The sequence below is a fragment of the Heterocephalus glaber genome, unplaced genomic scaffold (assembly GCF_053883595.1).
Source record: "Heterocephalus glaber isolate CG9 unplaced genomic scaffold, H.glaber_assembly_v1.0 deba00001610, whole genome shotgun sequence".
NCBI classification, from domain to species: domain Eukaryota; kingdom Metazoa; phylum Chordata; class Mammalia; order Rodentia; family Bathyergidae; genus Heterocephalus; species Heterocephalus glaber.
In genome coordinates, this window is record NW_028258381.1 from 38,033,397 (window position 1) to 38,094,301 (window position 60,905).

General features: G+C 45.9%; 2 protein-coding genes across 24 annotated transcripts in view; both read left to right on the forward strand.

Moving 5' to 3' along the window:
* The window catches only part of Grid2ip (Grid2 interacting protein), a 25,189-nt gene extending 5,070 nt beyond the window's left edge, over positions 1 to 20,119 (forward strand). For 12 of the 23 annotated variants that reach the window (XM_087196503.1, XM_087196504.1, XM_087196506.1 and 9 more), the window contains 20 exons: positions 2,424 to 2,672; positions 2,856 to 2,941; positions 4,754 to 4,823; positions 5,322 to 5,416; positions 5,644 to 5,827; positions 8,941 to 9,095; positions 10,123 to 10,278; positions 10,697 to 10,794; positions 10,998 to 11,115; positions 11,817 to 12,172; positions 12,872 to 13,285; positions 13,725 to 13,812; positions 14,716 to 14,793; positions 15,338 to 15,534; positions 16,112 to 16,267; positions 16,406 to 16,492; positions 16,929 to 17,058; positions 17,148 to 17,266; positions 18,322 to 18,486; positions 18,691 to 20,119. In XM_087196503.1, coding sequence (XP_087052629.1) covers positions 2,424 to 2,672; positions 2,856 to 2,941; positions 4,754 to 4,823; positions 5,322 to 5,416; positions 5,644 to 5,827; positions 8,941 to 9,095; positions 10,123 to 10,278; positions 10,697 to 10,794; positions 10,998 to 11,115; positions 11,817 to 12,172; positions 12,872 to 13,285; positions 13,725 to 13,812; positions 14,716 to 14,793; positions 15,338 to 15,534; positions 16,112 to 16,267; positions 16,406 to 16,492; positions 16,929 to 17,058; positions 17,148 to 17,266; positions 18,322 to 18,486; positions 18,691 to 18,762 — 3,073 coding nt within the window. In that variant the 3' untranslated portion in view covers positions 18,763 to 20,119. Of the gene's footprint in view, positions 1 to 2,423; positions 2,673 to 2,855; positions 2,942 to 4,694; positions 4,824 to 5,321; positions 5,417 to 5,575; positions 5,828 to 8,940; positions 9,096 to 10,122; positions 10,279 to 10,696; positions 10,795 to 10,997; positions 11,116 to 11,816; positions 12,173 to 12,871; positions 13,286 to 13,724; positions 13,813 to 14,715; positions 14,794 to 15,337; positions 15,535 to 16,111; positions 16,268 to 16,405; positions 16,493 to 16,928; positions 17,059 to 17,147; positions 17,267 to 17,764; positions 18,294 to 18,321; positions 18,487 to 18,690 lie in introns of those variants that run through there. The other 11 variants (XM_087196505.1, XM_021254719.2, XM_004840437.4 and 8 more) reach the window with 8 other exon arrangements.
* Positions 20,120 to 40,271: 20,152 nt separating this feature from the next.
* Kdelr2 (KDEL endoplasmic reticulum protein retention receptor 2) lies at positions 40,272 to 60,434 on the forward strand. The gene is made up of 5 exons (XM_087195875.1): positions 40,272 to 40,495; positions 49,683 to 49,783; positions 53,997 to 54,155; positions 56,157 to 56,409; positions 58,412 to 60,434. The coding sequence occupies exons 1-5, from the start codon at positions 40,405 to 40,407 to the stop codon at positions 58,444 to 58,446; spliced, it is 639 nt and encodes a 212-aa protein (XP_087052001.1). The 5' UTR covers positions 40,272 to 40,404; the 3' UTR covers positions 58,447 to 60,434.
* Positions 60,435 to 60,905: the final 471 nt, after the last annotated feature.

Below are 60,905 nucleotides of genomic sequence, written 5' to 3' on the forward strand. Positions count from 1 at the left end.
AGAGGGGCTTTCAGGCCTGGGTCGGCACCTCCTGAGCCTAGGCGGAGCCTGGGTGCTGGGGAGGTTGGAAATAAACGGGGTGTGTACAAGGGCGGTGAGGTTTGAGTGCTGGGTGCCGGGAACTCGCGCCCAGCCCGGGGAGTTGAGGGTCGGAAGGAAGAACTAAGATTGAAAAGCACTCTTCCCTTCCTGCGCTGGATGAGGGGACAGTGCCGAGGAACCAGGCTTGGGTCGGGTGCTCTGGGTGAGAATCCAGATCGTCCTGTCCCGAGTTTAGAAGGCACAACCTCTCCACAGCTGCACACCCCAGGCTGAACTACCCAGGTGAACCAGGGCACAGGGCACCCTCCCCTACCTCCACCCCCACAAGTTCGCGGGAGGATGATCAAGGGCAAGATGGAGAAGGCTGGACAGAGCCACGGAATGCAGTGGAGAGAACCCTAGGAGAGCCCCAGGGTGCAAGGTCATTGTGCTGGTCCCCCAAAGAGTCCTGGGGCCTCAGAGAGACCTGCTGGCATAGGAGGGACATGGGAGCCCTGACACCCCTTGCTGGGCTGTGGCAATCAGAGGGACAGAGAGTGAACCATCTGCAAAAGTCAGCTCAGCCCCACTGCACCTGGCTCTGCTGGACCAGCCAATTTGGAGCAGTCGGGGGCTGGGTGACTGAGCCAGGCTGAGCTGCATGGAGCATCCACGGGAGCCAGGCAGGGTGTCTGGCTCACCAGGCAGCCTTGGCTTCTGGCCCAGGCCCAAGGACGCCAAGCAGGGAGTGGGCCACTGACCTTATTCCACCTGTGCAATTGGTGACTCAGCCTGGTTCCCACCAGGGGCACCAACTTTGCCAGGGCTGGTCACCTGACCCCTGCCTGGGCTGGACTCTGGGGCTGGCTGCGTGGGGTCTATACCTTGCAGAACTGGCAGCTGGAGCCCCACATATGGGACGGACAATCTCAGGCTTGTCATCCCTCCTCTGGTGGGCATGAGGCAGGCAGACTTGGAGGGTGTGGGTAATGTGCAAAGCAGGCAGATGAAGATGTCAGGCTCTAGAGACCTTGAGTGACCATCTGAGGGAAGGAAGCTGAGGCTGCAGTTTGCGGGAATTGTTGCGGGTGGGTAGGAATGGCCACCTGGCACAGCTAAATGGGTCATTCATTCTGGTCTCCTGGTCACCTGGAGCAAACCTTGCCAGGGGGCAGGGCCAGCACACCCCCTCTGGGAAGATCTACACCCCTTCCATACCAGGCAGCTTGCTCTCCTTGCCTGCCCTTATTTATCCTACCCTCAGTGGTGGGGGGACTGTGTGGGTCACAGGGCAACCTCAGAGGGAGTGTACTTCAGCTGGCTACAAGGCCATTGCTTCCTCTCTCTCCCCCTACCCATCATGCCCTTGGCACTGGCACTTAGTACAAAGAATGGGGAAGGGAGCCTGGGGATGCTGCCAGAGAGATCTTGCTAATGTCAGAATCCCGGTGCAGGGCTGATGCTCAGGAGGCTAGGCTCTCATTCCAGCCGTGCCAGGGGCCAGCTGTACAATCCTGGAAGGTTATGGATTCCCTCTGTGCCTCAGAATCCTCTGCCTTGGATCACAGAGTCCACCAGGATATTAGCTGCTGTTGTTATGCAGAGATGTAGTTGCACTGCTGGCAGATGCACTCCTTCCAGGTGCCAGGCCCCGGTTAATTAGCGCTGTAGCTCACAACCCAGCTGCAGACCCAGCCTTCAGCGGGCTCCCTGGCTGGGGTTCACTCCAGGCTGTGACCATGGGGGGGGGGGGCGTTCCTCCCTCACCACTTCCAGGTGACCCTGGGGAGGAGGAGCCAGGGGCTCCTTTAGCTGAGCCTCAGTGTCTGGCTCACTAAATGCATGCAGGATGAAACTGAAGGGAGTACTGGGTGTGAAAGGGCAGCCCTGTTTAGCTGAGGGAACAGAGAGGGGAGCGGGTAGGGGCAACAGCCTGGGCAAAAATTTTAGAGCTTGGACTGAAGGTGACCATGTGGGATTTCTGGCAAATTCCCAGTACGCAGCTGTACTGGCCAAGGAAGCAGGCAGGAAGACAGGAGATGCCTGGGGCTTGCTCTGGAAGGGGCAAAGCGTGAGGAGAGTGAGTTGGGTAGAGGCCAGAGGAGGAAGACAGAGGCCAGGGGAGGAACTGGCCCATGGGCTGACTGTGAGGGCACTGAGGCCCCGCAGAGACTAGAGTAGTACCAGGCAGTATGATCCTGCTTTCCCGAGGGGGAGCGAGCAGGTCGCCGCGGACTTGGTGTGGCCCAGCGCAAATCCGGGCATGGAGTGGGAGACGGGGTGCCTGCTGCGGATTCCCCCGCCACCCTCGGGCAGAGTGGAGCCCGATGAAAAGGCGACTTTGGACCGCAGGCGGGACGCGGTCCGGAGGCGCGCCCCAACTCTGCGGTCCTCGCCGGCAGGATCTTCATCCCCAAGAAGCACCGGGCGCGCTTCGACGAGGTCGTGTCACAGGGCCTCCTGGGCAAGCTGTGCCGCGCCCGCCGAACCCAGGGCGCGCAGAGGCTGCGCAGGAGCCGCAGCGAGGAGCGGCCCGAGCGCCTCCTGGTGTCCACGCGCGCTAGCGCCGCGCCGCGCCGCCCGGACGAGCCGCCCCCGCGCAAAGCTGCCTCGCTGCTGGGTGGCCGCGCCGGCCCGGGGGGCGCGCGCAGGTACCCGGGGCGCGCGGGCACTGAACGCCAACCCCCTTCTGGCACAGGCTGGGGATGAGGGAGTGGGCAGAGGGCGTGGGGTGGGGAACAGAGGAGGTTAAGAGGAGTGGCCTATGGGACATCACCATCCCTGAAACGGGACCCCCTCTCCCGATTTCCACCCTGCCCCTTCTTCCTTCCCAGGACTGTCCGAGTCTACAAGGGCAATAAGAGCTTTGGCTTCACTCTACGTGGCCACGGGCCTGTCTGGATTGAGTCTGTCCTGCCTGGTAAGGACTGGGCAGTTTGTCCTAAGAGTTCCCAAAGCCCAGGACGAGGTGAAGGCCCTCTGGTAGGCCTCCCTGGTAATTCTACCCGTGCAGACTGCTGCTCACCCATGCCCCACCCCCTCCATCAGGTGCCAACCTCATGTAGCCTGTGCCCCCTGAGTGTCCCAGGGCCAGCATCTCCAAATCAACCATCTACCCAAGATGGTTGAGTCCAGAGGTCTGGGTTCTGACCTCTCTGCTCCAAGTTCACTGTCACTGCCACTGAAGTGAGCCAAGTTCTTCATCCTGACCTGTCTTTATCCACCAGAAGGGCTAGGGTCACTTCCTGGGACACCGGAGCAGCCAGAATAGAGCTGGTGCCTCCCGAGCTGAGCCCCAAACAGCATGCCCTGGGCAGAGAATCCACTGTGACCTGGCCACTTGCTGGCAGGCCAGACTCAGAGAGATGGCACGGCCTCCAGGCCTTGCCACCCTCGAACATGCTCCCCAAATCTGGATTCCCTGTCTCCTTCCAAGCAGCCTACCCCTGTTTGCTCCTGAAAGTGTGGCATCTTAAAGATAGCAGAGCCTTTCACATGCAGGAACCCTTTCCTTCCCCTTCGGCAGAGTGGAGGTGGAGGGGGACTCATTTCCATCACAGGAGGTTGCAGTGGGGCAGAAACATCTCCTGACGTTGAATTGAACTCTCCCTCCTTGTAACCAACCACCCCATAAGGTTGGGTCACCTCTCTGGGTCACCTGAGCACGATGCTCCTCTTGGTACCTCCCCATTGATACCCTTCTGCATCTCACTTTGTTTGTGAGGTGGGAAAGCACCACAGCCCCTTTGCATCATTCTGAGACCTACTGTTGATAACTCGCAGGGTGCAGTTCTTTTCAGCTGTGAGCTTCACTAAACTTTTGCCAGTAGAGCAAGGAGAAGACCCAAGGAACTGCAGTCCTTCCAGACAGGCTGTACTGGGTTAGCCAGCACTATCACTCTCTCCTTCCAATCTCAAGGCCTGCCTCGCCCAGGAAGTCTTCCTTGACTGTTCTCTTCCTCTCCAGACAATCTCCACAGCCTCAAGAGAGAACATTTCACCATCTGACCGTGTATTTTATTTAGCATTTATCATTTCCCCTACATGTTTCCAAGTCAAAGTTAGTGTGAGGACCAATAAGAGATAGAAATAAAAAATTATAGCAACCAGCCTCCCTCTGAAGCAGAGAGTGAGAATTAGTTGTTCCCATGTGTTTTGTTTTGTTTTGAATTGTTTTAGTTTTTGGATACTGGGTCTCTCTATGTAGTTCAGGCTGGCTTTGGATTCACTTGTAGCCCAAGCTGGCCTCAAACTTTCAGCAGTCCTCCTGCCTCAGCCTCCCAAATGCTGGTGTTACAGGCATGCGCCACCACACCTGACTTGTTTTTTAATTTTGATTTTGTTATCTTTGAGGTACTGAAGATTGAGCACAAGGCCTTCATACTGAGCTGCATCCCCGGCTGTTTCTTTTTTTGCGGCGGCGGGGGGGGGGGGGGCGCTGGACAGGATCTCACTAAGCCACACAGGCTGGGCTTGGACTGATAATCCTCCTGCCTCAGCCTCTCAGTGTGCTGGAGTTGCAGGCCTGTGCCATCATGCCCAGCTGTTCCCATGTGTTTTAGAATATAAATGTTACTATTACTCAGGCATGATGAGACCCACAGGTTGGAAAGATGTACTTAGAGGGGAATCCTTTATGGTCCCCAGCTGAGTCTCCTTTCTCACCTGTACAGCAGGAGAATGGCACGTGGCCCTGCCCAGCTGACCAGCACACCCTTTCTCCCGCTTCCAGGAAGCCCAGCTGACAGCGCAGCCCTCAAGTCTGGTGACCGGATCCTCTTCCTCAATGGACTGGACATGAGGTCAGAGGCTACTGGGAACATCAGAGCCCAGTGAGGAACTATCCCCCAGGACTCTTGGCCTTGGGACAGCCAAGCCAGGGTCCCAGTCTCCTCTGACCCTTTAACCCCCAGCATCCGTCATCTTCCACTGGGAACTCTTGAACCAACCCCCTCCCACCTGGCCAGGACCCCAGTTCATCCAGAAAATAATACTCCTGTTCTGTGCTGGGGACACGGAATTGAAGGGACCATCTCCATCATGCTCTGGAAGGGGAGTTCCACCTGGGGATGACATGGGCACAGCTCCTTCCATACCCAGAGGCCCAGAGCAGCAGCAAGCCAGGCTGCCTGAGGCCTGGGGCTTCTCCTGCACAGGAGATTACCGAGCAGGAGAGGCAGGGGCCTGGCTAGTCTGCCCCAGCTGCTGTGTGGCCGCTGTGCGCAGGACAGGGAGGTCTGGCTGGTGGCCGTGGACAGGGCTTACCCATCAAGCCTTCCTGGGCCATTTCTGCTTGGCAGGAACTGCTCACACGACAAAGTGGTGTCCATGCTACAGGGCAGTGGCGCGATGCCCACACTGGTGGTGGAGGAAGGGCTCGTCCCATTTGCCAGCGGTGAGACTCCCGTGCTTCCTCGGCCCACAAATATGAGATGTACCAGTCTGCAGAGCACTTTGCTCTTCCCCCAGACCTGCAGCTTCTCTTCCCAGGGCTTCCCCCAGAGGATGCTATAGAGCCACCATGTCCAGGGCTCTCCCTTCATCCTGTTCCCAGCTGCCGAGGAAACTCCCTTGGACAAGAGACTTGGTCAAACATGCCTCCTCTGCCTGTGGTCCCAGCAGACTCCGATTCTTTGGATTCCCCCAACCCATCCTCGGCGGTCACCTCCCTGCAGTGGGTGGCAGAGATCCTGCCGTCCAGCATCCGTGTCCAGGGAAGGACATTCAGCCAGCAGCTGGAGCACCTGCTCAGGCCTCCCGAGCGCTATGGTGTCTGCCGGGCTTTGGAGAGCTTCTTCCAGCACAGGTGGCCGGGCAGGATGGTGGTGGGGCTCTGTCCAGGGTGTGTCCCAGGTCCTACCCAGACTCACCATCCCGGTCTCCCCGCATGAGCCTTCTTAGCCCTTTCTCTTGGGGGAGGTTTCAGGAGCAGCTGGTACCAGACACCCCTGGGTGGGGGGGGAGGCATTGGGCTGCCCTAGGACAAACCCTGACTCTGACACATCCTAGCCATATGACCTTGGGAAAGTCACAGCCTTCTCTGGGAAGTGAGGCAGACAAGGACAGCGCGTGGGACCTCCAGGGAGCCTCGCCCGTGGGATTGGCCCTTGGGGTGAAAGTAGGGGAATCTTTCTACACCTCAGCTGCAGCAGGCTGCCTTTATCACTCCTGTCATCCCATGTCATTATCATGATCTGTGCCAAGAAGCCCTTCACTTTTCATTCCCTTTTCCTTTGCCTCCCCTCCCAACCTCCAGAGCCTTGGACATGCTAAGCAAGTGCTTTCCTGCTGAGCCACAGCCCCTGCCTTTCCATTTCTTTCTTTTTTTTTTTTTTTTTTGGTAGTGGGGATTGAACTCGGGTCCTTGCACTTGCAAAGCAGGCGGCGGAACCACTGAGCTAAATCCCCGGTCCCGTTCCAATTCTTTTGTTTAAACACACTATAGACTTGACCCATTTAAGTGTACAATTCAGAGATTTTTTTTTTTGTAAATTCACAAATATGTGCAATCGTTGGGCCAGGCATGGTGGCACATGCCTGTAATCCCAGCACTTGGGAGGCAGAGGCAGGAGGATTCCTGTGAGTTTGAGGCCAGCCTGGGCTACATAGTGAGTTCAAGGCCAAGCTGAACTACATAGTGAGACTTTGTCTCAGAAAACCAGAAACAAACAAACACACAAAAAAACCAAAAATGTGCAATTGCCGTAATTGATGGTAGAATTTCATCAAACACACAAAAAAGCCCATCCTGACCTTAAGCAACCAATAATCTACTTTCTGTCTCTGTAGATTTTCCTATTCCGGACTTTCACATGAATGGAATCATATAATATGTGGACTTTTATGTCTGGATTCTTTCACTTAGCATCATATTTTCTTTTTTATTTGTTTCTTCTTTCTTTTGTTTAGCATCATATGTTCAAAGTATGAGGTATAGTGTGTACTTCATTCTCTTCTACATCCCATAAGAATAGCTGTACCACATTTTGTCCATCCATTTGTCCAGTGATGGACATCTGGGTAATTCTAACCTCCATTCCTTTTTGGCTGTAGTTTCTCTCCCATTTATATCCACTAGTCTGGCAGGTTTACTGGGGATTTGTTTGAAGGTATTCTCTTAAAGAGTGCATTGCTATTTGATATGATGAATTTTTCTTTTACATCATTGTTGCATTGCCTTCTTCTTCTTCTCCTTCTGCTTCTCCGTCCCCCCCCCCCTTCTTCTTCTTTCTTTTTTTCCCCCTGGTACTGAGGATTGAACTCAGGATCTTGTGCTAAGGCAGGCGTGCTGCTGAGCTAAATCCCTATCCCTGTTGCATTGCCTTCTGTGTCTGACTTTTCCACCAAGTACTGTGTGTTTAGTTCCGTCCACATGTAGGTCTGTGTCCACTTAATGTATTGTTTGTAACTGCAGCCAAATTTCCATCAGTTGCAGCACTATGCACCTTTTTATTTTTGATAGTCAGGAAATTGATGCTGGAAATTGAACCCAGCATCTTCACACTGAGCTACACCCCCAGGCCTTGTTTGTTTGCTTTTAATTTTTAAGACAGGGTCTCACGAAGTTACTCAGGCTGGGCTTGTACTTGCAGTCCTCCTGCCTCAGCCCCTAAGAGTGTTGCGATTATAAGCATGCACCACCACATCCAGCTCCTTGATTTTGATCATTGTAAATATCTTATCCCATTTGTTACTCCCATTATTGTTCTGTGTGTGTCCATTATTAATGTGTCTAGGTTGTACTTCCTTGAACAAATGTCCTTGAGTTTGTCTAATCAGACTCACCGCATTTTTTGGTCTTATAACTTTGGCTCTTATAACTTTTAGTCTTATAATTTTTCTTCTTCTACATCAACAATATTCTCTTAATTTTATAATTTTACCTTTCATCCAACCAGAGTTCACTTCTATATGTGATGTTAGGTAAAGATCCAGTTCCAGAAGCTGGGTATAGTGGCGCATGCCTGTAATCCCACCACTTGGGAGGCTGAGTCAGGAGGATTGCTTCAAGTTCAAAGCCAGCCTGGGCTATATAGTGAGTTCAGTGCCAGCCTGAACTATATAACTAGACCCTGTCTCAAAAACCGAACAAAAGGGCTGGGGATTTAGCTCAGTGGTTCTGCCGCCTGCCTTGAAAGCATAAAGACCCGAGTTCAATCCCCGGTACCAAAAAACAAACAAACAAACAAACAAAAAAATCCAATTTTATTTTCCCATAGATTTCAGGAGTCAGCAATATGTTTCTATGAAAGGTCAAATACTCTAGTAAACATTTCAGGCTTTGTGGTCCTTGTGGGCCTCTATCACAACTACTCAACCCTTCCATAGTAGCTAGGAAATAGCCAGAGATAAAATATAAACAATGGCTGTGACCACATTTCAGTAAAACTTTCTAGTTGTGTGTGGTGGCGCACACCTATAATCCAGTATTTGAGAGGCTGATCTGGAAGATCGCTGTGAGTTCGAGGCCAGCCTGGGCTACATAGTGAGTTCAAGGTCAACCTGGACTACATAGTGAGACCTGTCTCAAAACAAGCAAACAAAAGACAGGTGGTGGACCAGATTTTAGGGCCCGGGCCATTGTCTGCTAGTCCGTGATACAGTGAGTCCATTTTCCCAATGCACTTTTTATGTTTTAATCTTCATAACAGCTCTGTGTGGTAGACGCTATTTTTATCCCCATTTGACAGATAAAGAAACTGAGACACAGAGAAGTTAAGTACCTTGAGCTATCTGGTAAGCAACAGAGTCAGGATTTAAAGCTGAGCAGCCTGTTTCCAGAGCCTGCCTACCCTGTCCACTGTGCTCTTTTCAGGTCGGAGCAGAGGCTAAATCCTGTGGCCTAGAGGTGCCACTTTGCCCACCCCGACACTCCTAGGCACCCCTGATTGAAGCCCCTTGCTCCTGTGCCCTCCCCAGGAACATCGACACCCTCATCATTGATGTCTACCCGGTATTGGACACACCTGCCAAGCAACTGCTTTGGCAGTTCATCTACCAGCTGCTGACCTATGAGGAGCAGGAGCTGTGCCAGGAGAAGATTGCATGCTTCCTGGGATACACAGCCATGACAGGTAAGCATCCCTTTCCCCTGGCCCCTTCTCTGCCTGTGGCTGCCAGCTGCTCGGCCTGGCAGGTAAACAGACACCTGTTCTTACCTATGAGGTCTCAAACCTGACCCTGCCACTCCCACTATAGATGTGTCAGGCAAATACACACACAGCACATTGGGGCTTGCCCCATGCTTGGCCTTGAGGATGTGCCTGCACAGCCTGACCTCATGCAGCATAACCTGAGCCTTAAGACTCCCCCTCACCTCTTGGGGTCTCAGGAGTCTCATGCACAAAATGAGAGTAATCTCAGTGGCTGTGCTGTGCACCCTGGCAGGTATAGAATGGAAAAATTCACATTGATGCCAGCACTCTGGGAAGCTAAGGCAAGAAGATTGCAAGTTCAAGCCAAGCCTGGGTAACTTAATTACTTAGTGAGACCCTGTCTCAAAATAAAAATTTAAAAAAGGACTGGGTCAGGCGTGGTGACACATGCCTTTAATTCCACCACTTGGGAGCCTGAGACATGAGGATTGCCATGAGTTTGAAGGCAGCCTGGGCTACGTAGTGAGTTCAAGCCCAGCCTGAACTACACACCAAGACCCTGTCTCAAAAAGAAAGAGAGAGAGGGGCTGGGGATTTAGCTCAGTGGTTCTGCCACCTGCCTCACAAGTGCGAGGTCCTGAGTTCGATCCCCGCTACCAAAAAAAAAAAAGAGAGAGAGAGAAAGAAAGAAAGAAGGAGAGAAAGAGAGAAAGAAAAGTTCACATGATCACTGTTTGTAGATACACCAGCCCCATGCCACCTGGATCCTGAGCATGTGGTCGGGCCATTGTGGGTGGTGGCCTCCAGCACACAGCACACACGTGCTGCCTTCCAGTGAGAGTGTGCCCCTGCGTGCCCACAAAACTATGCACTTCCTGGTTGATGCCTGGTGTCCTGGGGCCCTGCAGGGAAGGGCCCCATATTTCTGCAGATGGCTTCTCCCTCACCCTCCTTGCTTGTGGAGGCGTAAAGGACAAGAGTCCCATTTCCCCTCTACTTCCCACAGCAGAGCCTGAGCTTGAGCCTGAGCTGGATCTAGAGCCTGAGTCTGAGCTGGAACCCGAGCCCACACCAGAGCCCCAGCCTCGGATCTCCCTGAGGGCCTCTTCCATGTGCCGGCGCAGCCTCAGATCCCAGGGCCTGGAGGCCAGCCTCAGCTGTGGTAAGGCCCGGATGGAAAGTACAGCAAGTTGGAGGTAGGACTGGGGCTCAATTTTCCCACCTGCAAAATGGGCTTGGTGAGATGAGAAACTGACAGGACTAGGGGCCAGCAAGGCTGGACAGTGGCCTCTCTGGGTCTGCAGAGCTTGTTGGGTCTGGACTGGGCCTGAGCCTTAGGGCTCAGGTTTAGAAGCAGGGCATGGTGGCACATGGCTGTAATCCTAGTGCTGGGAGGCTGAGGCAGGAAAGTTGCAAGTTCAGTCCCAGCCTGGATAACTCAGTGACCCTATCTAAAAAAGGAGGGTGGGCTGGGAGTTGTAGCTCAGTGCAAGACCCTGGGTCAAAGCCCTGACACCACAAAGGAGAGAAAAAAAAAGCTCAGGTGTGGTAACTAGATCTCCATGGCAATCTCCTGGCAGGTCTCAGCGACTGCCCTGAGATGCCTCTTCCTCTGATCCCAGGCGAGCGCCAGGCAGGTGACGGCACATCCCTCCCTGAGACCCCCAACCCCAAGATGGTGAGACCTCCCTTGCCTTCTATGTGGAGTCAGTGTGGGTGGGGACTGGGTGGCCCATGGGGCAGGGCCCACCCCCCACCCCATGCCAAGGCATCCTAGGGGCTACTTCAGGCTTGAGCCAAACACCCAGACCTGGCCTCTGCTGCCCTGCTGGGGAGTCATGGGGGTAATCTGGGTTGGATGGATTCACCCATCTCCCCCAGATGTCAGCTGTCTATGCGGAGCTGGAGTCTCGACTGAACAGCAGCTTCAAGGGGAAGATGGGGACCGTGTCCAAATCCCAGGCCTCCCCCGCAGTCCCTAGCCTGGTGGGCACAGCAGGTAAGAGCTCAGGCAGCTCTGGATCCTCAGGGTGTGCTGGCCTCTGTCCTCAGGGCTGTTTATCTGAGTGTCATCCCCACCCCTGGGCACACCCCTGGAGCTTCCTTTCTCTCTGCTCTGTGGCCATGAGACTAGGTTGTGGAGGGTGCCAGAGGCCTCCATGCATGGGTAGGACTCCCTGTGGTCAGGCTTGTCCCAGCCCCTTGTCCCCTGTGGTCCTTACCCAAGCTATCTATCTGGAAAAGCAGATAACTGCCCCCAAGGAAGTTCCTGGGTTAGCTGGTGGCTCTTGGATAAACTATGAAGTGCATGCAGTGCTCCATGAATGGCCCCGGTGGGAAGATGGTTTCCTGGGTATGGGAGATGCCTCCTACCCCTTACCTGGGGCCTAAAGAAAGCCCCTCCCTCATTTGAGTTGGGTCTCTGGTGAGACTCCTGGGATCTGTTCCCAGAGGATCTGGGGTCTGCCCTGACTTGAGTTCAAGTTATTCCCTCCCTGCCACTAGCTCTGTCCTCTAGTCACCCTTAGGGAAGATGGGAAGGTCACCCAGGGTCTTCTGTGCTATGCCCAGGGAGGGAAAGGGTGGTGTCCAATACACAGAACCCACCCACTCCAGCCCCTCCCCTCCAGCCTGCTCCAAGAACCCAGGTGTTGGCTGAAGAGGGGACCTCACGCTCTATCTCCTGCATCCCCCATGCAGCGCCCAGGACCCTGTCCAGCATCTCATGGCCCAGAGAGCAGCTCTTCCCCTCCCCCTGCTACGACCCGCTGTGCTCAGGGGGCCTGGGCTCCCCCAGCAGCTCTGAATCTCACCCCTACGCCAGCCTGGACAGCAGCAGGGCGCCTTCCCCTCAGCCAGGCCCCGCACCTGCCTGCCCTGACAGCCCCCCCAGCCCGGACCTGGCCCGGCCACCCAGCCACAGGAAGCTCTTCACCTTTTCACGCCCTGTGCGGAGCCGGGACACTGATCGCTTTCTGGATGTGCTGAGTGAGCAGCTAGGCCCCCCGGTCACCATCGTGGATGATTTCCTGACGCCCGAGAATGACTATGAGGAGGTGAGCATACACGCAGGGGTGGGGCTCTGCTAGGGTAGCAGTGTGGCCGCTTCTATAAGAGGCCTGCTGCAGGCCTGAGCACGGCGGTGCACACCTGTAATCCCAGCACTCTCCAAGGCTGAGGCAGGAGGATTGCACGTTCAAGCTCAACCTGGGCCCCTTGGTAACTTAGTGAGACAATCCCCAGTACCAAGAAAAAAACCCTTCTTCCCTCCAGATCTCCCCTGTGCTAGGTCCCCACCTGCTCCTATTTGGCCTACAGTCTGTTTCAGGCTACCCTAGTCCCTGGCTGGAGCTACCCCAAGCCTTCCTAACTTCTTTCTCTATTAGAGGTCATCCTGCCCTTTGCCTGAAGCTTCCTATATACAGTGTGTCTCGGGTTACCCCTTCCTCATCCCAGGCTACCCACTCAGTCTCAGGAGAAGCCGCCAGGCTCTTCTGTCCCTTTCCCAAATGATCCCACCCTTTTCGTGAGGCTACCCCTTAGCCCATCTCTGATCAGACTGTTCCTGGTCCCAGGCTATCCTCCACCCGTCCATATTCTCCCATCTGTAGCCTCAGGTTAGCCCACCACACTGTCTTACTGCTGCCCCAAGCTCTCCCACTCCCCTCCCCAGCCTCCCTGCCACCTCACCCCACCAGCCTGCGCTGGACTCTCTGGGCATAGCCCTGCCCTGCCCTGACTCGCTCTCCCCCTAGATGAGCTTTCATGATGACCAGGGCAGCTTTGTCACCAATGAGCGGAGCAGCGCTAGCGAGTGTATCAGCAGCAGCGAAGAGGGCAGCTCCCTGACCTACTCCTCCATCTCAGATCACATCCCACCGCCGCCACTCAGCCCTCCCCCCCCACCCCTGCCTTTCCATGACCCCAAGCCCAGCTCCCGGGCCTCTGACACTCCCCGGGGCCCCCCTCAGGCCCTGGCTAAGCCCCTTACCCAACTCAGCCACCCAGTCCCACCCCCACCCCCACCCCCGCTGCCCCCACCTGTGCCCTGCGCGGCCCCCATGCTATCCCGGGGCTGGGGTCACCGGCGCAGTGAGACCAGCCACATGAGCGTCAAGCGCTTGCGGTGGGAACAGGTGGAGAACTCGGAAGGCACCATTTGGGGGCAGGTAAGTGACTGGGGGCCCTTGAGGGCCCTGATCTGAAGTGGGTGGTCTGGGCCGCAGCACTGACAAGAGCATCAGCTGGAACATTCCCTGGTCCTCTGCACCCACACAGAGGAGGGGAGGCCCAGCCCAACAGACACCCACCCATGATCTATGCTGGCACTGAAGCCAATCTGTGTCCCTAAGCCAAAGACACACTGAGGACATCTGGAAATGCCACATCCTTGAGGCCAGACTAATTCTTTAGGCTCTTAAAGGACTGGTGATCTGCTCCTCGCCTGAAAACCCAGATGACTTAGCTTCCCCTGCAGTTTCCTCCTGATCTTGGCTTTATCCCTGGGCTTGATGGAGCCAGGACAATTCTCAGAGGGGTCTTGGGCAGGGGAGGGCAGTTTAGCTGTGGTGGCTCCTCCCACTCTGAGCTTCCCATACTCTCCCACAGCTCGGGGAGGACTCTGACTATGACAAGCTGAGTGACATGGTGAAGTACCTCGACCTGGAGCTCCACTTCGGCACCCAGAAGCCTGTCAGTGAGTGGCTTGAGAGCAGGCCCTGGGGAAAGTCCAGATACCACGGCCCAGGCCATCCTGTGGCTTAGAGTCCCCAAGGGCTGCCCTGCCTGGTATTTACCTAATATGTCTCCAAGCCTTTAAGCCTTCACTTACTTTTCCTATTTCAAAGCGGAGATCGTAATAGTGGCGGGCAGTTGTTGAGTGTGCTCACCAAACACCAGATGCTCTCATTTCTAAATCAATCCCGTGACAATTTTACGCGCAGATTCCAAGATCACCTCCATTTCCTAATGAGGAAATGCAGAGAGGTTGGGTAACTTGCTCAAAGTCACACAACCAGAATAGGGTGGAGAGAAGGCATCCTCAAATACTTCTTCCAATCTCCCTCTCCCCCTCCCCCTTCTGAGTATCCCTCTGGAGTGGTTGGGTGGGGTGCCAAACAGCCAGGGTTATTGCATGTGGTTGGCGGTCTCAGCACGGAGGAGAAAGGCTTGTTCATTCAAGAATCATGTGAGGGGGGCCGGGGATTTAGCTCAGTGGTTTCGCCACCTGCTTCACAAGCACAAGGACCGGAGTTCGATCCCCAGTACCAAAAAAAAAAAAAAAGAATCATCTGAAGGATCAAGTGGTTGGTTTTCATTACTTTACCAGCTCAGTCCCTAGGCCCCAGGGGAGAGAGGGCATTTGAAGAGGCGCCAGTGGGGTCATGGACACTTCTCCCACTAAGTGCGTTGGACTAAACCTAGGCATCCACAGGTGGGAGGGTGAAGAATGAGGGGAGTCTGGACACCAGAGCTGATTTCAGACAAGGTGGTGCTTGGGGGAGGAGGGTCCCTTGGCCAAGGCTGAGCGCACACCTCTTCTGGCCCCTGCCATGGCAGCCCCAAGCTCGAGTACTCAACTGTCTGGTTTCCCTTCTAGAGCCCGTGCCCGGGCCTGAGCCCTTCAGGAAGAAGGAAGTGGTGGAGATCCTGTCCCACAAGAAAGCCTACAACACTTGTAAGAGGCCAGAGAATCCCAGGGATTCTAGGGGCAGGTGGTGCCTCCTCTCTCTGGACCACAGAGCCTTGGACCCACCTGGGTGGATGACAGAGATTAGGCTGTGGAGGCCTGGACACCTGTCGCCCGGCTGGCTGAAAGCCCCTCCAAGGCCCTATGGCTATCGAATCCCACCTGGGCACAGGTGTGGGCCTTGGCTCCACCCTGCATTGGCCCCGCCCTCTGCAAGCTCTTCCCCAGTTCTGGTCCGGCCTCCAGCCACATCCTCTGTGCCTCGATGACTTCTTCTTCGCTGTGGCCCCATCTAGTTTCTTGCTTCTCTAGGACCCCGCATTTACCCTTACATCAGTCTCAGAAGGGCTCCGGGACCACCCCCGCCTCTCCTCTAGCAGGCCCTGCCTCCTCTCTTACGTCCTCCACTGTTTCCACCCTGTAGGCCTGCCCTCGAAGCCCCGCCCTCTCTCCGGACCCCGCCCACTCCCGCCCTACCAGAGGCCACGCCCCCTTCCCGTCCCCGCCCCGGCTCACTCGGTCCCGCCCACAGCCATCCTCCTGGCGCACCTGAAGCTGAGCCCCGCAGAGCTGCGGCAGGTGCTTATGAGTATGGAGCCCCGGCGCCTGGAGCCCGCGCACCTGGCGCAGCTACTGCTCTTCGCCCCCGACGCCGACGAGGAGCAGCGCTACCAGGCCTTCCGCGAGGCACCGGGCCGCCTCAGTGAGCCCGACCAGTTCATCCTGCAGGTGCTGCGCCCGCGACCCCGCCCCCGTCAGGGGGTCCCGCTGTGGACGCGCTGCCTGTGTTTCGCGTTCCCTCGGTACTGCCACTGCGCTCGGGCCCGAGTTCCAGTTGAACACATTTGGTTTTTTTCGGTACTGGGGACTGAACCCAGGGCTTTCGCACTGGGCTACATCCTCAGAGATCACCCCACTTTTATTTTTAATTTTGAGGCAGCGTCTTGCTAACTCGCTAAATTGCCCAGTCTGGGTTGGAAATTTCGATCTTCCTCCGCCTGCCTCTCAAGTGCAAGGTCCCAAGTTCAATCCCCAGTACAAAAAAAAAAGAAAAGAAAAAGAAAGAAGTTTCGATCTTCCTGCCTCTGCTTCCCAGAGTGCTGGAATTACAGATGTTTGCCACCACGCCCAGCTAGTCTAACAATTTAAATGTCCGGTTCCATTCCGGGACAAGGTAGATGCTATGACAGCGTCCCCTAGGGACTGGGCTTACTCTTCCTAAAGGTGCACCAGGCCCAGGGACGCAGCAGAGCCTCACCCCAGGCTGGTGAGGGATGGTTGAACCCTGGTCCCGCCTTTGTGGCAGATGCTGTCAGTCCCTGAGTACAAGACGCGTCTTCGAAGCCTCCACTTCCAGGCTACCCTCCAAGAGAAGACAGAGGAGATTCGAGGCAGCCTGGAGTGCTTGCGACAGGCGTCCCTGGAGCTCAAGAACAGCCGGAAGCTCGCCAAGATCCTGGAGGTCAGGGTATATCCCCTCCCCAGTCAACTCACCCATTCCTTTTCTTGGGGTTTCCAGCCTGGAGACCCATCGTGATGCCTGGGTCTGGGTGTCTGTGAGCATATGGGCACCGTCCACCACCTGCCTTCCTTCCCACAGTTTGTGTTGGCTATGGGCAACTATCTCAATGACAGCCAGCCCAAGACCAGCAAGACCACAGGCTTCAAGATCAACTTTCTGACAGAGGTGAGAACCATTCAGGGGTAACTATGAGCTGAGTCTACCTAAGGCTTAGAAGCCAAGCCTAACTCAACTTGTGTCAGAGGGGAGGAGAGAACAAGTGACTAAGGAGGACCCTCCTCTGGGGGCAAAGTTGGCTGCACAGAGGCCAGGATGTGACTGCAGCAGGGGTGGGGATAGGGATGGCAAAGGTGGCTTCTCAGCTAAGCCTCATGATCTGAAAAAGTGGAGTAGGGGAGGAGATTTGGAAAAGTGTCAAAGGCCAGGAATTGAGCCAAGCATGGTGGCATCTGTCACCCCAACAGTCTGGGAGGTTGAGACAGGAGGATCATGAGTTTCAGCCCAGCTTGGGCAACTGGGCAATTCAGTGAGAACTGATCTGGGACATGTACCCAGGAGTCCGAGGGGGTCCATGAGGATGTATGTTGGGGGTCACTTGCAGCTGAACTCCACCAAGACGGTGGATGGAAAGTCCACCTTTCTGCACATCCTCGCCAAGTCACTGAGCCAGCACTTTCCCGAACTCCTGGGCTTTTCTCAGGACCTACCCACGGTGCCCTTGGCTGCCAAAGGTAAGCTGGGTGGATGTGCAGGGGGGCAGACTCAGGTTGTCCTGGCCTGGGAATATGGGCCCATGAGGCCTTGGTCCCCTTCCCTATAGTGAACCAACGTGCCCTGACCGGTGACCTGGCTGACCTCCATGGTACCATCAGTGAGATACAGGCTGCCTGCCAGAGCATGTCCCCTTCCAGTGAGGACAGGTTTGCTGTGGTCATGGCAGTATCCTCTGAGCTCCAATGCTGGGCCCAGGGGTGGTTGGGTAGAGCTGGTTGTGGTTCCATTGCCTGCTGCAGACTCCAGCAGAGATTCTGGACACAGGCTGTTATGTGTCCAGGAGTCTGAAAAAAATGAGGACTGTGCCTATGGCCAGGTGCTCCCCCTGGAATGCACCTGTCACGTGTCCCTGACACCAATGTATAGAGGGGTTGAATACTCAGGCAGTTTTTTTTTCAGTGCTATATATGGAACCCAGTGTCTTATACATACTAGGCAACTTTTCTACCACTGAGCTTCACCCCCAGTCCAAAGTAGGAATTTGATATCAGATTCCTCCCCATTCCTGTCAAGTAAGAGACCCAAAAGGGATCACTTACAGATCATCACTGAGCAAATACTGTGGCTATACAAGGTGCTTATCACCCTCCCCCATAGCACCCAGATTTTTACAGCTGTGGAGACCAAGGCTATTCAGGTAAGGGTTAACCTTCTGCTTTCTAGCACCCCTCAGTTCAGGGAGGCCTCCCTGCTTCCATGGGTTTGGATGGAGGTCCCCAGAGAGGGAATGGACGGCCATTCAAGGGCAGCATCTGCAGAGGAACTTGAGCTGACCAGTCAGACAGGCCTCGGTTCAAATCCTGACTCAGGCTGGCCATGGTGGGGCACACCACCTTGTGGGGGTTTTGTTTTGTTTTGTTTTGAGACAGGGTCTCACTATGCAGTTCAGGCCTTGAACTCACTATGTATCCCAGGCTGGCCTTGAACTCGTGGCGATCCTCCTGCCTCAGCCTCCTGAGTACTAGAATTACAGGTGTATGCCACCACACCAAGCCTTACACACCACCCTCTGGGAGGCTGAGGCAGAAGGATCCCAGATTCAATCCCAGGCTGGGCAATTTAGCAAGACCTCATCTCAAAATTGAATGAAAAATGGGCTGGAAATGTAGTGTGAAGGGCATGGGTTTGACCCCCAGCACTACTCCCCCCAGACATGCACACACAGGGTGGACGGGAGGCCACTGGGCAGGCTGACCCTTTCCTTAACCAAGGCCGTACAGTCCTTCCTGGAGACCGCCCAGCCCACACTGCGTGCCTTGGATGGGCTACAGCGTGAGGCCATGGAGGAGCTGGGCAAAGCACTGGCTTTCTTCGGGGAGGATTCCAAGGCCACCACCTCCGAGGCCTTCTTCGGCATCTTTGTGGAGTTCATGAGCAAGTTCGAGGTGAGCCACGGCGGAGGCCTAGGGCAGAGCCTCCTAGGGAGGTCAAGGGCAGAGGTCCCAAAAGGGGGTCCTCCCTGAAGCCCGACTAAGAAAGGGTCCCAGTGAAGTGTTCTCAGTGCTGGTGGCCTGGGGTGGGAGAAGGAGGCAGGACAGGGGTCTGAGGTCGCTCCTGACTGCCGCCCCTCCTTGTGCTCCCGCCTGCAGCGAGCGCTGAGCGACCTGCAGGCCGGGGAGGGCCCGCGCGGCTCCGGAATGACTTCGCCCCTGGCCTGGTGACGGCGGCCACGCCGCGTCCTCTGCGGCCTGAGCGAAGAGACCCACGCCGGAGAGGGCCGCGGGGACGCCGCAGAGGTCCAGGGTGCTGATCGGCGGAGCGACGGGTCTGTCCGCGGGCTGGTGGCCGCCCGCGTCTCCAGATACCTCAGCCGCCAGCGACTCCGCACTCCGGGGTGCGTGTGCAGGCACGAGCTAGGGGTGCCCGCCCCGAGGGTCCCCGGCCCCACCCGGGCTGTTCCCCGAGCTGTGCTCCGCAGGCTTCCGGCGCCAGCTCCCGGCCAACGGAATAAAGTGCTACTGTGCGCCCCGGGGATGGCGGGCTGCGGGCGGGTTGCTAAGGGATTGTAGCATCCGGGCGGCTAGGACCTGCTTTCTGAGCCTGCTGGCCCCACTAAGCCAGCACCCGGAGGCCCCTTGCCCGGCCAGGAGGAAGGCAGCGGACAGGCAGGAAAGCCTGCAGTCTGGCGCCTTGGGGACTCATTTTTGTTTTGTTTTGTTTTGTTTGTTTTGTTTGTTTTGAGACAAGGTCCCGCTGTGTATCTCAGGCTGCCCTCGAATTTGGCAGTGACGCTTCTGCCTCGGCCTCCAAGTGCTGGGATTACAAGCATACACCGTTAGGCCTGGCTTCAAGCCTGGGTCTTGGAAGGTGCTGTTGGCTGCAGCTGAGGAGGAGGCCAGGAGGAGAGCGATCGGTGAGGGATCTAGGGAAAGCTGCAGTAGAGAGACCTATTATATCAGACTGCAGGATGGAAGCACGGTTTTGTTTTGCAGGGCTGGGGATAGAACTCAGGGCTTTGCATATGTCCGGCAAGCACTGTACCAATGAGCTAGATCCCAGCACCTCAGAATTGAGGTTTTGATCCAGTGGATAAACTCAAATTCACTTTACAGGTGATCAGATCAGGGGAGGCTTGGAGCAGGGTGGGGGTCCTTAAGGTAGTGGCAGAGAGAGCAAGATGTTTAGGTGGCAGGTGAGCAGGACTTGGCCACTTGTGTTTCCTTATCTGAATGGGTGGGCTTAGGGGAAGATGACACAGTCTAGGACTTGAGTAGAATCTCAGAGGCCACTTTACGTGTATCTGGAGGTAGAGAAAGGAGTTTCCTAGTTGCCAGGAGTGAGTGGAGAAATGAGCAGGGAGCATGAGCGACTTGTTTTCAAAGTTGTTTTCTCTTGGATTTTTTCCCTCCCATCCCAATCACATGGCTAGTGTTGCTTCTGGGAAGAACTTTGGGCCCATTTGTTTCTTTCCCGTCTCCTACAGTCCTCCTCTTTGAGTCCATGTATGTACATTCTTTGTTCCCCACTCACAATCCCATGTAAAAATGTCTAAATGAAAATGTATACTTCAAGGAGAAATCTGGATATCAGGGTGTATTTCTCCTCAGCAGCTCATGCTGGATGGTTTCCAGAAGGTCCTAATTCCTGTGTCTCTGGGAAACACGTCAGGTCAGTTAAAATGCCTGTGTGAGATCTGTAGAGAGTATAGATGCCACCAGGCACGATCTCCACCCCCAGCTGGTCCCAGGGGCATTTTCCTGAAAGTTAGGAACATGTGCCTCTCCAGGAGACCCACCCTGAGCCCTCACTAAGGATTCTTCCTAATATGCCTTTTATCTGTTACCTATTTCCTCCAGCAGTGCTGTATAACAAACTGTCCTCAAACTTAGTGACTTAAAATGAATCATGAACCTGTGAATCAACAAGGCAGTTCTGGTCTGAGCTGGGCTCAGTGGCACACTCGTGCATCTGCAGTCAGTGTGGGTCTCTCTCCCATGTTTGGAGCCTTGGCTAAGAAAGTTGCACTCTGTCATCCTGCACACAAGTAGCCAAGATTCAAGCAAATATGGAGATAATCCCACTGATGATCCCTTGAGCTTAGGGTCAGGACTCTCACCATCATTCTATTGTCAGCACCAGTAACACCCACAGCTCAGATCCCAGGGAAACAGAAGCAGATGCCACTCTTAATAGGAGATATTACAAAAACCACACTGAACAGGGTGTGGCTTTAGGGATGAGCGGAGAATCAGAGCCATTTTTGCAAGCAATATACTATATAGCCCCTTGGCCAGGCACTCAGGTGCAGATCCTTGCCTCCTTCAGATCCCTGATGGCCCTGATCCTCCTAGACCCAGCACTGCTTTGGATCCCCATCCCCATGTGTCCTCCAGGTAGCATGCTTCTCTCACCTAGTCACCTGTGTGTTACTCAACTCCTCTCCAGAGACATTGCAGTGGGCCGTGGTGGGCTGTGCCTGCCTAGGGATCAGTCCCATTCATCCTCCTGAGAAAGGTTCCCTGTTTTTCCTTTGGAGAAGTAGCCCACCCCTATTCTCAGACCCTGGCGGTGTGGTGGTTGGATATGGGTGATTTTATGTCTTGCTGGGCAGCTCAGAGTCAATCTAAGACTCAAGTTGAACTGTTGGAAAAGAGAGCTCCTTCTTCTCTGGAATTGTTTAATGTGTAGACAGAAACCTGGAGGGAGCTGCCTCTGTGTAAAACCAAGAGAGGAGAGAACATTGCCATATACATCTCTGTGTTCCTGGATCCAACCATACCTGAAGCTGATATCTGGACTTGTCAGTTTCCAAGCAGCTAAATTCCCCCTCCATTTTTTTTTTTTTTTTTTTTTTTTTTTGGTACCGGGGATCGAACTCAGGTCCTTGTGCTTCCATTTTAAATTTTTAAAAATTAGTTTTAATTTCTTGGTTTAGGCTGGTTTGAATTGGTTTGTGTCACTTGCAGCCCTAAGCAGGTTGCTTAACACATCCATCAACAGATGCTTATAGGTCTTTGGTCTTGTTAATATTCATTGATCTCTCTTTATTTATACGTACACTCACCAATATCTTTTTTTTTTTTTTTTTTTTTTTTTTTTTTTACTACTGGAGATTGAACCTAGGGCCTTTACATTGAGCTACATCCTCAGCTCCTTTTTATCTTTTATTTTGAGATAGGATGTTGCTCAGTTGTCTGGGCTCAGTTGAACTTGTGATCCTCCTGGCTCAGCCTCCCAGAGTTCTGGGATCACATACAGGTGTGTGGTACCATATCTGGCATTCCAGTACCTCTGATGCATGCCAGGCCCAGTGCTGGGTGCAAACATGTTATGGGTTAGCCACTGTACATTTAGTTTCCTATATGTTAGGACAGTTCTAGCCCAGAGTCAATGCAGTCTTATTTCAGAACCAGTATGTCTCCTCTTCCTTCAGTTCTTCACCAAATGACAGATGTGGATGCAGACACTTAGGCCCTAGGAATTTATGATTTTTAAAAACATTTTTTGTTTTTGGTACTGGGGATCGAACTCAGGACCTTGCACTTGCGAGGCAGGCTGCAGCACCACTGAGCTAAATTGCCAGCCCTAAAAACATTTTTATGTTTATTAGTACATGTTTGCAGTACATAATGATTACATTCGCTGCAGGGACTTGGTACACGTACATAGCACATCTTAATTCTCTTTTCATTCCCTTTCCCTTCTCTCCCTCTCCCAGGAACTTATTTATCTGTCAATAATACTAACAAAATAATACAGCCTAATTATGCGGACTCTTTCCAAATAGTGATATCAGTTGATGTTTCCTGGGTAGTGTGCTCAATGTTTTTGCATATCTCATTTCATTTTCTTTTCACAACTGCCCTTCGAATTAGGTTTTATTATCTCCTTTTCACAAATAAAAAGCCTGAAACTCAGGAAGGTTATGTGACTTTCTGGATCTAAAATTCGTGTCTAAATCTAAAGCTTGTCCACTGAGTGAAAATTGCTAACACAACTATTTCTTCATATGTATCAGTGTTCCAAGGGCTGTAGAATAGAAGCTGGTGATATCCATCTAAAAGTCTTCCCTCTTTCCTCACCTCCCCCTGCTCCTTCCTCTCTTAGCTACCTAGTCCACCATAACAGAATACCCCACCTAGGTAGATTCAACAGCAGCAGTTATTTTCTAACAGTTCTGGAAGCTGGAAGTCCAAGACCAAGGTATTAGCATCTCCTGACTTGTAGAGGATCACCTTCTGCCTGTCTTCACATGGTCTTTCCTTGATATGTGCCTGTCGTCATGTCTCTTCCATTTCTTGTAAAGTGCCGGTCCTCTTGGGTTAGGACTCTACCCATATGACCTCATTTAACATTAATTGCCCCCTCTGCAGTACTAAGGATTGAACCCAGGGTCTTCATGCAAAACAACATCCCAGCCCTTAATTTTAAAAATTTTGGACAGGGTCTCAATAAGTCATTAAGTTGCCCAGGCTGGGTTTGATTTTGGGATTCTCCTGCCTCAGCCTCCCAAAGTTCTGGGATTACAGGTATGTACCACCACACCCAGGCTCTTTACCTCCTTTCTTTTTTTTTTGTACCAGGAATCAAACTCAGGACCTTGCACTTGCCAGCCAGGCATGGCGTATGTACTCTTTAAAGACCCTGTCTCCAGATATTCCCACAGTCTGAGATAGAGGAGGTTAGGCTTCACAGTCTGAACTGGAGGGAGTGGGACACAATTCACTCCAATAAACTCCCTTGTTGGATGCCAAGGAGATAATTGTCCTTGTCCCAAGGAGGCCTCAAAGAGCTCTGAATCACCTGCTGCTTCATGGAGAAAGGATTCTACTAGGCAGGACCCCCCTCCTCCCAACTTCTGCAAGCTTCTATGCATCTGCCTCATCCTAATATGATGGTACTTAGGCCTTGCCCTTCCTGCTCTAATTCTGAGCAACTTCTCTGTCTGTGCTATTCACCTGTCTCTCAATGGTCAGGACTGCACTCATTGGCTCTTTGGGGCTCTTCTCTGCACTCCTAAGAACAGTTCTAGGCTCCTTTCGCTGTTGCCCTCCTCTCCTTCCTCAGAGCCAGTGTTTTTTGCAGCCGCTGTCTCCTTCCACTTCTCTTCTGTGGCCAGGGATAGGAAGCCATAAGGGGAGTTTGATGGCCTTATCTCCCCTGACCTTTAATCTTGGGCACTGTTTACCCTCCCTTGGCAAATTCACACCCAGGGCTCAGCCAGGAGGTGTCTCCCCTCTGATAACCCTGTCAGCTTCATTTCCATTGGCCCAGCTGCTTCTGGCCTCTGCATACAGCAAGAACTCAATAATTGCCAATTAGGTCAAACCAAAATAGCATCAAGGTACAGGGCTACTAAGTTGCTCAAGAAAATGATAGGAAGCTGCAAAATACTTTGGAAATGTGTAATTGAATCCCCAGCCCACACCCAGTACTGGGAATTGAACCTAGGGCCTTTGTACCAACTATGTCCCCTTCTCTCTTTTTTTGGTGCCGGGGATCGAACTCGGGTCCTTCTGCTTGCGCAGCAGGTGGTGAAACCACTGAGCCAAATCCCTGGCCCTCCCCTTCCCTTTTTAATTTTTAAAAATTTTTCTAAATTGGTAACTTGAATTTGTGATCCTCCTGCCTCAGCTTCCTAGAGTATTCCTAGAGATTACAGGCATGTGCCACCACATTCAGCCATATCCAAAGCTCTTAAAAAAGGGTTGAAAATTTAAAGTCTACAGAGACCTGAGAAGTAGTATAAACATATGAAGTGGGGGTGGAGGTAATAAAACAGCAGCATACCTCCCAGTCCACCCACAGAACATCAGCAGTCATTTCCAAAAATGTGGCTCCCTGAGCAGGTTTGGTGGCACACACCTAGAATCCCTGCAATTGGCATGGTAAGGCAGGAGGATTGCTGTGAGATCAATGCCAGCCCAGGCTATGCAGTGAATTCAAGGGCAGCTTGAACTATGTAGTGAGACTCTGTCTCAAAAGAAAGTGCCCCAGCCCATCTAGCCCAGCTTGGATGTTGAGGGGACCCCTGACCTAAGCTGAGCCAATCAGAATCCCTTCTGATTGAATTTTAAATAAATACCTAGAAATTTCAGCCTTGCAATGGCTGCTGTCTGGGTTAGAAGAGATGAGAGCTTGCTAGGTGGGCCCGAGAGCAAGAAGAGCAGATTTCAGTGAGTAAGAAGAGTGACGCATGTGTGTCTGCTCCCAGCCATTAAATATGCTTCCCGAAAAAATTAATCTCAGGTTGTCAAGAGTCTTTCAGCAATCACCAGTTTAATGCTGACTGGTGAAGGACATCCCAGAATGTTCTTTTCAAATAACTTTATATTATTCCAGAAGAGTGTGAGTGTGTGTGTGTGTGTGTGTGTGTGTGCGCCTAGATACACAGTGAAAATAATGCAGTCCCTCTGGAGACAGTATATGCTCAGATACATCACATGCTGAAGTGAATCTCAGGTAGAACCTCATACATATTCAGAGGTTTACCCTTTAGGAGCAGCCTTGGGTGCAAAATGAAATGGAGAAGAGGAAAACAATAGTACAATTTTATATCCCCATATTACATAGCGGACTGATATGGACACAGTTTTGATGTTCTTCACATCAAACCAAATTTTACCTCAAACTCTAGAAAGGGCAAAAAAGGAGATTAGAAGGGAATTACAAACCTCCTCTATATGGGTATGTCAATATCCGCTAATGTGCTATCATTTGTACCAAAAAAAGTAGTTCACCAAGCCTATTTTGCCAAAAAATATCTACACACATTATATCCATAATGGAGGGAAAGACAGAAAACAGCTTTCTCAAAGGCTTTGGTATTTTCAGGTTTAACTTTGAATTGTGCTGAAAAGGCGGTCACTTTACACCTCTATTTCTAAAAGTGAGAAGCGGTAATGTGCTGGGAATCTTTTGCAGAAAAAAAAAGAAGGAACAAATGACAGGCCACACACGGTGGCGCGTGCCTGTAATCCCAGCACTTGGGAGGCTGAGGCAGGAGGATTGGTGTAAGTTTGAGGCCAGCCTGGGCTACATAGTGAGTTCAAGACCAGCCTTTTTGAGACCCTGTCTCAAAAAAAGAAAAAAGTAAATCCAATCTATTAAAACTTCCACCATTAAAAAAACAAAAGAACAAATGACAACACCCTTGCTGCACTACAGAAATACACAAATATACACTGCATGTAAATATTTATAGATGTTGGCAACATCTTAATGTATGCATCAGTTTATTTTGCAATGTTCCGTTGCCAATGAGTATCCTAAAATAACAAGACTGGTGTATGAGGCCGAAGTAAGGGCAAAAGCCTTTAATTGCAACGCGCAGGAGAGTCCCAAGTGTGAAGTCAGCCTGGGTAACTTAGTGTGACTGTATCTCAAACGAAGAAGGAGAAGGAGACGGAGAGGGATGGGGGAGGGGGGAGGAGAACAGAGGATGTAGCACAATGAGAAGTCCTTAGTACTGTAGATATCTTTTATTTTTGGTACCGGGGATCGAACTTGGGACCTTGCGCTTGTGAGGCAGGCTCCGGAACCACTGAGCTAAATCCCCGGCAGTACTGTAGATATCCTAAGAGATCAAAATCCCAAAAATATTGTTCTGGAAAAAATATTTAAATGCTTTATTTTATTTTACTTTAAGGCAGAGTCTCACTATGTAGTCCAGTCTGGACTTGGAAACTCAGTGTGTAGCCCAGGTTGGCCTCAAACTCCCAATCTCCCTGCTTCAGCCTCCCAAGTGCTAGGATTACAGGCCTGTGCCACCACACCTGGCCTCATTTACTTACACCTTTTTTTTTTTCTTTTTTCTGGTACCAGGAATCAAACTCTGCACCTTGCACTTGCCAGGCAGGCACAGCACCACTGAGCTAAATCTCCAGCCCATTTACTTACATTTTAAAAGGGGATTTAAGGGCCGGGAGTTTTTAGCTCAGTGGTTCCGGCATCTCCCTCGAAAGTGCAAGAACCTGAGTTCGATCCCCGGTACCAAAAAAAAGGGGTGGTGGTGGATTTATTTGAGAAATATGACAAAAACAACAGATTTCATTGGCCACTGTACACAACAAAATAGGTAACAATACAATACATATTGTTGCTAATACTAATAACAGTTGTACCAAGAATAACAGTTATGAAGAAATGAACCATATTCATAAAGAAAAGGGTGAAAAGGGAAATGAGTCAATAAATTGCACTATACCTGGTAATGGGATGCCCTCAGCTTTATATCTGCAGTCATCTCCAGGATGATTAACCCCGGTCTTGATGAGATCAGACAAAAACAGCCATGGGTCACCATAGCATGTAAAGTTGCCAAAAGAACTATAATCTCAAGCAATATTATCTTTCACAAATGCACAAAAAGGATGCACAAGAAGAATATTTCTTCATTTATTGAGGAGGTTTCAATATTTTTAGGTACGTGAGCAATGCTTGTGAGAACACAGTCCATATAGTAACCATGCACTTTCATGGAGTTAAATTTGCATAAAAAGAAATAGAATTCTTTAAAAATTTTTTTACATAATACATCTCCAGTATTGGAGATGATGCAAAGATGAAATACACAGCATATCCCACTGTAAAAAGTAATGCTGCCAACTTAAAATAGTGGGGGAAAAACTAAAAAAAGAAAAGTTAAAGAAAACTGAAAAGGAACTTTGACATATGAAAAGGCACATAGGGCTGGGGATGTAGCTCAGTGGTTCTGCCTCTTGCCTCGCAAGCACAAGGTCCCGAGTTTGATCCCCAATACCAAAAAACAAAACAAGAAAAGCCACATTCAAGCATAGATTATGGGCAGTGGCAGGGAGGTAGTCCATAAAAGCAGGCTAACTTTCAGAATCATTAATTATGTCTTACTGTCTTGCATTGGGATGAATAGAAGCTGCTTTTATTGATTTATTTATTTTCTTTTAGGCCATGACTTTTCAAAGAGTATGTTCACCTTCACTTTCTATTTGGTCCGGCTGTTTCTGATTTTTTTTTCCGATTTGGTAGACAACGGCATGAGCATTCTGTTTAAATTTCCCATCTTCTGTTCCATGCTTCTGTTTTGGGTATGCAGAAAACTATTCCATATGGACCACAGATTGAGTACAAACAATACTGTGATGAGACAGCAGTACTACTGCAGTTGAGTCTTCTTACGCTACCTGCACATAATTACTTTCGAGCAAGTCAGTAACTTCACTGGCTCTTTCAGGTAAATGTAGCTTTAATTCATTAGAAGCTCTTGTAATTGCCTCTGCTGAAAGGAATGTCAGTGGAAACAAATGATGAATTTACTATTATTACTATTATTATTATGACTGGTGATCAAGCCCAGGGGTGCTCCACCACGGAGCTGCATCCCCAGCCCAGTTTTTTTTCTTTAGTACTGGGCATTGAACACCTGGCTTTCCCACTGAACTACATCCCCATTCCTTTTTCTTGTTTATTTTAAGACAGAGTCTCGCTAAGTTGCCCATGCTGTTTTCAAACTCACCATCCTTCTGCCTTAGCCTCCCAAGGCTCTATTGTGGCTAATAACAATTTTTTTTAACTGAAGTTGTCATTTTGTCCTATGCATGGCCAATCCATTTATCTGAATTCTCCCCTAATTGTGTTTGGCTGAATGGAAAAAAGAAAACAACTTTATTGGTTACATCTGAAATTCACCTGAGTTTGATCCCCGGTACAGAAAAAAAAAAACCCTAATGGAAACTAATTCCAAATCTATCAGTATAGTTTGGGGATTTGACTGAAATCAATTTTCTTCTCCAAATGCCACAAAATCTTCAAATAACATTAATAAAATGTTTTGTCTTTTCCAATCCTTAATTCGTAAACACATGGTTAAGATCGAGAATTTTTTGGATCTAATGGGGTACAAAGTGTATATATTCCATAAAAATCATGGAGGACTGTTTTGAAAGTGCCATCTATTAGCCAAAATGAAGCATGTGACAATTTTTCTATGTTAGATTTAGTGGTAAGGATAAGGCTACCATCTTTGATAGTCAAATCCCTAACAAAAAGAGTTCACCATTTAATGTGCTTTGTAATCCTGAAAGAACCTCTATGTCAGTAAACTATATCCCCAGTACCTCCTTTTTTCTTTAAATTTTGAGACAAGCTCTTGCTTAAGTAGCTAAATTGCCCACACTGTGCTCGAACTTGCAATCTTCCTGTGTCAGCTTCCCAAAGTGCTGGGATTATAAACATGCACCATCATGCCCAGTTTAAAAGGTTGTTTGTTTGTTTGTTTGCTTGCTTGTTTTTTTGGCAAGCAAGGTGCTATGTGTGAAGGGGCAGAAGTAGTACATGATTGGAAAATTTGACAAGTCTGCATAACCAAAAATGCATTCATCCCATCTCAATAATTCAGCTCTCTATCTCTATTTTCTGAAACAAAGTCTTGCTGTGTACTTCAGGCTAGCCATGTATTTACTATGTAGCCCAGGCTGGCCTTGAACTCACAGTGATCCTTCTGCCTCAGCCTCCAAAGAGCTGGGATTTCAGGCCTGCTCTACCATGCCCACCTTCTCTTCCTCTTGTATAGTTTTTTTCTTTCAGGGAATTGAGTTTTGGGGATTTTGACTTTCAGGATTTCCACATTTGAGATCTTAATTTTTTGAGATTGTGATTTTCAGGATTTTGATTTTAGAAATTTTAGACTTTAGGGATTTTAAGCTTTTAGAATTCCAACATTCCTCTAGCTGCCATCTTGCATCCCTGTGTGTGTGCCTCATCTCAGCTGGTCTGCTGGAGAGCCAGCCCTAATGCCTCCCACGCTGTCCCACATCCACTCTGACAAGCTGAAAGAGACTCTCATGAGCCAAGAAAAACGGCCCAAAGCACTCACAAGGGCCCATTGGTGGGAAAGGAACTGCTCCCAGAAAGAAGAAAGTGGTTCATAGAACAGCTACAGCAAATGATAAATAAACTTCAGATCTCATTAAAGAAGTTAGGGGTAAACAAAGTCTCTGGTATTGAAGAGGTGAATATGTTTACAAACCAAGGAACAGTTCTCCACTTCAACAACCCAAAAGGTCAGGCATCTCTAGCAGCAAACACTTTCACCACGACAGGCCATGCTGAGACGAAACAGTTGACAAAAGTACTAGCCAGCATCTTAAACCAGGTTGGTGCAGACCATCTGACTGGTTTAAGGAGACTGGCTGAAGCTCCGCCCCAAAAAGTCTGAGGATGGAAAAGAACCATTTGCTGCTGGAGAGGAAGAGGAGGATGACATTCTAGCTCTTGTATGGAATTTTGATGAGGTTTCTAAGAATGAGGCAAACTGAACTGAGTCAACTTTGGAAGAAGATAAAATTTGGAAGAAGTTATTGGTGGCTGCTATTTTATATTATGACCATTTTTTAAAAGTGTTTGTGTTTATGAATCTGAGAAAATCTAGATCTCTAATATTTTAAGCCCAAGCCCCTTGGACACTGTAGCTCTTCAATTTTTGCTTAGATACAACTCATTCTTTGCAGCCAATAAAGCTAAAGAAGCCTGGAAATAAAGCTTGAAACAAGATTAATAATTTTAAAAATAAGAATTTCAGCATTCCAATTTACAGTGTTTGGGACTGCCTTTTGGGATTATGATCTGTATTATAATACATGATTTATTTTGTTTTTTTATGGGAATCCAGTAAAATTGAATGACCAAAACTTATCTGGATGTTTTGGGATGTACAAACTTGGGTACAATTCAAGGGTCCAGCATGCCATTGGATAAAATTGCATATTTTAGGTGCCATCCTTGTCTTGGTCATCTGTGGCTGGATAACAAATCAATCCTGTTTAGAACCTTAAAGCAACATATTATCATACTACATTAATTATCTCACAGTTTCTGGAGGCCAGAATTAGGGAGCATCTTAGCTGAGTGCCTTTAGCACAGGAAATCTCATGAGGTGAATAAATACAAATCTAAAATAAGTTAAGCCTTTCCTGGTACCAAAAGAAAAAGACCCCCTCCTTTAAATTGATACTTTTGGCATTTCCTTCAAAAAACGTATATTCACAAATCTTTCCTCTGTCTTTTTCAGTTGTATGTAAGTTGTTTTCGAAGCTAAATAAGCTTTTTGTCAATTTAGCATTATCTTTTGGGGGGTCTTCACAGCCACGTCTTTGAAATGTGAACACCAGTGAAGAGGATGGTGCCCTGTCTTCCTGGCTTTGAGAGTTGAGCTAGGTGTCAGGCTCTCAGTTATAACATCCTGCTTGTTTGTTTGTTTTTCTTTTGGTATAGGGATTGAACTTGGGACCTTGTGCTTGCAAGGCAGGCACCAGAACCACAGAGCTAAATCCTTGGCCTTTGCTTGTTAAAAAGATATGGGAGGGCCGGGGATTTAGCTCAGTGGCACCGCGCCTGCCTCGAAAGTGAAAAGCCCTGAATTTGATCCCTGGTTAAAAAAAAAAAAAAGATACGGGAGCTGAGTGTGTAGCTCGGAGGTAGAGCACTTTCTACTATACATGTGGCTCTGGCTTTGAGCCCCAGAACAGAGAGAGAGAAAGATAGATCTTTTTAGCAGATTATAGGGGATATTCTGGGATGGTCATCACAATTGTTTTGATGTTTATTCAATAGTAAAAGTTTTGCTCTTTTCTGCATTTTGAGCTGAGATTTTACTGGGTCGGCAGGGGATTTTGTTTATTTTTTATAACACGGGAACAGAAGATTTTTCTTTTTAATGCTATTTACTCAATATTTAGCAAAGACATCAGCCAAGATTGCACTCATCTAAAGGCATGACAGGGGCTGGCACTGGCTTTCAGGATGACTCACCCTGTGGCTGGAGGCTGCAAGTCCCTTGCTGGTTTTTCAAAGGAAGACATGGACCTCTCCATAGAGCCACGTCCTAGCTTTCCAGAGGGAGCTATGAGAAGGAGGGAGGCAAGGAGAGAAAAAAAAGGGAGCAACAGAGAGAGGAGAGAGAGAGAGAGAGACACCACAGTACCTTTTATGACCTCACCTCAGCAGTGACAAGCTGTTATCTCTACCATGTATTTTTTTGGTGCTAGGGAGTGAACATACAGCCTTGTACATGCTAAGCACATGCTCTATCACTGAATCACACCCCTAGCCCTACCATATTATTTGTTACAAGCCAATCACTAAGACCAGTGCATATTTAAGAGGAGAGGAATTAAGTTCCCTTCTCTTTTTTTTTTTTTTTGAAGCAAAACATTTATTGGTACATTTTAGATACGCATAATGATCACATTCAGCATAGGGAATTTGTACCTGTACATGATGTAACTTGCTGCTTCTTTTTTCCCATTTCCTCCCTCCTTTCAACCCCTCTTTCCCCTCTTTATTTCCAAAAGCTTTGTTTCCTTTTTTTTTTTTTTTAATACTGAGGATCGAACGCAGGACCTTACACTTGCCAGGCAAGCCCAGCACCACTGAGTTAAATCCCCAGCCCTCCATTCTTTCCTTCTATTCTCTCTTTTTTTCTTGTCCCTTCTTTCCTTTCCCTTTCCTCCCCCTTGTTCCTTTTCATTTGAACATTTTCCTTTCATTACTCAATATCTATTACATGTTTTAGTCCTTATTTTCACTTTCAATTTCTTACACCAGAGAAACAATGCAATATTTAAACATGTGGGTCTGATTTATTTCACTTAAGAGTATAGTCTCAAGGTGCGTCCGTTTAGCGAGAAATGTCTCAAGCTCATCCTTCTTAATGGCAAAGTAGGACTCCATTGTATAAAAAACCCCACATCGTCTTTATCCATTCATCATTTGATGGGCATTTGGGCTATTTCCAAGATTTAGGTATGTCAGGGCTGGGGATTTAGCTCAGTGGCACTGCACCTACCGGCCTTGCAAGCACAAGGTCCTGAGTTTGATCTCCGGTACCCCCCCAAAAAAGAGATACTATTTTTATTATTAGGTATTACAAACTGTGCCACTATAAACATGGGTGTACCTATATCACTGTGATAGGATGCTTTTAATTCTTTTGGGAAGATACCAAGAAGGGGAATAGCTGGGTCCAATGGAATCTCCAGTTTTAGGGTTTTGAGGAATCTCCACACTGATATCTACAGTGGTTGCGCCAGCCTACACTCCCACCAACAGTGCAGAAGGGTTCCTTTTCCCCACAGCCCTTCCAGCATTGGTTATTGGTTCATTTTTTGTTAACAGCCATTCTTTCTGGAGTAAGATGGAATCTCAGCATTGTTTTAATTTGCATTTCTGCACTGACCAGTGATGTTGACGATTTTTTCATGTATTTATTTTCTGTTTCTACTTCGTCTGAGAAATGTCTACTCATTTCAGAAGCCCATTTTTGGATTGGGTCTTTAAATTTGGGGAGCCTAATTTTTTTATTTCTTTATATATTCTAGATATTAGTCCTTTGAGGAGCAGCTGGTAAAAAATTTTTCCCACACTGTGAGTTGTCTCTTCACTCTGTTGGTGGTTTCTTTTGGTGTGCAAAAGCTTTTTAATAAGATGAGGTCCCAGTTGTTGATTCTTCGTGATATTTCCTATGCAATCAGGGTTTTGTTCATAGCCTTTCCCTATACCAATGTCTTCAAGAGTTCTACCTATTCTATCTTCCAGTAGAGTTAGTGCTTCTGTTTTAATATTTAGATTTTGGATCCATTTTGATTTTAATTTAATGCATGGTGAAAGATATGGGTCTAGTTTTAATCTTCAGCATGTGGAAAGCCAGTTTTTCCAGCACTATTTATTAAAGAGGCTATCTTTCTTCCAGTAAAGGTGTTTGGCTCCTTTGTCAAAGATAAGGTACCTGAGTGTGTTTGGAGTTGTTTCTACATCTTCTAACCTGTTCCAGTGATCCTCAGGTCTGTTTTTTTGCCAATACCATGCTGTTTTTAATCACAGTAGCTTTATAGTATAATTTCAAGTCAGGGATTGCGATACCCCTTGACTTGCCTTTGTTGCCGAGAATTGCTATTGCTATTGCTATTCTAGATCTCTTCTGGTTCCAAATAAATTTTAGGATTATTTTCTCTAATTCTGCAGGATATGCATTGGAATTTTGATTGGCATTGCATTAAATCTGTATAGCAGTTTTGGAAGTATGGCCATTTTTAATAGATTGGTTCTTCCTGCCCAAGAACAAGGGATATCTTTTCATTTTCTGATGTCCTCTTTGGTCTCAGAGTACTGTAGTTTTCCATGTAAAGGGCTTTAACTTCCTTTGTTTGATTGATTCCTAGGAATTTCATTTTTTTAGATTTTATTGTGAAAGGTGTTGTTTCCCTACTTTCTCTCTCAGTGAGTTTGTTATTTGTGACCAGGAAGGCTATTGATTTTTTGAGCCTTGACTTTATATCCAGCTATGCTACTGAATTTGGTTATTAAATCTAAAAGTCTTTTGTTGGAGTTTTTGGGGTCTTCTATGTAGAGTTTCAAGTCATCTGCAAATAATGATAATTTAACTTCTTCCTTTCCTACCCTTATTCCTTTTATTTCTTTCTCTTGTCTAATTTCTCTGGCTAATGTTTCCAGAACTATGTTGAATAAGAGTGGTAACAGTGGACATCCTTGTCTTAGTCCTGATTTTAGAGTGAAAGCTTTCAGTTTTTGTCCATTTAGTATGATGTTGGCTATTGGTTTGTCATAGATGGCTTCTGTCAGATTTAGATAAAGACCATCTATTTTTAAAATCATGAATGGATGTTGTTCTTTGTCAAATGCTTTTTCTGCATTTATTGAGATGCTCATATGGTTTTGGTCCTTGGCTCTGTTAATATGGTGTATTACATTTATTGATTGCATATGTTGAACCATCCCTGCATCCCTTGGATGAATCCTACTTGGTTGTGGTGTATAATACTTTTGATGATTTGCTGCATTCTGTTTGACAGTATCTTATTGAGAATTCTCTTATTGAGGATTTTTTCATCTATGTTCATTAGGGAGATTGGCCTGTAGTTCTCTTTCTGGTTGAATTCTTCTTTGGTTTTGGTATCAGAGTAATGGTTGCTTCCCAAAATTAATTTGGGAATATTGTTTCCTCCCTTTCAATTTCATTAAAGAGTTTGAGAAGTAGCAGCATTAGGTCTTCTCTAAATTTCTTGTAGAATTCAGGAGTGAATCTGTCAGAGCCTGGGCTTTTCTTTGTTGGTAGGTTTTTACATCTTCAATTACATTTTCAATTTCATTTGTATTGGTTTATTTAGAATTTTTATATCTTCTTGATTCAGCTTTGGTAATTCATATGTATCTAGGAATCTGTTGATTTCGTCTGCATTTTCCATTTTATTAGAATACAGATTCTCAAAGTAAGTATTGATGATCTTCTGGATTTCTGCTAGATCTGTTGTGATTTCACCCTTTTCATTCCTAATTGCATGGATTTGAGTCTTTCTTTCCTTTTTTGATTAGGTTGGCTAAGAACTTGTCAATTTTATTTAATCTTTCAAAGAAACAACTCTTTGATTCATTGATTCTTCATATTGTTTTCTTAGCCTCCACTCCATTAATTTTTGCTCTGATCTTTATAATTTCTTCCCTTTTATGGGCTTTGAGACTTGACTTGTTCTTATTTTTCTAGAAACTTGCAGTTTAACATTAGGTCATTTATTTGAGCCCGCTCTGTTTTCCTGATATGAGTATTCACCACTATAAACTTCCCGCATAGTACTGCTTTCATTGTGTCCCATAAATTCCGAGATGTTGTATTGGTATTATCACTTAATTATACACACTGTCTAATTTCTCTTTAATTTCATCTGTGACCCATTGGTTGTTCAAGAAGGTGTTATTTAATTTTCATGTGTTTATGAGTTTCTTCTGGTTTCTTTTGCTATTGATTTCCAATTTCATTGCACTATGGTCCTATAATATGCATGGGATAATTTCAATTCCTTTGCATTTACTTAAGCATGTTCTATGAGCTAGTATGTGGTCTGTTTTGGAGAACATCCCATGTATAGCTGAGAAGAATGTGTATTCTGATGTTGTGGGGTGGAATACTCTGTAGACATTACTAAGTCCATTTATTCACAAATTTGGTTCTGTTTTGATATTTCTTTGTTAAGTTTTTGTCTAGTTGATCTATCTATTTGTGACAATGGGGTATTGAAGTCCCCCATTACAATTGTATTAGTGCTTATTTGATTTTTCATGTCCATTAATATTTGTTTTATATAGTTACTTGTGCTGGTATTTGGTGCATATATATTTATGACTGTTATCTCTTCCTCTTGTATTTTTACCTTTACAAGGATGTAGTGACCTTCTTTGTCACTCTTAATCAGTTTTGGCTTGAAATCCACTTTGTCTGCAAATAGAATAGCTACCCCTCATTTTTTCCAGGTTCCTGTCACAAGAAGTATTATTTTCCATCTACTGTCATTCAGCCTATGAGTTTCTTTTTCAAGTAAATGTGTTTCTTTCTGGGCATGGTGGTACCTGCCTGTAATCCCAGCATTCGGGAGCCTGAGGCAGAAGGATTGCTGTGAGTTTGAGGTCAGCCTCAGCTACATAGAGAGTTTGAGACCAGACCAGCTTGAACTACATAGTGAGCCCTTGTCTTTAAAAAAAAAAAAGTGTCACTTGTATGTGGAATATTGTTGGATCTTGCTTCTTTATCCATTCTGCCAGTTCATTTCTTTTGATTGGTGAATTGAGATCATTTACATTGATGGTTATAACTGACATGTATTGACTTATCCTTGTCATATTATATTCCTGTTGATTCCCTTTTTCCTTTCTGTTTAATTGCTTGCCTTGCCTGATGGATTCATTCTGTGGGGGTTCATGGAGTTGTAGTCCTCATTATCACTTTCTAGAATGTCCTTCAGAAAATTTTGGAGTGCTGATTTGGTCATCATAAAGTTCTTCAGGTGTTCTTTGTCACAGAAGTATCTCATTTCTCCATGCTTTTTGAAAGATAGTTTTGTGGGTTTCATCAATCTGGGTTGGAGATTGTTTTCTTTTAGGGCTTGAAATACTTTATTCCAAGATTTTCTTGACTTGAGATTTTGTGTTGAGGAGTCTGCTGTGATTATAATGTGCTTTCATTTATAGGTGATTTGTTTCTTTTCTCTAACAGCTTTTAATATTGTCCTGGTGTTGAATTTCTAGAATCTTGACTATTATGTGTCTTGGTGTAGATTTTTTTCTTGATCATGGGTAATAGGAGTTCTTTATGCCTCACTTATCTATATATCAAATTCTTTTTCCTTGCTTGGGAAGTTTTCTGCCATTACTTCTGTGAACAGGCTTTTTATGTAACTTGCGTTCTATCCTACTTTTTCATTGACTCTGATCAATCTTTTTTTTTTCTTTTCTCTTGGTACCAGAGCTCAAACTCAGAACCTTGCACTTGCAAGGCAAGCATGGCACCACTGAGCTAAATCCCCAGCCTGACTCTGGTCAATCTTATGTTATCCTTCTTTACATCATCCAGCAGCAGTTGGATTGATTTTTTTGTGGTTCTTTGCTACTTTTAAGAAATCTTTCTTTTCACAGTAGCTAACTGCAATCTTGTCTTCTATATCTGATATCCTGTCCTCACATTGGCTCATTCTGCTGCATATACTTTCAATGGAATTTTCAATCTCCTGGATATCTGTTTGAATCTGTTTCATGGATTCCTTTTCTGTCCTATGTTGGGCATTCATGGTTTCCATCATTTTTCTAAGCTCTTCTATTTTTTAAAAAATCTGTATCTGCTCTAAAGTCACTAAGAATGTCTTTCATTATGGTCACCATCTCTGTAGTTATCTGAGAAACTATTTCTGATTTGATTTTTTTCTAGAGTCTCATTCACCTGCTTTCTTATCTCTGCTGTTATCACTTCAGAGAGCCCAGGTGGATGGGTTTCAAATTGTTCCACCTCATTGCCCCCTGGTTTGCCTTTGGTGAGCTGGAAGTTTAGGGTTGCATCTTGCTTAAATGTCTTCTCATTTTCTTTTTTTTTTAGTTTAATTCCTGGGTTGATGCTTATAAATTGTTTATGATGGCTAGCTTTATCGCTGGTATTTAGAACCTTTAGGAAATGACTACTTTTGAGTCTGTTGCAAAATCCTGCCTCTTGTATTTATTGGGGATGAGAAGTTGCTGCCCATTTGGCCTAGCCCCTGGTTCTTTGTAACTGGCCTTTAGTATTATTTATGACCCTTAGGCATACCAGGAAGAACAACCAATTAGAATAAGTATGTCACCTTGGCTGAAGTAGCACAGTCAGCAACAATGATAGCATCAAATGTAGCCATGGTCCGTAGCTCACTGTTGTTCCAGAATTGCTCTCTAAGCTCCTGCCCTTTTTTTTTTTTTTTTTTTTGGTACCAGGGATTGAACTGAGGACCTTGTGTTTTCAAGGCAGGTGGTAGAACCACTGAGCTAAATCCCCGAGCTCTAAGCTCTCTTTCTTAAGGAAGTGTCAAGTAATTTGTGGATATATTTCAAAACCATAAAATACAAGGAATACCAAAAAAGCTAGTTAACTATTGTGACCAAATCAAAAAGTATTGCATATAGTCCTTGCCCAAGAAAAGTAGAAATGCCCTGAAATTTTATAGCACTTACCTGACAGAAATATGATTGAGGATTTCCCAAATGTGACTATAGTTTCCAAAAATATCCATGTTATTACAAATAACAATTTGAGAAGCTGACATAAATGTTTCTAATCTATCAAAAAAAATTTTTTTCAGGACTATGGATATAGCTGAATGTCACTAGCTGGGTCTAGCTGAATGTTGCTCTAAAAATCTATCCTGGTGTCCTCAGTCATGAAGGATTATGAGATAGTCTAGGTAAATTGAGGGCTCATAGACCTTGTTTTGCCAACTTTTAGACTGACATTAACTAAATGACTTGTGTACCTATAGGCAGAGCTTGGAAGGATTTGACCTAGAGTTTTACAAAATAAAGGTCAAGCTATTTTACTTTTAGTTATCTACTGGGCATTTGTGGGCCCTAGTGAAGACTCATGGTTTTTCGAAAAAACCACTTTTAAGTTCCTATCTTAGAAGAAAACGAACATCATACTTATAACGAGTAACAGGTTAAGGGCCCAGGAGTTTGTCTTCTGTCCCTATTGTGGCCCCTGAGTATGCTGTATCAGTGATTCCTTCATCTGGGTTAAATGCTGCGATATTTGCATTCAGAACTGACATTGCCCAATATAAACAGTAAAACACATGATCCTAATTTACAATTTTAATTTTTTTTCTTTTTTTTTGTCTTTTGTTTTTTGCGACAGGGTCTCACGTTGTAGTTCAGGGTGGCCTTGAATTCACTATGTAGCACAGGCTGGCCTTCAAGTTATAGCAATCCTCCTTCCTCAGCCTCCCAAGTGCTAAAACTTTAATTTTCTTTCTTTCTTTCTTTCTTTCTTTCTTTCTTTCTTTCTTTCGTTCGTTCGTTCGTTCTTTCTTTCTTTCTTTCTTTCTTTCTCTCTCTCTCTCTCTCTCCCTCCCTCCCTTCTTTCCTTCCTTTCTTTTCCTTTCCTGCCTTCCTTCCTTTCTTCCTTTCCCAGAGATCAAACTCAGCAGGGCCTTGGGCTTTCGAGTCAGGTGCAGTGCCGCTGAGTTAAATCCTTGGCCCTTAATTTCTTAAATAGCAAACAAGAAACACTCAAATTGAGGGATTGCAAAAGGAAAAAGGTTTACGTTTCAAAACCTTTAACAGTATTTCCCCCACCCCACTCCACCCACCCGTTTATTTTTATTTTTGGTACTGGGGCTCAGGCCCATGGATTTGCATGCTAGGCACAGTGCCCTACCTCTGTGATACACCCTGAGCTCTTTTTAAAAATTCTTTTTTAAAAAAAAAATTCTTTTTAATTTTGAGACAGGGTCTACCTGTGTTGCTCAGGGGGCCTCCAACTTGTGATCGTCCTGCCTCAGACTCTGGAGTAGCTGAGATTACAGGCCTGTGCCTTCGCATCAAGCTCCTCTTCTCTTTTTTGAAATAGTGACCTCGTGTTTTGCACCAGACATGCGAGTTGTAAGTATACAGCAGAGTCTGTTTGTCAACTTGTTCTGTTTGTGATTTCTTGTGGTCTATTTTCTCATTCTGTAGAATTGTTCACTTTTCTATCCTCACGTATGCTACGCAAGTGCTCCACCACTGTTCTGCACGCTCAGCCCCTATGCTTCTATTTTATTTTATTCCAGTTCTGGGGCTTAAACCCAGGGACTTTGCCCTGAGATACATTCTCAACCCCTTTTAATTTTTAAGTTTTAATTTTTTAATTTTTAATTTTTAATTTTTTTAATGTTGAGGCAGGATCTGGCTAAGTCGCTGAGTTGCCCAGACTGGGCTCCAACTTGCAATTCTCCTGTCTCAGTCTTCCAGAGCGCCGAGATTTCAGCAGTGCGCCACCCACGCCCGGCAACGAATTCTTTTTCTTAAAGACAATTCCCAGAATGGTAAAATTTTAGGACTTCACATAAACCCCATCTCCCAGGACCCCCACAATGTCGACCTTGAGAGATGCGATCACAGATTTTCTTCCTACACTTTTTCATACAATAAGCTTGTAGCACTCTTACGACCAGTGGTAAAGGAGGAAAAAAAATCCACATAAGAGAGTGTTATTGCAAAAACTAAAGGAACTCGCTGGCACCCGGGGAGAGGCCAGAAGCTGGGCGGAGGGAAGTAGGCGAGGACGCCGGTTCCTCAGCTGAAAGCCCTGCTAGGTTACTGCGCCTGCCAGCGCTCGGGGTTGTCCCCTTTAAAGGGCGTGGTCGGGGGGCGTGGCCTGGAGGTCCGCTCTCCCACACTGCCCCGCGCGAGCGACGGCTGTTCGGCCACGTCCCCCGGCCACGTCGTGCTGCTCTCGCCATCTTCGCCGCTTCCTCTCTGGGCCGCCTCTACCTGCTGAGCCGCCGAGCCCCGGGGCCGCCGCGCCAACCGCCGCTTCCATCATGAACATCTTCCGGCTGACCGGGGACCTGTCCCACCTGGCGGCCATCGTCATCTTGCTGCTGAAGATCTGGAAGACGCGCTCCTGCGCCGGTGAGTGGTCGGGCGAGGCCCCGAGAGGCTGGGACGCGGGGAACCCGGGCGCCCTACGGGACGCGGGGGCCCGACACACCCCTCAGGGTGCTGCGCGGGCGTCTGGGTCCGAGTGGACTCCGGAACCGGGCCAGGGTGTCGCAGCGCGGGGCCCCGCTCAAAGAGCAGTCCACTCGCGAACTTGACCCGTCGGGGCGCTGGTCGGACACTGCGCGGGCCGGGTTGTGTCTGAAAAGTTTGCGATGGGAGCTGGCGTCCTGTAGGCGTGACCACCCCTCCAATCCCCTAGTCTTTCCTGCGGCTCTTCTCCCGGCAAGATCCGGGTTGAGGGACTCGCAAATCAATGAGACTGGCGGGAGGAGGATGGGCAGAACCGGGGCTGGCTGGGCCTAACGTGGCAACCAGGCTACCCGGGAAGGTGGAGCGGCCGGAGTTGGAGGGAAAGCTTGTTCGGATGCCCACCCTGCCCTTTCAAGGACTGAGCTATAGAATGTCAGGTCAGGCCTATTTTTAGAATTCTGTGGTTTCCTTTACCTCAAACCTTCTAGTCCAGGATGACACCCACCGCAGAGGGGCTGGGGGAGGTGAGTCTCTAATAGAATTTTTTAGCGCAGTTTATGATGCTTTGAGAGAACTTTGTGAGTGCTTTCATCAAATAACGAGTTCTCTGAAAACTGCGGGGGTACCACTGAGATCTCATGCAGTGCTTGCCTACACGTCACCAGTGAGTTGGCCCTGGCCCTCCCCAGAAGTATGCACACATTTCTTGCAGGCATTGTTGGGAGGCAGTGAAATATACCTTTCTCAGGTAATAGCTGTGAAGTTCAACATTTCATTAACCCTAAAAACTTAAGAATTGCGATTTTTAAAATTATTTCTTATAAAAAGATACCTTTCTTAAACTTGTGTTTGATGCTATGGCCACGGTGAAATAACTTTTGATAAATTCAAGAACTTAATTCTAGCCAGGTGTGGTCCATGCATGTAATCCCAGCACTGAGGAGGCTGGAGGCAGGAGGATCACAGCGAGTTCAAGGCCAGCCTGGACTATGTAACCAGACCCTGTCTCCAAAAAAAATTTTTTTTTCAGAGGCAGTGAAAGATGGGAGTGCTAAAGGACTTCAGTGGCAGAGATTCCATTTAGCTGGTTTATTAAAATCTTCACATCTAGGGCCAGGGATTTAGCTCAGGGGTTTCGCTGCCTGCCGCACAAGCGCAAGGACCCGAGTTTGATCCCTGGTACCAAAAAAAAAAATCTCCACATCTAAAGTGACACCATGTCTTGGACTCCGCTGTTTGCAGGCCTCACCTATCACCCTGGAGCATAGCTGAGATGCAGGAAGTAAGCAAAACCGAAAAAGACCTTTGAGCAATCAAAATGGATTATAAAGTCCATATACTGAAACCAGTGTGTGTGACTTGATGGTGATCTCTCAATTTTTACAGAGTTCTGTGAGGCCCAAATGCACGATTTTCCCGACAGTCACTCATTGCAGTGATTTCCATAGCTGATATTTAAGCACTTGCTGTGTATTAGGTAGCCAGATTTATATGGCTTATGCCAGGCAGTCCTTGAAATAACCTTAAGAAGCAGGTGCTATTGTCCCTATTCTGAGAAGAAAGGAACTGAAGGTGAGCAAAGTAGTAAAGAGCCAGGAATGAAACAGAATCAGTCATTGACAATTAAAGATTTTAAATAAACATCTGCTTTATTTTAAACTATTGTAGTTTGAATATTTGATGCCAGTAGTTTAGGTCCTTTTTTTCCACTCAGATATTACTTTTTTATTTTTATTACTTGTTTGTTTATTGTGGTACTGGTGGGTGAACCTAGGGCCTTCACACTGAGCTACATTGTCATCCCTTTTTATTTAGTTTTTGATACCGGGGATTGAACTCAGGACCTTGTGCTTGTGAGGCAGGTGGTGGCACCATTGGCTAAATCCCTGGCCCTTTGATTTTTATTTTGAGACAGGGTCAAGTCTTAGTGACTCCAATTTACAGTCTCTCTTCTTGAGTCTCCCAGAGTGCTGGAATTGCAGGTGTGAATCACCACGCTCAGCTCAGATGTTACTTTTAATCTTTAGGTCTACTCTGTGAGTCTCTTCTTTTTCTTTCTTAAATTTCTCAGAATCCCCTCTGGCTGTTAGTTAAGCGTTACAGTATGTTGTCTCTTAAACTTTTATCTACACTAAGAAGTTTGGGAGAACTTGGTACACCTGGAGAAATAGAATTCCAGGGGAAGAACCTTGAGTAACAAGGAAAAGGGGAGAGGGTTTGTTATTCATTTATTTTTTAAAATTTAATATTCACTGTTTTCATAAGGAAACTCATTAAGGAAAATATAAAGTACTTCAGGTAAAATGCTGAGAAAGGAAGATAAATAAGGTGAGTTAAGTTTGTATTTCCCAAATATTCCTTGGGCATTATTAAACTATTGTCATTCTCAGAATTAGGATGATTTTCATTCTGGTACAGGAGTTTTCCTGACCTTTAAAAAAATCAACATCATTTATTCAGAATTAAATGCTAAATTTGACCAGCTGACTTGTTTTTCCGTACTAAATTATAAAAGCTGTTTAGAGGCTTTTGAAAGAGTAAGAACTTGATAAGAGTTTCTCAAATAACTGGAATAGGAGATGTGTACATCCAGGTTGTGTTTCTTATCTTGAAAAGAGTAGTATTGAGGTTCATTTCAGGATTTCAGCACCTGTGTTGAACATGCCTGCAGCCTCAGAACCATAGTCCTTTTCCCTAAGGGTGAGACTAATGAGGAAGCTGGAGATTGTTTCCCGGTAGTCTAATTCCGGAACAGCTGCCTTTATGGATCTGTTTTAGAGTGAAGCCCTGTGTTGATCTTATTTGAATCTTCATTCTCTTGTGGCTGCGCCTGCCATTGTCACTGCAGAGAGGTACCAAAAAGAGAAGTGTAAAATATCTCATATTCCTGAACTACCATTGCAGCTTTTTTTAATTGTTTTTTTGAGACAGGGTCTTGCTATGTAGTTCAGGCTGGCCTTGAACTCACTATGTAGCCTAAGCAGACCTGGAACTTGTGGCAGTTCTTCCGCCTCAGGCTCCTTAGTGCTGGGATTACAGGCGTGTGCCGCCATGCCTGGCACCATTACAGTTTAATCCACAGTATGCTCAAATTGTCACTCTTCCTTTTTTTTTTTTTTTGAGACAGTCTTACTATGTAGTTCAGACTGGCCTTAATCTCACTATGTAGCCTAGGCTGACCTCAAACTCATAGCAATCCTCCTGCCTCAGCCTCTGGAGTGCAGGAATTACAAGTGTGTGCCACCATGCCTAGCTTGTCACTCCTTAAGCCCTGACCTGAATAACTTTGGGACAACAAACTGGTTTTTATTTGTTTTTGTTTGTTTGCTTTGGTACCGGGGATCAAACTCGGGACCTTGTGCTTTTGAGGCAGGCGGCGGAACCACTAAGTTAAATCCCTGCCCCTTACAAACTGGTTTTTAGATGAAGGGATGAAGGGCTTCCTATGTATAGATTTTCCAGTAGGCTGATAACTGTTAATGATATTGTATCTACTGAATTTAAATGACTAGTGGAGTCCTGTAGGATCCATGACTCCCACCTTCCCCTGGCCTCTCTCCTTCCTTCTAGTGTTATGCAGGCTGTAAACTTTTCAACCTTCCAGATGTGATAGGAGCAAACTGTCCCAGTGTTTCACATAATTGGATGGTTTGTATAGTACTTGTAGAAGCTTTTTTATTTATTTTTTTAATAATTACGGTTCACTTATTTTTCGGTCTTTTTTCGTGCAGGGGGTCGAACTCGGGACCTTGCGCTTGCGAGGCTGGCCCCGGAACCACTGAGCTAAATCCCCGCAAGAAGCTTTTGCATCATATTCCCAGCTCTCTCTTGCCCCTGTCCATTTTAGTGCCAGTCTCTTGAGTAATCCTTGCTCTTCCACTGTGTGCAAATCATTGAGACAGAATTCAGAACAGCAGCTAGGAGCAATCAAGTTTTCTGTTTTCAAGAAAGCTGCAGTGGTAGAATGTGTACTTAGCATGTGCAAGGCTCTAGGTTTCATCCCCATCACTGAAGGACAGAAAGAAAAGAAAAATTCAGTTGAGATGGTAAGGCATGTGTGAAAAGATAAAACTGTGTCTGGTGTGGTGGGACATGCCTGTAATCCCAGCTACTCAGGAGCCGGAGGGAGGTTCAGATCAAGGCCAGCTTGGGCAACTTAGTGAGACCCTGTCTCAAGTAAAAAAATAAAAAGGGCTGGGGATGTAGCTCAGTGTGAGGGTCTTGAGTTCAATCCCAGTACCCCCAAAAAGGATAAAATCAAGGGTATCAAACCATATGGATAACAAATCCTATAATTCTGTGAGTGTGAAATAAAAAGATCTAAGAGATGTTGCCTCTGACTTTCCAAGGAGTGTATAAGACCCCTGAAGCTAAAGATAATAAACTGAGAACTAATCTGTAGCATAGTGATAGGTATAAAGTACCCTACAAAGGAAGACAATGTGTATAGAAAGGTGTATAATAAAAGACCAGTTAAGCATGATAGAATGCCCAGCCTCACTAGAAGTTTGGAATTTGGATATTAAAATGGCCCCAAATACCCTTATTTGCCTGTGGAGTAGGACAAAGTCACAGAGGTTTACAGTCTGTAACGTAGGCAAGAATGTGGAGAAAAAGGCATTCCTATCTGATATTGATGGATATGTAAATTTACACAACCTTTCTAGGAGAAATTTGTCAATATTTATCAAAATTTAAAATCTTCGTGTCTTTTGTCCGAACAGTTCTAGGGAATTTGAATTACAGAATTGTCATATGTAAACACAATATATGAGTGTAAAGTGTTCACTGAATAAAACATTGTGTGTAGATACAGAGATGTTTATGCAAAACTTACAAGTGACGCAAATGTCCATTAATGAAGTGGGTACACAAATTTTGGCCATGTCTGCACTAAGGGACACTGTGCAGTCTTTATAAAGAATGAGCCATATTAGTAGCAGAGATAGATGAGTCTGAGGTATTAAGTTTGAAAAGTACATTGTAAAGCACAAGGATGGCCCTACTTTAAGGGGTTAAACATGTATGTGTTACACACACACACACACACACACACACACACACACACACACACACACTGGAAAATGGACTTTAGTTGGGTGTGGGGGTATACACCTATAATTCCAGTACATACTCCAGAAGGCTGAGGCTTGAGAGTCTTGAGTTTGAGCCCAGTCTGGCCAACTTAGTGAATTAGCAAGACCCTGTCTTAAAATAAAAAAAGGGCCCCGGATGTAGCTCAGTGTGAAGCCCTGGGTTCCATTCTCAGTATTGGGGGTGGGTATTATGTGCCCCCCCCACCAGGGGATTAAAAAGGCTTAGGAAGATGTACTTAAAATGGAGTTGAAAGGGCTGTTGGGATGTTCTTTTCACTTTTCATTCTGTATTTTTTAGCCCACTTTAAATTTTTGAGTAAAATAATTAGCATAAAAAATAAAATAATTAGGATGAATTTGAGAAATGAGAAAAATGACAAAGAAATATGTAGTAAGCTGTCCTTTCTCAAGCATTCACACTGGTAGATGTAGTAAAAAGCACTTGAACTTTTCCTCTTTCCAGCAAAGTTCGTATAATTTGTCCCCATATGAAAGTTGTAGAAAGTGGGTTGGACAGATATAATGGGTGCCAGGTTAGCCTGTGCCTCACTGAGTGAGCTTGTACCCAGACCTTCTGTTTCCAAAGCCTCATTTTTTTCTAAGTCACTTTCTGTAATAGGGAAAAGCACCTTGTTACAAGGCAGTTCTTAAACCATCCTGCTGTGGTTCCCTGGGAAAGGTCATGGGTTCAGTGTAGAAGGTCCAGATGTTTTGAGACTGGGTAGAACAGCTGCTTCCCTGTACTCTTTCCTGGTGGCCTCACTGGCCTATAGTGTTTGCTTGCATCCCTGCTGTTACCAGAAGAATAATTCTTAAAAGCCCACATTTGGTTGAGAAACCTGTTCTGTGAAGCAAAAGGAATGTAAGAAATGCAACTCTTAACCTGTATCTTCAAAGGTATAGTTGTGTGTTTTTCTTTCTTTTTTGGGGGGGGGTACCGGGGATTGAACTCGGGTCCTTGTGCTTGTGCCGCTGCCGCCGCCGCCACCGCCACCGCAGCAGCAGCAAAACCACTGAGCTAAATCCCTGGCCCAGTTGTGTGTTTTTCTAAACTTTACTTAGCTTTGTGGGAAGAGATAAGAACAATGTTAAGTTTAATAAATGATTTCCTTTTGGCAAGTGATACTCCTTAATACAGATATTTGGTGCATTTGGTATTGGAACATCAGTTTCTGAAATGTTTGCAGTTAGTGTTCTGTGGGTGCTTGTTACCTGATAGCCTTAGTGTGTTTTGGTCTAAAAAGAGAAAGGTAGTGGATGGGGATGTAGGTCAGTGGTAGAGCGTTTGCCTAGCATATATGAGGCCTGGGTTCATTCCCCTGCCTCAAACCCAGGAAATAAAAACAGGGAGGTAGCTTTTCTGGCTTAGTAAGGAGACTCCACACCCCCTCCAAGTGATTCTTTTTTTTTTTTTTTTTTTTTCTTTTTTGGTACTGGGATCGAACTGAACTCCGGTCCTTGCCCTTGCGCAGCAAGGGGTGAAACCACTGAGCTAAATCCCGGGCCCACCTCCAAGTGATTCTTGCTTCTCCCCCTCCGATCTTCAGCTAGGATTCCTGCCTTCCTAGGAAGACAGGAATTTTTGCAGTTTTAAGGGAAAAGCTGCTACTTGCTAATCTGGATCCAAATCGGGGAGAAGAGTATAAGAACTACACTATGGTGCCTCCTCCCCATCCTTCCCTCTGCTCTGTGGTCACCCCAGGGCTCTCCCACCCTCTATCTGCTAGTGAATTAGGGCAGGGACAGAGCAACAGTCCATTTACAGGCATAGAGAGAGACATGCACACACACAGTAGGACTAGGAGATTCTTTAGAAGCGTTATCCCAGAATACCACACAATGAGAATTTGCCCTGTGACATGAAGTTAAAGTGAATTCCATATTCTTTTGTCCTTGTGTTCATTCATTCAGTGAATATTTTCTGGACCCTGCTGTGGGTCAGGCCCAGGATAGGATGTGGGATAAGGATGACCCCTGCCTTTAGAAGTCTCTGTTTCAGTTGGGGGGTTTGGAGGAGGGAACAGCAGGAACCAGATTTTTGTAAGTCTGTAAGAGGACCTAGGGTAGCAGCTGGCATGGAGAGTTCCCATTATGTGACTGCTGATGAAATCTACAGCACCAAGAGAAGATGTTTCAGAGATGACCTAAGGTCACTAAGGGAATGATCAAGGCAATATATAAGGTCTTTGGTTTTTCGTATAGGAATGCTGAAAATAAGGGCAAAAATCTGCCTGACTTCTAAAGCTCTACTAAAATACACCCTTTATGGCAAAATTTGCCCATCTGTATCCTCTAAGTTCTTACTTAAAATATTGGAAAGAGGGCCAGGGATTTAGCTCAGTGGTTCTGCCGCCTGCCTTACAAGTGCAAGGTCCCGAGTTTGATCCCTGGTACCAAAAAAAATATATTGGAAAGAACCGTATAGCAAATGAAGTGGAAATTTCTCTCAAGGCATCAACAAATATGTGAACCATTTACTCCTCTACTCTCTCGTTCCCCATCTGGGTTCTCCAGTTTTTAGCAACAGCTTCATTGTTTTTTCTTTTGAACGTTGATTTCTGACAGGAAAAAAAGGTTCCATCACTGAGGAAAAGACTAAACACTGGGCCGGGGGTTTATAGCTCAGTGTTTCCCGCACCTGTCTCATACACGCAAGGTCCTGAGTTTGATCCCTGGTACCAGGAAAAAAAAAAAAAAAAAAAAAGACTAAACAGAGAAGATGTACTGCCCAAATCGCCTCCTTTGGCCCTTGAAATTGGTTTCTGCTAGTGGATTTAGAAGGATAGATTCAGCTTTTTCTTAATTTCTATTTAGGTGGTTGGTGATAGGCTGGAACTCTAATTATTTAAACTTGGAAAGTAATATTCTTACATCCAGGATCTTAGTTTCAGCCAGCTGCAAAAATGATTATAAAATGCTATTGAAAACAATGTGATTTTCATGTTCTAGAGGAGTGTTGTGAATGATGTGGGTTTAGTGACTTTTCTGTTAAATACATGCTTACTCAAATTGTAATTCCTAAACTGGGTTTGGTAGTACTCACTGTAATCCCAGCACTCAGGAGGCTGAGGCAGGAGGTTCACTTTGAGTTTGAGGACAGCTTGGGTTACATAGCAAGATCCTGTCTCAAAAATAAATAAAATTGTAATCGCTTGAAGTTTGCATTGTAGATGAGAGTGGGTAGGTTCTGAAGCTCACACCTTTGTCACAGAAACACTGGGCCAAATGAAAATGTCAGAGAAGCCATGAGCAAGCTCTGACCACCTAGTCTCCCCCAGCTGAGTGTGGATGTGCTGCTCTGGAGGTGAGTTGCTGGATGGAGATGTGTCAGGGTCAAACAGCTGCTTTTGAAAATTGGCTGTAGTTTGAATTTCCTACCTGTATGTTGCCATGGCATCCAGGAACATTTTAATACAAATAGGAGTTGGTTGTGTGATGAGTCTGAGAGATGGAGTTTTAAAAATTCTTAGTCTGTCTGAATAAATGCTGTTCCCATCATAGTGGTCACCTTGGGAGGTCATGCCCTTATTCCAGGGGAAGGGGAGTTCCTGCTTAGATTCTTACCTAAAGCAGTGTTCCTTACCTGATTCCTCACCCCCTAATCAAAGTGGATCCCAACTCCATCCTCAAAAGATTTGTCACCATGGAGATACTCTTTTAAAATGGAAAGATCTGAAGGTATAGACAAGTTATAGCACTAAACAGCACAACTGCATGAATTCCTACCCAAGGTGACCTAGTTGAGAAATATAATGTTCAATTAAAGAGTACACATCCTGATATGTTTGTGATGGTGTACGGAAGTCATTTTCCTGGAAGTAATTTTCACCCATCATAGACAAAAATTGGCAGGGCCTCCGAAAAGGAGCACATTCAGTAATGTTAAAGGGAAGAGAAAACTGCTCTTGTTTACTTACAGTAGCTCCAGCCTTTGACGCCATGTGTGTACTTTCCCCATCTGCACTTCCTGCAGTGTGACCTCAGGAGTCAGAAAGCTCTCTGGGACTAACACTTTGCTTTTCTTTCTTTAGGTATTTCTGGGAAAAGCCAGCTTCTCTTTGCACTGGTCTTCACAACTCGTTACCTGGATCTTTTTACTTCATTTATTTCATTATATAACACATCTATGAAGGTATGGTATGGCATCCAATAGAATGTATTTTATCTATGATGCACAGACCCTTGGAAACTTAGTTTATGTCAGCTTTGTGTTTTTAAATTAAAAATCTCTAAGAATAATATTTAAATGTGCTGCTCTTACAAACTTTTAGACCACCTTGTATGTATGACTAGGAACAGGTATTGTTAGGCACACTTTTTCTGCTTCAGACAGTAACTATTTAATTGAAGTAGTCTGAACTAAGAGATTTTAAGGTTAAATTTCTTTCTAAGCATGATGAATCTCTTAAAGCTGTTGGTAACCATATAAAGAGGGATGGCTATTAGATTTCCAAGCAGTGGGAAATTACAGACTTCCCAGAGAAATCCAGCAAGTCAGTCCATAATGAGGAATTGGGGCCAGGACTTCTGGCTGCAGTTTCCTATTTTGTTGCTGTGTGAGGCACTGAATGTAGGCTTCTTTTTCTCTTTTTTTTTCACTTCATTTTTCTTAAACTTCTGCCATGTGTGTCATCATTATTGCTTTTGTCATGCTTAAATAACATCTCTGTCATAATTTACTTAATAATATATTTTAACTTGTCCTAAGCATTGATATACATGTGTGGGACCAAAATGACTCCATTTTGGAGCTGTCTCCTTTGTTCTCTCAAATTTGTGCTTAAACTAGGAATTCACCACTTGAAATTCCTGAGTTTATTACCCAACCACCTGTGTACCCGGGGAGAGAGCGTTCCAGGCACACTATCTGTAGGATAAGCAGTTAATGAGCTGACTGTCCACACAAGATAGATGCGGCCATTAGTGGGTCTGCTAACGATCAGTATGTAACAACCGGCCGTTAATCTTTGCCCCTTTTCTCCCTCACAAAAACCAATACGTAATCCCCTTCGACCCCCAAAGCCTAGCCAACCAAAACCCTACACTTCATATGTATTGAGTATTAACCAATCACCTGGCTACTAATAACCAAAGCTTGTTGTATTCTCAATAAAAACCCTGCTAGTTAGAGACTCAGGGCTCTCAATCTCGATCCGCTGTGCCGGTGACAGTTGAGAGTCCCTGCTTAAGCTTGAATAAATGACCCTTGTGTGCTTACATCGGAAACGGCCTCCTGGTGGTCTCTGGGACTTCACAATCTGGGCACAACACATGCTACCTTTGGTGTCTTGTTTTGGTTTTTTTTTTGGTACCTGAGATCGAACTCTGGACCTTGCGTTTGCATGGCAGGCGCCAGAACCACTGAGCTAAATCCCGGCCCCCAAACTGGAATACACTTACTTTTTAAAATTTTTTTGGGTACTGGGGATCGAACTTGGGTCCTTGCGCTTATGCAGCAGGCGGCGAAACCACTGAGCTAAATCCCCGGTCCTTTGGTGTCTTTGTATTTCTCCTGACATGAAAGCAAATGCCTATTAAAGTACAAAATTTTTTTTTTTTTTTGTACCTGGGATTGAATTTGGGACTGTATGCTTATGCGGCTGGCGCCGGAACCACTGAGCTAAATCCCCGGCCCTAACAAAAATGTTTATGTAGTAGCTACCTTTTGTATACTGCCAGGGGTACATGCTTCACACTTGGGGAAGCACTGGACCAAGTGAGCTTCTGTCCTTTCCCATAGTTGTTGAACTGGTGTGAACTTCTGCAGAACTGGGCACTGAACATGTGGCAGAAAACAAGCAAAGTCTCACAGTCAGGGTGGGAGGCAGGCAAATCATCACAGCACTGCATAAAGGACAGGAAGTTGTGCTAGGTGCTGTGGGGGAAAGTAAAGTCTCTCAGGATATGCAATAGGAGTCTGACTTTTTTATTCTACAGATTCTGAGCACCTGGTGCCAGGTGTAGGTACTTGGTTATAGGAAGTAATATTTAAACTAAAGCTTATTGGTGTGGCATTTAAATAATTGTCCCTCCCCTCCCCCAGCACTGCATTCAAAAGCATTGTCCTAAGCACAGATTAAAGTAGAGGAAGCAATATTTGAGTCTGTGGTCTTTACTCAAAAGCAAACGTGATTACCTATAATCATTTCATTCTTCAATACTTAATGATGGGACCTAGTAATCAGGAACTAATTAGCTGTGTTAAAATGGCTAGATGGAATGCCTGCTGTCTAGGCAGGTTAAACTCCAGGCATTCAATTTGTGCGGGCCAGAATTCCCCTCCTTCTGTCCTGTCAGGAGTCCCAGCTCTTGGAGGATTCCTTATTGCTTGTTTGGATGTATTTTCTAAGTGTTGTGTCCTGAAGGTTAGCAGAGTGGGAGCCAAGTTGCATGTGCTCACATCTTTTTGCTTTAACTGCCAAGCGCTATGGGGAGACAAGCAGCTGTCCTTTCCCAGCTCCTGCTAAGGCCTTGGTAGACTGAACCTGGATAGCTATAGGCTGGGCCTAGAGAAGCTCCCCCAGCTGCCATGAGCCTCAGCTGGTTCCAGAAGGGTCATAGTGCTGATGTACATATATGTGTACTTCGGTTATGCATGTGTGTGATTATAACCAACATTTTAATACCATGTTAACTGTTTATTTGCAAATATAACTGCATAATGAAGTGCCAGGTACTATTTGGTGTCTTTGTGGGTTTTTTAGAGCATATGAGGGTTTCATGATTGCTCTCATTTTCCATTTAAGTTGTTTGCCCAACTGTTTTCCTAATTAGGTCTCTCAAGTTGTATTCCTAAGGAGAAGTATTACCAGGCTGTGTGGTCCCTAGCCCAGTTGTCTCTTCATGATTGAAACCTGCTATTTGATTCTTAGGACTAAATTTCTGCAATTTGACCATTGATGTAATTTCAGAATCGCAGGCTTTTCTTGGGGTCAGGTAATGAGATCATGTTTGACCTTTTTTGGGGGGGTTGTTTGAGACAAGGACCTCACCATATAGTTCAGGCTGGCCTTGAAAACTCTACCCCACACTGGCCTCGAACTCCTAGTGATCCTCCTGCCTCAGCCTCCTGAGTGCTGGGATTATAGGGTGAACCACCTCAGCCGGCTTGACCTTTTGAAGATGAAAGAACACATACCTTAATTATGAACCCTTGAGCTGCTGTACTGCTGTGTATACAGAATTGTTCCCTTGGCGGGAGCAATAGTTTACAAATTATTGTTAACTTTAAGTTTTGCTTTGGTTATGTTATGAGATAAAATTTCATAACAATCTGAATGTTCAGTGTTAAAGTAATACAATTGAAGTAAAAACAATCATGGCAAAGTTTAACATGAATTACATTGTTTATCTTACCTTTATAAAAATGCTAGCTAGGGCTGGGGATTTAGCTCAGTGGTTCTGCTGCCTGCCTCGCAAGCACAAGGTCCCGAGTTCTATCCCCAGTACCAAAAAAAATGCTACCTAAGAGATACCATTATGCTACAAGAAGTCCATTGGGTTTGAACTGCACTGAACTTTGTGTTCTTTGGGGTTTTTTTTTTTCTTAAGCTGGTATACAATAGTTTAAAATGAGATTAAAAGTACATTTCTTTGGTAGTTTCCTGCAAAGTTAAAAATCAACATTTGACCCAGTAAACCCACTCCTAGGTGTAAACTCAAGAAAAATGACAACTTAAATTCATACAAAAGCCTGTACAAATGTTTATGAACAGCCTTATCCACCATCCCCCCAGATTGGGAACAGTCCACCAGTCCTTTAACTGGAGTATGAGTAAACAAACTGTGGTACAGTGCAGTGAAAACGGCACAAACTAGTAATGCATTCTCAGTGAGTTGGCCCTCAAATGCCAACTGAAAGAGGCAAAGGTAACATACTGTATGACTTTGTTTATGTGACCTTCTAGAAAGAGCAGGGCTGGGGATTTAGCTCAGTGGTTTTGCCGCCTGCTGCGCAAGCGGAAGGACCCGAGTTCGATCCCTAGTACCAAAAAACCCACAAAACTGTGATGATTAATTTGGGCCAGGGATTTAGCTCAGTGGTTCTGCCACCTGCCTTTAGAAAGAGCAAAACTGGGGACAGAACACACCAGTGATGACCAGAGGTGAAGGCTGGGGGAGGCTTGACTACCAAGAGGCAGTGTAGTGAAATTTTAGGTGTGATGGAGCTGTGTCCTAATTGTGGTGGTGGTTACGTGACATAGAGCCATATACCTGCCAAAGTGAATTCTACTGTGCTTAAACTTTAAAAAAAAGAAAATTGGATATATAGGTGATACAGAAAGCAGAGGGAGTTGGAACAACTGCAATATATTGACAACCTGATATTTTTCTTTTGTTTTCAGCTTATCTACATTGCCTGCTCCTATGCCACAGTGTATCTGATCTACATGAAATTTAAGGCAACCTATGATGGAAATCATGATACCTTCCGAGTGGAGTTTCTGGTGGTCCCTGTTGGAGGCCTGTCATTTCTAGTCAATCATGATTTCTCTCCTCTTGAGGTTAGTTAAGAGGCTATTTAGTGGTCATGTCTGGTCCCCTAGGCTAAAAGACCTTTTTGCAGGTAGATATTTGTGGGGTTTTTTGTTTTTGTTTTCCAGTTTGGCAAACTTCTGGTACAATATGCACTATTTGTTATAAATAAATCATAGATAGGAACTGTAGATAGCACCCAAGTATTTGGGTTTCCTGATGCCCCTTGAGAATATAGAGTCAAAACAGTATTTCATTATCTTAACTTCTGTGCACCAAACCCAGAGCCCTGCCTGGTATGGTGTTTGAAGAACATGGTCCTCCTCCCTGCTCTGGCCAGCCTTTGCTTCCTCTCTGTATAGCTGCTGCACATTGATACTGTGTCTACACATCTAAGCAGCATTGTTATACTTCTCACCCTTTGGAACAGTGGCTTATAGTGTCCCTGGCACCGTACTGTGTGGTGACCTGCTCCTAAGTGGCTTTTTTATCCCTGGTGAAGAGGTGCTGCTTAGCTTATGGGGTTATTAAGTTACTGTATTGTTCTTGGCTGTCTGCAAGGAGTGCCTGGACTATTTACAAGTCAGAACTCAGGGTGAATAACATGCCATGCTGGGCAGAGAGTTTGCCTAATTACAGCTCTGATTTCTGACCCCTTTGTTGTTGGGAGTTTTTTTGTTTTGTTTTTCGTTATTTGTCTTTTCTTTTGGTACTGGGGATTGAACTCAAGACCTTGCGCTTGCCAGGCAGGCGGTGCCACTGAGCTACATCCCCAGCCCCTCTGATCCCTTTGTTGTAACCACACCAAAAAGCCTAAAGAATAAGAAAAATGCAGATGGTTCTTGACTTATGATGAAGTTACATCTTGATAAACTCACTGTAAGTTGAAAATATTATAAGTTAAAAAAGCATTTAATGCACCTAATCTACCAAATATCCCAGCTTAGCAATACAGTAGTTGTGGAATATTGTGTTTCCCTCAGGATGACCTGGCTGACTGGGCTCTGGGGGTTGCTGCTCTCCCCACCATCACAAGAGTATTGTAGTGCATGTCACTCGCCTAGGAAAAGATCAAAATTGGAAGTATGGAGGCTGGCAGTGTAGCTCAGTGGTAGGGGCCTTGTGCAGCATGCGTAAGGCCCTAGATTTAATCCCTAGCACTGCCTGATAGATAGACAGGATGGATGGATGATTTCTACTGAATGTGCAGTGCTTTTCCACCATGATACAGTTGAAAAACCTTACATTGAACCATCATAAGTCAAAGACTCACCTGTGGTGAAAAATTTAGCCTGGGAATATATCAGGACAATCAGGAGTGAGGAAGTGGAAGGGACTTAGTTATAAGTATCATTAATTCTGGCAGAAAGCAGAGTTGATTCAAGACTATAGATTAAAAGTGGGATAAACTTATCCAGGAGAAACATCACATATTGGAGACTGACAGAAAATGCATAGTGGTCAGGTTTGCTGTATGCTTATAATCCCAGCTACTCAAGAGGCTGAGGCAGGAAGATAACAAGTGTGTTTTTGTTTTTGTTTTATTTTTTGAGTCAGGGTCTTGCTATATAGTTCAGGTTCGTCTTGAACTTACTATGTAGTCCAGGTTGGCCTCAAATTTGCAGCAATCCTCCTGCGTCAGCCTCCTGAGTGCTTTAGTTACAGGTGTGTGCCACCACACCTGGCTAGTTTGAGCCCAGCCTAGCAACTTAGTGAGACCCTGTCTCAAAACAAAAAGGGGCTGGTAATGAAGCTCAGTGCAATCCCAAGTACCTCAAAAAATTAATTAATTAAAAGGGCTGGGACTATAGCTCAGTACTCCCTTGGTTCAGTTGCCAGTAATGCAAAAAAAAATGGAAAGAGGGAAGGAAGGAAAAGAAAAAACTATACGGGGGAAAAAGAAGTGTTAGAAAGACTAAGTAATGCAAATACTTCCACACCTGTCAGGCTGTTCACAGTGAAGTGAGTTTTTTCTCTTGAACTTACAGTGAGCACTGGATCTTGATGAGAGCATGCCATTTCTCTTCCAGATTTTATGGACCTTCTCCATCTACCTTGAGTCAGTGGCCATCCTTCCTCAGCTCTTCATGATCAGCAAGACTGGGGAGGCTGAGACCATCACCACCCACTACCTGTTCTTCCTGGGTCTCTACCGTGCTTTGTATCTTGTCAACTGGATCTGGCGCTTCTACTTCGAGGGCTTCTTTGACCTCATTGCTGTGGTGGCCGGCGTGGTCCAGACCATCCTGTACTGTGACTTCTTCTACTTGTACATTACAAAAGGTACATGTACATCAGGGCCAGCCTGCCTAGTTCCTATAGTCATGGGCTCTGTGAGGAGCCTGCTTGCCCAGCTTCTGGGCCCAACACCCTGCTCGTTTGACCTGGTTCCTCAGAGCAGAACTGGCCTTAGAAAAATAACTTTATGGTTGTCAAATGAAATTCCATATCAGGATTTTTAGTCATTTTTCATATAAAGACATTTTTTATTTTCCTAAAATTGTACATTTCAGGGCCATGGATTTAGCTCAGTGGCACCATACCTACCTCAAAAGCACAAGGTCCTGAGTTCAATTCCCGGTACCAAAAAAAAAATTGTACATTTCATTGTATAGGTTTCAGTCAGATCTGATTATTTCAGCGAGTCATCTGAGATCCTGTCACTTAGAGATAACCACTGTTCATGTATCAGTAAACGTTAGTACACGATTTAAACTTTACATGTTTTTCTGTAATCTGTTTTTCATGTCAATAGATAGAAATTAGCCGAACATGGTGGCACATGCCTGTAATTTCGGCACTCTGGGAGATTGAAGCAAGAGGGTTGCAAGTTTAGTCTCAGCCTAGGCAACTTAGCAATATAGGGAGACACTGTTAAAAATAAAAGATTTTTAAAAAGGGTTGGGTAGGAAGGCCCTAGGTTCAATCCCCAGTACTAGGGGGAAGAAATTTAAAAAGCCATAGGGTCTTTCATTATGTATTGTACATACTACCATTTACTTACCCAGCCCGTTTTGTAGGTATTCAGGCTAAATTGGTGCTGTTAAAATCCAGTGCTCAGGGCCGGGGATTTAGCTCAGTGGTTCTAGCACCTGCCTTGAAAGCGCAAGGTCCCGAGTTTGATCTCCGGTACCAAAAAAAAAAAATCCAGTGCTTACCAGGCATGGCATGGTACCACATGGCTGTGATCCTACCACTCAAGGCTGAGGCAGAAGGATCACTGCTAATTTGAGACCAGCCTGAACACATAGCAAGATCCTGTCTCAAAAAAACAAAAAAAGGGCCGGGGATTTAGCACAGTGGTTCTTCCGCCTGCCACACAAGCACGAGGTCCTGAGTTCGATCCCCAGTACCAAAAAAAAAAAAAAAGTAAAATTCAGTGTTTAAATCAACATCTTTATGTGTGTGTATCTATTTATATTTGTATAAATATATGACATGTGGACTTTATAAATATCCAATAAAAAAACTAGACCCTGCTAAGAAAATAATGCAAATATGTATTGTGCAAACAAATTCATATGTACAGGTATAGAGAATTCAGAAGCACCTGAAGCCTAACTAGAGAGCCCAGGTTAAGAATCTCTGGTATGCAGTTACATTCCGAATGCTGGACTTGCTTGGTGAAGGGCATATATATCTTGTATGTTTTTTAATATCTAAGATACTCCTCCATAAATCATACTTAATATATATTGGTTAGGGAGAAATTATACCAATGAGGGTGCTATGAATTTGGCAGTGTTTTTAATTTTTTTTCTTTTTGGTGTTACTTTTGCACAGGGCCTTTGCACGGAGCTATATCATTAGGGCCCCCCCCTTTTGGCACCAGGGATCGAACTCAGGACCTTGTGCTTGCAAAGTAGGCGGCAGAACCACTGAGCTAAATCCCCAGCCCACCGCATTTATTTAGACAGGGTCTCACTCAGTTGCCCAGACTAGACTTGAAATTGTGATCCACCTGCCTCAGCCTCTCAGGCAGTGCTGGGATTACAGGTATTGTCACCATGCCCAGCGTCACATTTGTGTTTATTTATTTATTTATTTTTATTTTTGTTTATTTATTTATTTATTTTGGTGCCGGGGATCGAACTCTGGTCCTTACGCAGCAGGCAGCGAAACTGCTGAGCTAAATCCCCAGCCCAGATTTGTGTTTTTTAAATGCAGTGATTTACTCATACTTTACTAAGTACAATCTTGTGTGTGCCAGAGTTCTGAGATTAGAAGGAAGCTGTATGCTTAACATTAGTAATCTTGTTTCGTTTCTTCTCTTTTAAAATTCTAGTGCTCAAGGGAAAGAAGCTCAGTTTGCCAGCATAAGTGCCAAAGACCATCAGCAGCCTCTGTCCTTCAGGGTGCTCGGACAGAATTCTTACCACAGCAAAGGCATGAGATGCTTGATGCGGAAAATCAGAAACTTAAACTCTTTTGTTGCAGATCGTCATCAGTGGCTCTATAAGAACAGAGGAAAAGAACCACAAGGTTTCTGTTTAGTGCATCTTGCCTTATCTTTTTTTATTACTATGTACAAAGATTTTTTTACACAAAGAAACTTAATGCTGTATTAATTCAGTGTGTAGCTTAATTAGATAGTTCCAAAAGTGACAATTTTGTGAGGAATAAGTGCAAACTTTTTTATTTTAAAAATTCTTTGAAATTGTTGATTCCTTGTTCTGCAATGAAATTGTACTCCTTGACAGTTGGTAGATTATATATTCTAATGTCTATCAAACTTGCATTCCACTATATTTATTTTTTGCCAAAATATGAGTTATATTTGTTTGAAATCTGAGACACTATGTTCAATGTTTATCTGTCCAATTTCCCACCTGCCGTGGAAATCCTTCCTTGGACCTCACAACACTACATTTAAGGTTAGTGAAGATGACTTGTAAATCTTATGGTTTTCATTATCAAAATTTTAAGGTTCTGAGTGTAGATGGGGTGTCAGCTAAGTCACCCAAGGTGCCTGCCCTCTTCCCCTGCTGAGAAGTGTCAATTTGAGACTGTCCCAAGGATGCTGAAGAATTCCTGGGGAGGAGTTTTGGGCTGCTTGCCATGTGAGTGTTTTATGGGAGGGACTGTAATGATTATTTTGGATAGAAGATCACTCTGAGGAATGGAACACATAGTTCCTATCTGTGACTTTCACATGCAGTTCCAAAAGATGAACTATAACCATGCCCATGCTTAGATTCACAGTTTTCTCTTATCACTTTTGGGTGGTAAAATGATTTACAATTTTTTCTTAATTGGCAGCATCAATTACCATTTCTTATATTCTTTTTTTTAAATTGAGTTTTTGCATGACTTATCTCTTGTTACCATCCTAAATAAACATTTGATTAAATGGAATAAATTGTCTTTTTTAATTAGACTTCTGAACATCCTATTGGGATGATTTTTATTTTGTTTTTCACTTGGCAGCAAAAGCTCTATGGAGCTGCAGACATTTAAAGTCCACTTAATCTGTAGAACTTTGTTCTATGGAAATTAACTAGAGTTTTCCTCCTGATTATGCTATTGTATTGATTTGCTATATTTTTTGATTTATGCAAAAGTATATGACTTTGTTTTTATTTAGTTCACTCCAAATGTGAAAGTGTTCAATACTAACAGTGCTTAATAGAAGGAGGATATAGTATTTGTTTCTTTTTCTCTATTAAAATGTCTTGTGGAGGAAGGAGCTGGATGAGGTACATTTTTATTTAGTGTAGGTCTTATATTGGCAGTACAACTACGTAATTTAACCTCTGTTATTGCCCTCATTTTATTTTTCCCCTCTTGCTTCATGTTTTTGCTTTGTGTATCAGAGTACTTTTCAGTCAGCATACTAGGCTTAGTTTCTTTGGCTTGTTTTCATCCTCCTTGGACAATTCTGGGAGTGTGGAGGAAGGGCGGGGAAATCAGTCACAGGAAGTCAAGAAGAACAGTGTAGCAGGTTGCCTGCTGTCCATACTGGGGTGGGGGGAGGGTTCGTACCTGCCTTTCTTCATGTAAATCAGACACAAGCTGGGGTCCCTCACTGCAGAGCACAATGCACAGAACAAGATCTGGAACCTCAGCATGTCAAAGCCTTCTGTAGTCATTCTATGTAAGTAAGAATAAGATTGGCTAAGATGTTGATCACCTTTTTGTAGTCAGCGAGGATGGCATCTTGCTGAGGATTCCTGACTTGGAGTTGGGACTGGGCAGTGTCCTCACGCATAAAAGGCCTTGCCTTGTGTGACAATGCCTTATGAAGCACTGTTTCATGGTTACTTTTACTTCCTGAATAAAGATTATCAGGTAATTAATATTTTCATTGAGATGCTTTTGTGAGTCTGAGTTTGTATGTATGTATATCTGTGTATGGTGCTGGACATTGAACCCAAGGCCATGTGCATGCTAGGCAAGTACTGTATTAGTACACTGTACCCCTAGCCTGTGTGTGAATTTCTAAAACTAATTGTTAAAGCTGGGCACTCTTGGGCCAGGGATGTAGTGCAGTGGTTCTGCTGCCTGCCTTGCAAGCGCAAGGTCCCAAGTTCAATCCCCAGTACCAAAAAAAAAGCTGGGCACTCTAAGAGGCTGAGGCAGGAGGATCCATAAGTTTGAGCACAGCCTGGGCAACTCAGCAATTCAGTGATACCCTGTTGCAAAATAAAGAAAGAAAAGAAAAGGGCTCGGGCTGTAGCTCAGTGAGATGGTTCAGGGTTCACACCCCAGTACCAAAACCCAAAAAGTAATAGAATAAAGCAAAGTCCATGAATCTGCCCTGCAGTAACTGTGAAAGCTGC

Coding starts and splice junctions, on each gene's coding strand:
- Kdelr2 (XM_087195875.1), top strand. CDS start 40,405: ATGAACATCTTCCGGCTGACCGGGGACCTGTCCCACCTGGCGGCCATC. Junction 40,496..49,682: donor GAAGACGCGCTCCTGCGCCG/GTGAGTGGTCGG, acceptor TTCTTTCTTTAG/GTATTTCTGGGAAAAGCCAG. Junction 54,156..56,156: donor ATGATTTCTCTCCTCTTGAG/GTTAGTTAAGAG, acceptor TTTCTCTTCCAG/ATTTTATGGACCTTCTCCAT.